This window comes from Magnolia sinica, chromosome 7 (assembly GCF_029962835.1).
Source record: "Magnolia sinica isolate HGM2019 chromosome 7, MsV1, whole genome shotgun sequence".
Taxonomy (NCBI): Eukaryota; Viridiplantae; Streptophyta; class Magnoliopsida; order Magnoliales; family Magnoliaceae; genus Magnolia; species Magnolia sinica.
The window spans coordinates 3,545,748-3,617,836 of NC_080579.1; the positions used below are offsets into that span (position 1 = coordinate 3,545,748).

Below are 72,089 nucleotides of genomic sequence, written 5' to 3' on the forward strand. Positions count from 1 at the left end.
CTATGGTGGTACCAGTACTAAGGAGTGCATTCTGAAGGTACCGGAGCGCTCCTTCTCTATTTAAGCAATTGATGCAGGGATGAACGTGATGAGGTCGATCACCGTCTTCCTCAAGTATTACTACTCTGAATCCACGGAGCTTCTCTGGACTCCTTAGAGAGACTTTTCAAATTATGAAGTGAAAAACATGGAAAATAAAAATAAATTCTATAAAATTCATGATTTGATTAATGAATGAAATAAACCAGTTCACAACACAACCCTTTAAATTGGGAAACTAAGCCATGCGAGAAGTTTCAGAGTCAAACTACAACTAAAACTCCTATAATTCGCAACTTACTATTTATAAACTATTTATAGACAGTTGCACTCTCTACTAATGCACATGGTTTTCGGCCAAAAATAATAAGTGTCTTATTTGGTCTAACCATGCTGTTCTCCTAATTATTCTAAGCACTTTTTATGTTGGGCGCAACTCCGAAAGCCCAATGAATGAAGAGTTATACTCGAACTAAAACTTACTAAAAATAGTAAAAATGAAATTAAAGCGAGATTTTGACCGTCAATCTAATGGTATTTCACAAATTTGCATGTGCAACCCAGCATACATAGTTTGAGTGGCTAAAGTAGCTCAACCTACCTCAAAATCATATGGCACATTCGATAGCTCATTTCGGTTTGTGAGATACGTTCATTTTAAGTTCTGATAGTCCAGATCACGTCCGCTTCGATCGGGCCTTTTTTGATTCATCTTGGCCATGAAACTGTCCGTAACCTGCTCTACATCATATAGTTAAATGCTCAACTGCGCACATGATGAAACCCCTCGGGCCCAATTTTTACTTTGATCCAAAACTTTGGTTGGCCATGAAAAATGAAAACATTTTCCTCCCTTAATTTGTCTTTCTCTTTGCTATGGCGTACCAGAATTTCAGATCAGGGTGAAAATTTGTCCCTTAAGGTTTCATTAGATACGGAATCACATGGACCGTTCCGATTAAATGCCCAATGACACATGTGCAAAAGTGCGTGTATATGCGTGGGTGTGAGGGTGAGCATAACTCTCTATATATATACAGGCATGCTCACCCGCACACGTGCGCACCTTTGCACATCATGTCATAGGCTCTTATCCAAAAGGTTCATGTGATACGACATCCCATGTGATGTGGCATCTCATGAAATCTCCAGGGACTAATTTTCACCCTAATCTAAAACTCGGGTGGGTCATAGCGAAGAGAGATGCAAATCATGGGAGAAAATTATTTTATTTTGCCATGGCCTACTAAAGATTTGGATCAAAATAAAAGCTAGGTCTAGGGTGTTTCATGGGGTGCTGCATCACGTGACCGTTCAGATTTTAAATTTACATCATGTATGATGAGTTCTCAAAAAGGTCCCAGAGAGAGAAATAAAAAAGCATGTGACAGCCTATTATGAGGAAACATGTCGACATCATTAAGGTCATGCAGTGGTGATAATGACAACTGATGGTGAGACTGAGTAGTTCCCACTAAGGGTTATCCATTCAAAGGCTAACCAGATATTTGCGAGTGGGACTGATCTACCAAGGGAAAGTTGGGGATTGCTTTTGTAGATAACTTCGGCCCTCTGAATCATAGATTGAAATGAGTATTTATGGCTGCCTCACCTCTATTTTTTTGTCGATGTGGCTACACCTTGGGCACTCAAGGAAGGATATCATGGTTTCAACTGGAATTTATTAGTTCCCCAGTCAGTTTTTTTTTTTCCCAGTCAGGTTGATTCAGCCCTGGCTCAGGCAATCTACCACCTCCTCGTATTAGCGACATTTTGATAATTGCATGGAACTCCACAGTTATGTAGTACATATTTGATAATTGCATGAAACCACACAATTAGATCGTACATGTGGATTCCACACAAAAAGTAGACTACACTGTGGGTCCTACAATGATGTGTGTTAATTTGATACACACCACTCATCCTTTGTGGATGATTATTTCAGGCCATGAGCCAAAAAATAAGGAAGATCCAAATCTCAAGTGAACCCCACAATAAAAAAAATAGTGGCAATTGAATGGTCGCGATTAAAAGTTGCATGGAGCCCACCATAATATTTATTTGCCATCCAACCTTTTGATTAAGTCAGACAAACTTGAATTAAGAAAAAACTCAAATATCAGCATAATCCAAAACATATGCAGCCCAATATTTTATCAATCTAAGTAACCAAACTCAAATATCAGCATGATCCAAAACTCAAATATGATAAACAAAGGATAGGCAGCCTTATATTACCTACTAATATTGGAATACTCTTTAGTTGTTTCAAAAAAAAAAAAAACGGATAGGCAGCCTTGGGTAAAAACCAGTTATAGTTAAAAATGGATTGTCAAAAAATTTCCAAGGGAATGAGTTTGGTTACTCAAGATTTTTATCATTTAAAAGGACGAGAACAATGACTTAAATGATTATTAGAAATAAAGCCAGGTGGATGAAATTGAGATGTGCCAATGATCAAAAGGTCTCCCAGTCTTGATGATTTTCAAGGCAACTGTAACTACCATCAACTGTGTATCTCATCATATCAACGGTCTAGATCACTGAACCATGGCCCACAAGTAAAGAGTCATGTGCATTAGCAAACTAACTCTTCCATTTCATGTATGCATGTGGGGTGGGAGAGAGGGAGAGAGAGAGAGAGGATGTGCATGTGGGGTGGGTGAGAGGGAGAGATGGAGGAGAGGTGCAGGAGCAGATTCAGAGCAGTAGGCCATGACATGGTAGCATTTCATTGGCCTGTTAGACACCATCCATACTCAATATATAAAATGACGAGAGTATGGTGGGCCAATAAAATGTCGCTACGGCCAGTTCTAAGAAACTTAGTATTATCTCCTATCTTGACTGAATCTACTCCCATGCATGTTGGTTGAGAGAGAGACCTGATCTTTCAAAGCTCCCCATCAGTGCCCCAATAAGAAGCATTGTAGCAACCTTGGAGAGGCAACCACTTTCAGTGGAGGCAGTCATTGTGTTGTCTAATGCATTTCATCTATCACAAATGGCCCCTTATATAGATGGACGGTCCCAGTTATCCAACAAGCGTGTGGACCCAACTTCATCCTACCCAGTCAATCACGCCATAGAAATTCAACTCCCCCACCTAAGAATTTAAGTGGGAGAACTCACCTTCTCTTCTTCAATATCTATCTATCATTTCTTTGATTAGAAAACTCCAATCCAATCCTTCACTGTGCAGCAACTATTGCTTTTTTTAACGTGATTTTACCTTTACCCGCCTCAGACGCTAAAGCCCCTCAAAAGAAAAGGCTTTGTGGGGCCCACCGTGATGTACGTCCATTAGTCATCTTGTATTACATCATCAATCAAAAAAATTAGGCAGATTCCAGAACCCAAGTGGGCCACACCACAGGAAACAGCAGAGAAGTGACATCCACCATTGAAACTTTAGTGGACCCCATTCTCGTTGTTTATACGAATATGTATGGAAGTAAATTATCCACATAACTACTACTATATTTAATATTATAAATAGAGAGGACGGGACCCAGAATCCTAATCCCTTGCTATGATGAAGGGAAATAGACAGGATGGGACCCAGAATCCTAACCCCTTGCTATGATGAAGGGAAATAGACAGGGAAACACCCGGCCGATTTAAAACTTTAGTGGGCGCAGGAAGGTTTCCGTAGTGTGTGCCACAGGCGCTTTTTTTGAGCGTAAGGCTCACTTGAATTTGGATTTGGCTGATTTTTGGCTCACGTGGATTAGTTGGGACACCGGATGTATGTGCCTTAAAGCCACACCGTCCAACTATTTTGATAGCTCATTTTAGAGTATGATTCCTAAAATGAAGCTGACTCAAATCTTAGGTGGACGACGTCACAAGAAACAGTCCTGATTGAATCCCCACCATTAAAAACTTCATGAATTCCACTAGAATATTTATTTTCCATCCAAGCTGTTGATAATGTCACAACCACCTGGATGAAGGGAGCACACAAATATCATACTGATCCAAAGTGCTATTGTGGCCCACAAGAAGTTTTTAATGGTCAATCACCACTGTTTCTTGTACTATGGACCATATGGGATTTGGAGCTTCATTTTTTGGAACAAGCCTTAAAATGAGCTTTCAATACATGGATGGCGTAGATGTAGTCAATTGAAAGTGTATATGTTTGTCAATATCAAAAGTATATGAGTCCTCGTTGAGTTGGGCCGGTGCACCCTGATATTAGTAGTGGAAGACATTTAAGGCTCAAAGGCTTGCGACAATCAATGCTCGAAGACATGGGGGCATACAATGTGGTGCCTTGTATACCAAAACCTTAGACCTATGCAAAACCAATACAAATTAGATGACTTGATCTAAATAGAATAACCTAGCTATATAGTCCAATTAATCAGGTTAATTGCCTAGAAAATGTGCAAAATGTATGAAAAGTGAAAATTTCAAAATGCATAAATTCGATGAAGCCTATATCGGATCGATGGTCCATCGATTGGACTTGATCTAATCAAGAATTTCGATTCAATCGAAGGAGCCCAAAAACATTCAGCGAGTTCATTGATTCAATCGAAGGAGCCCAAAGAATTTCGATTCAATCCTAGCCGTTTTAGATCCGTTGTTCTATTTCTCTACTTAGAAGAGCAATTGAGGCTTTTGCTAGATGATGAGAATTTCATAGAAGTTGAGTCATTGTGCATCTAAACCCTATCTCCTCTCAAAGACTCATTTCCCATTGGGTTCATGCTATCTTATTAGGTGTAAATACCCCAAATGAATATTCAATGTTGCCATTGAATATGACCAAAAACTCTTGCAATATCTGAGGCTTAGACCCAATCCATATAGGTAAACTCTTATTGTCTAAATGCTTAGAATGCTTGGCTTGTCTCGTCCTTTTAGTTTTATACAAAACCTTGATTTGTCAAAATTCATCACCAAACCCCGAACTCCCTTTTACCTTGATATTATACATTGGAAGATCAATCGAAGGTAGTTGATCAAGCGAGCTCAAGATAAGTTGTACTAAGTCGGATGAGCATCTCAATAACTTGTGCTAACAACGGGGCTCATCTATCTTGTAAGAAATTTATTAGAGTCCATTATGTAAACTCTCATCTTGTGTAGATTTGGGTTTCGAGTTTGAAGAGCCAAATTCATTTGTAAGACCATATGTAGGCCTTAGACGGGAGAGTACGTCATTAATTTTTGTGAAGAACTAATCAAGAGTTTGTGACCTAAAGTTGCAAGACCTTGTGTATGCCACTGACGGGTGCAAAACGTGTAGATCCTTGTGTAGGATATAACAGTTTACGGTGAACTTATTGAAAACCATTTAAGATAGTAAAATGTATAAAACTCAAGTTTGAGTTTGTCCTACGGGAGTAGAGTAGGCAAGTTGCCAAATGGTCGTGTATGTGTTGCATCCATTTTTACAGATCATTTTAACGTTTGATTTCAAAAATTAGAGGGATATAAATCTCAGGTGGACCACACAACAGGAAAACAATAGTGATTGGATATCCACCATTAAAATCCTCTAAGGCCCACTGTACTGTTTATTTGAAATAAAATCTGTTGATTAGGTCATAAGACCCATATAAAGGGAAAAACCAAAGATCAGCTTGATCCAAAACTTTTATGGCCCCCAAAAATCTTTTAATGATCGACATTCATTCAACACTGTTTTCAGTAATGTGGTCCACTTAAGAGTGGCATATAACTTATTTTTGGTCTAATACTATAAAATGATCTAGAAAAATATATGGACGGCATGGATGAAACAAAAACATCATGGTGGGGCCTACAGAGCACCGACCATCAGCCATTAGCTAGTGGCAGGGGAAGTAGCCCATCCATTTCCCAAATAACTTTCTCCCGGTGAGTACTGAGGTTTCATTTAATATAGGTGGGTGAAGCCGGACACGGATTTCCTACCAAAGCCTTTGATGGAAAGTTCATGCGCTAGGAAGTTAGGTGGGCCCAACGTGATGTTTGTGAGAAATCCACTCCGTCCATCCATTTTGTGAGCTCATTTTAGTAGACGTGATCATAGTGGATTGACTGTTGATGGGCTGGATGTCAAGCAGCACCGCGTGGTGGCCCGAGCACTCCCTTTGGCCACATGATGGTATTTTAGTGATTTCAACCACCGATAAGCAATTTCTCGTTTGTTAAACTCGTAAATCTTGTGGTCTTGAGAAATTTTGTGCGTGTTATGATGTTATCTGTGCCGTTTATCAAGTGGACCCCACTTTTCTTATGAAGCAAGGCAGGTCCGATCGTCAACATACGTTAAAGGTGGAGTCGTGACCTTTCTTTCTTAACTGTCCACCTTTTAGCTATTCGTGTGGCTCGTTTGATGACACCTGTTTGAATTTTGGGGCCATTTGTGAACATGCAAACCAACGACCAGGATGTTGCACGCTTCACTCGTGCCTTAGTGTGGAACACATGGTTCGACCGGCCGGCTAAGTTCCATGCAGCTCAGTTGGACACGCCTCATGGTCTGAGCGTTGGATCCAATGGCCTATGTGTCATAATTGTAATGTCATGGGTCCCACAAGTCTGTTGCTCGAGCACTCATGGATAGAGCTTGGCACAGGATGATTCGACTTGCCTGACTCAACTCGTCCCACTCGTTTAGACCCAACTCGATCCGAACTTGGGTGAGTTAATCTAAATTGAGTAGGCTTTGGTCAATTTGACATCAAACCGAGTCGAGTCCGAGTTACCCAGTAACTTGATCCAACTCGACTCGAAACTCGATCCGGTCATACTCGACTCGATCCGAAACCCGACTCGACTAGGGTTTAGGTACATTAAAAATAATAATAATAATAATAACTAATTTCTAACATTTCTAGTCCTACCTGTCGCACCCGACGCCAACACGATCTCAAACTCTCTCTCCCTCCCTCATCCTCCACTTCCAAGCATAGCAACCACTCACCACCACCACCCTCCTCCTCCCCCCATCTCTCTCTCTCTCTCCTCTCCACTCCATCCCTCCATCATCTCTCAATCCAACTCGGTGCCAACTCGACCCAACTCAGTACTTTTGACCGGTCGGACTCAGTTCAGATTAGTCCAGGATAGACCTAACTCGGATCGGATCAGGCATGTTGGGCTCGGTACCGAGTCGGATCGAGTCAGGTCAGCCCTAACTCAGTCCGACTCGGCTCGATGCCCAGCTCTACTCATGGATGAGATCTAAACCATCAATTTTGTAGTTACAATTGTGGCCATGGTCCAAAACTCACAATGTTTGGATAATCTTAGCCCTTTAATTGGTGGCATAGAAACAAACATTAAAAGGCCAACAACAGCAACGGCTCCCATCAAGTGAGAAATGGTCCATTCATTAGACGGTTAACATAGTCTTGATCGAATCAAAATTTGTTTATGGGCCTATCAAGAACGGAGCCAACAGGATATATACCTGGTTCAGATCATCATACACATGGGCCATGTGTATGCTACAACAAAAAACCGTTGCTCATGGGGTAGGTAATGTGAACAAAACATACTCAGAAGACCATCTGACCCCCACTAAGGACTTTTGACGTGGGAGGACTCCTCTATTGTCCTGCTCATCAGAAAATATGCCGTAAGAGGGACGCGGATTGGCTGGTGTACCACACACACCGGCTATACAGCTGATGTGTGAACGGTCGTGCGAAGAGGAGGCGGATTTCCTGCGAAAGCCTTTCGCAGGAAGTTCCTGCGCAAGGATGCTGGGTGGGGCCCACAGATATGTTTTTGAGAAATCCACCCCGTCCGTCCGTTTTGAGAGATCAATTTAGGATGTGTATCCAAAATTGAGGTGGATACAACACTCAAGTGGATCACACGAACGGGAAAATTGGGGAAAGAAATTCTTACCGTTGAAATCTTCCTGAGCTCCACCTTGATGTTTATATGCTATCCAAACCGTTTATAAGGTTATTCCCAATGACATGAAGTGAAAATACCAAAACGATAGCCTGATACAAAACTTTTATAGCCATAAGAATGCTTCAACGGTTCTAACTGAATTTCCACTGTTTCCTCCCCCGCGTCCCATTTGAGTTTTGTATCCACCTCACTTTTTGATATACGTCCTAAAATGAACTCGAAAAACGGACGGACGGTGTGGATTTCTCACAAACATATCAGAGGGACCCAACCAGCGTCCTTGCGGAGGATCTTCCGCGTCCGTGCGAAGACAAGCGCAGACGCTCCTCGAGCTCCGAGTTGTACGAACGGTTCAAAGGAGATCAAAGTTGCATGGCCCCCAAAATGATGTACTTATTATATCCACACCGTTCATCCAGTTTTAAAGATCATTTCCAAAAATTGAATCACATCCTAAGGTCAACCGGACCACACCATAAATAGCAGCGGGGATAATGATTTTAACTGTTAAAACATTCATAGGCCCACCATAACATTTATTTTCCATCTAATCTGTTCATAAGGTCACAAAAACCAATGACTTCTGTGACCCCAAAAGGGTTTCAATGGTAGACGTTCAATCCCCCACTGCTTTTCGCAGTGTGGTCCAATTGATCTTTAGATCTGTCTTATTTTTCCTATCAAGCCGTGAGACGATGTCGTCAAATGGATGGACGGTTTGGATATAACACTTACCTCATTATGGGACCCACAGAACTTTCTGACGCGCGTCCATACACCAGCTATATCGCTGGTGTGTGGTACATCAGCTAATCCGCTTCCCCCTAAGAGGTTGATTCCGTACACGAGGGGCCATGTTTTACGTCATCCAAACCGTTGACATGCTAAAATGTAGATAGGGGTCGTGTTGAAAGTCTTTGAGATAAGATCCTGACCCTTTGATTAACGGCTAACAAGAACATGGTCATGGGGACCGTCCATACTCAAAGGTAAAATATCTTAGTGATCAAAGGGTTAGAAACGTCCAATCCGGGGGAAATTTTGGATATAACGAATCCATTGACGTCTTGGATCATCCAGACATGCTCTCACATGCATGACGTAAGACCAATGACTTGGGAGGGTGACGTCAGGATCTCTGCCCATTAAAACGATGACCCTTTTGGTAGTCTTTGTACCGGTCCAATTTCAAAGTCAGTCAGGTCCGTTCAAATTGTGAGAGGGAGGTAGTGGTTCCAATCCTGAAAAATACAGTAAAAAAATTTCAGCCATTGAAATGGAACACCTAAAAGGGGATCTACTGTTCAGATCATCACACATGTGTGAGAATTAAACTGTTCAAATTATGGGTCTCATTTAGATATACAATAAATCAAAAATTAAGATTATTTAATTATCTAACTATATAGGATTACTGGACATTTATTTTGGACGGTTAAAAATGAAAGATATCTAATGGTACTTTCAACAAACAAAGGTTAGAATTTCTCTACCAATCTGGCTTCAGGACTTCAACTTCGTGACAGTGGGTCTCACAACTTAGTCAATTTAATTTAGTGTAGCCACGTGGAACCTTCACATGCTGCCAGATCATCAACAACGTGAAAATAGACAATCAAGATTGACTGGAGAAACAAAATAAGTCCAATGATAATCATCATCTTGAAACATCTCATAGATAGATCCCACTTTGTATTTTTTACGGTTTTATAGTAACACTATGATTTGATTATTCTAATCATGTGATTATGGTTAGTAAACAAAGACTATTGTAATAATTCAGCTCCATTCAAAGGATTAGGATCATCCCATCAGTGTGATTCTTGCACCATCGCTTATTCCTAGTTGTATGAATGAATGAAAAATTCAAATCTATAATAGATCACCCAATGTGCTGTTTAAAAGGTTTGGGATGATAGCAAAACCCTTATTTATTAATTAAAAAATATATATATATTTATTTGTGACTAGATATTCATAATAATACTCCAACAAAAACCTGAAATTTTGAAAATCTCCCTAGAAATTTCCAAGCTGAGAAATTGCTGAGAACGAGATTTGGCACTATACTTCCCAGTGATATAACAGTATGTTAAGCATAGCTGATGGCTGGGCTTAGTAGCGGCGATGGGTGGGGTTAAAGGTTGGGTCAGGGTCAAGGTCAGGGTCAGCCCAAACTTGACCCATTTGCTAAAATGGTCAGGACAACAATTCTGGCTCAACCTGACCCATGAGCCATTAATTATCATGGGACCAACCGACTCACTTAAAATTCCTTAAGCCCAAGCCCAAGCCCAACCCAATCCGCGACAACCATACTCAAGGATGGAAAATAAAGCTAAAGGTATGCCTAACCCTGCCTTATTAGTGGACTCATACATGCTTTTAACACTCATATATATATATAACACTCATCTGAGTGGACTCGAATACGGTAGCACACGGTATGCTTTGATACCATGAGTCACACTGGATCTGGTTTTGTTTTTTTTATTTAAGAAAAAGAAATTTCATTGATCGGAGAGGATTTATACAGGGAAGAAACATTCGGGCAGGCCCGGGAGCAGATATACACGGGCCCACCTATCATAAAGGAAAGGAATAGGAAAATTTATCTCACTCTACCCAACCCCACCCTATTAAAAAACAGGAGACCTTTGCAGATGCAAGGGAGATCCACATGAGAGTTGAGAACCGAATGGGATTGGGAAGAGCTACCGAGCTTAGCGAGGCTATCAGCAACTGAGTTCGCCTCTATAGGAGTGTGGGAAATGGAAAATTCAAGCACGCTCCTGAGGGCCTGGATCCTAGTCTTCCAATAAGACATGGACCAGGATAGACTCGAGATCTCAGAAAGAAAGGAGACAACAGAGAGGGAATCGCTATCCACTTCCACCTTCTGAAAATCGAAATTAGCACACAAGGAAAGGCCGTCCCAGATGGCTCTAACTTCTGATCTGGTGTTGGATCCAAAACCATACCCGGAGTAGAAAGCAAAAAGAAAATTTCCTTTGCAATCCCTGCCAATACCACCTCCGCCCAAGGGGCTTAGGTTCCCGAGCGACGATCCATCGACATTTGGTTTGATCCACCCCTTCTTCAGCCTCGACCACTTGATGTTTTTTATGTTGCAAAGAAAACCCATCCACGCCTAGGTCCTTGAGAGCAGAGGCTAGCAAGCGATTCATGGAGCACGGAGGAGGTAAGAAAGGCCCCATCTAAGATATCCAGCGATGTATTGTCACTACTATCTTATAGACAGCGGGTTGGGAGTTGTCAAAATGAGCAGAATTTCTTGCTCTCCAGAGCTCCCAGAAAATGAAAATAGGAGTTAAACATCTCAATGTTTTGAGACAATCAGCCTGCATAGCTGCAGCCCACCATCTCTTAGCTCTAGCTGCTGCCAAGGTGGTAGAAGAGGGCTGAATGTAGGTTGAAAATGGTCCCAAACAAAAGAGGCTAAACCGCCAGAAGAGAAAACATGATTGCTGGTTTCTTTGTGGGCCTGAGATATGTTGGGGATTTAAGCTGCGGAATCACATAGATCTAGATCTAACATAGCAATCTAATAACGTTAAGCAATCACAAGAGAACACAAAGATTTAACGTGGAAAACCCTTGCGAGAAAAAACCACGGCACAAAGCGACAAAAATCCACAATAAAATCAAAATTACAAGAGAGAGGACTCACCTGATTCAAACAACCTCGAATCTCACCGTTGCTATACCCTTTGATAACCCTAGAACCCCTTTTAAAAGCTTTAGAATACCTTAGAATAGCCCTACGGACCCCTATTTATAGTTTAGGAAACTCCACTTACGCACCTAGTCCGAAAAAGTCTGGAAACCACCTCAAATTTACGCAGTCCGCACAGGATCTGCGTAACCTCGACTAGTCAAAGGAGGGCCTCGACTGGTCGAGCAACCCGCTCAACCGATCAAGCCTGACCCTCAACTGGTTGAGCATCACAGACACCGAAAAAATAAGCTCGCTGGACTTTGAGTCGAGCGTGCCTCGACTGGTCGAGCAACTCTCTCGATCGGTCGAGCAGTCAACTCGACCGGTCTAGCGTCCTTGAAGTTTGAGGACATCAGTCCTGACAACAATCTTCACTATGTCTTTAATCTTCAACTGTATAGCTCCTTGACCTCTTCTCTTATCTCTTTATCGCATCATAGCTTCAATCAACACTTCTCGTATACACTCCGTTCTTCTTTTACGCCATCGCCATGCCCAGAGAAGTTACACAGAACTTAAACTTCTCTGTAGGAACGACCTTGGTGATCATGTCTGATGGATTCATGCTTATGTGAATCTTTTCCAGTGTGACGCTTCCTTCCTCAAGCACCTGTCGGATAAAGTGGTGGCGAACATCAGTAAATGAGTGATAAACAAAATTTTTAGCCAAATTGATAGCGCTCTCGCTATCACAGTTAACCGACACGGCCTCCTGCTGAAGTCTCAACTGATTTATCATGCCTCTGAGCTAAACACATTCTTTAAATGCTTCCGTCACTGTCATATATTCTGCTTCGGTCGTGGAAAGAGCCACCATGGACTGAAGTTTCGACATCCAACTGATTACTTCACCTGATAGTACAAATGAGTATCTTAAAGTAGACACAATCCACATACCCTACCAACATTGTCCCTGTTTTCTCAAAAGTTAAGACGTAGTCTTCCGTACCTCAAATGTATCAAAGTAGTCATTTCATCACTTCTCAATGTTGCTTGCCGGGGTTTGACATGTATTTGCTCACAACACCGACTGCTTATGAAATATCTGGTCTTATACAAACCATGACATACATTAAACTATCAACCGCATTCGAATAAGACACATGAGACATAACTTGCTTTTCCTCATTTGATCTAGGACATTGTTCTGAGGAAAGCTTGAAGTGAGCCACGTGGGGAACGCTCACCGGCTTTGCTTGATCCATCCCATACTTGATCAAAACCTTTTCAAGGTATTCTTCCTGTGATAACCAAAGCCTGCTCTTCTTTCTGTCTCTATGAATATCTATGCCAAGAACCCTTTTTTCAGCCCCCAGATCTTTCATCTCGAATGTCTCTGATAACTGAGTCTTCAGTACGTTGATTTCAGACATATCATGACAAGCGATCAACATATCATAAACATACAGCACTAGGATGATGAATTTTTCATCACTCAGTGTTTTGTAATAAACACAGTGATCGTATTCACTCCGAGTAAATTTTTGACTCACCATCAAAGAATCAAATTTTTTATACCACTGCCTAGACTACTGTTTCAGGCCGTACAACGACCTCATTAACCTGCGAACCTTTTTCTCTACCCCTTTAACTTCGTAGCCCTCTGATTGTTTCATGTAGATCTGCTCTTTCAATTCCCCGTGCAGGAATGCAGTCTTAACATCCATCTGTTCCAGTTCGAGATCGTATTCGGCAACCAACACCAACACGAATTTGATAGACACTGTGTTTGAGCCCAAGCCTAACCCATTTACTTGAATGGCTGAGGTTTTTATTTTTATTTTTATTTGGGGCGGGTGGGGGGGGGGGGTTGAACCCAAGCCTAACCCATTTACTTGAATGGCCCACACAGGAGGGATGTGATGAGGTCAATCCCCATCTTCTTCAGGGAATAACTACTCCAAATTCACGGAGCTCTATGGATTCCTCACAGAGATTCTTCGAATCTACAAGGGATAAAAATAGAAATAATTTCTAATAAATTTGAAATAAATTGATTGATGATTAAAAAACAAAATTACATCCCTTTAGATAATGAGATCAAACCTATGATGGAGTTTGAGACTCAAACAACCTAAAAATGTGACTTACTATAAATAGTAAACTTACAATTTATTTATAGATACTCTCCATTCCTATTAGACTTCATAGTTTTTGGACAAAAATAGTATCCAAATTAGTCTAACTATGATTATTCTCATAATTTTTAAAGTCATTTTCATGTTGGGCACAACTCCTACAACTCAAAGGATCAAAAGTTATATGCGAGCTAAAACTTACTATTTATAGTAGAAACGAAAATAAAGGGACTTTTGACCATCCATCTGATGGAATCTCACAAATTCGGCGTGGGCAACCCAGCGTAACGGGGTTGGTTGGCTAAAGTAGCTATTGCTTCTTCTGCCCCAAAATCATATATGATATGTCCGGATCATTTTCGCCTCCAATCGGGCCTTCTCTCCTCCATCTTTGCCATGAAAGTGTTGGCGACCTGCTCTACATCAATCCACTATCCATCTGGCATAGTCCATGTGGAGAGTGAAAGTGATGGTTCTAGAGAGGAGAAGTTGAAAGAGAGAAATAGAGAAAAAAGAAATGACCATAGCCACAGAGATAAAAGGGAAGGCTCACTTTTTTGGGTTTTGTGGCTTACTCTAGTTTTATATCAGCTTCTTATTTGGGATGTTGTCTAATATAAGACCAAGCAATAAATATACGGATGGATGTTATAAAGTCATCATGGTAGATCCCATATAGCTTTTGTTGGATGGCTTCTGATAAGATTGTCGTGTGATCTACACACAATGTGAGCAAATGTAAGAGTAGGCTACTTGGCATGCAAAAGAAGAGAAGGTACAATTCAAGCCACTCGTTGAGCTAAAATCCATCGCAGATTTTCAAGTTCTAGAAATAAATCTCATTCATTGTCCCATAGAATCTTTGTGATCTCAACACAAAACAACATTTCTTGTATACCATATGTATCAAATACACAACAAAAATAACATCTTAAAAAGAAATTACATGAGAAATAATACTTAGAAAGTCCACTATCTTGCATTCAAGGAGTGAAGTTGATGTTGTACACTGCCTGTTTGCTTGGGTAAAATAGCCCAAAATTCCTTTCAATGCCTGGTGGCTGCTTCTCATTCTCATTGAACAAGGCAAATATGTAAGTCTCAATGGGCTTCCCAGGCCTTTTCGGCGTCCCACGGCCCACATGTCGAATCAGGTTTGCATTATACGTCTGCGCGTTCCCTATCGTGGCCGCAAACCCGCCTGCTGACGGCCAACCACTCTCCGATATCACAATCTCCATGTTCGAACCAACCACCTTCTCCACAGCCGAGTGGAGTGTATCCACCATTGCATCAAACAAGTTCTGATACTGAAGTGATCCATCATACACAACAACCGACGGTGACGTGAATAGCGCATACGGTAGCGCAATGTCTCTCGGGTTGTCCACATAGCTGAAGTAGGTATACACATTAGCCAGGAGTGGGGCGCGCCGACTATTTATGAAATGGATGATGGAATTCAGATGCTGGGCCGCCTCAGCTGAGAATGAACCTTGTGATGGAGGGTAGGATGGCTTTTCTAGGACACCCATATGGATGGCTGTGGAGATCTTGATCTGATCGAAGCCGGCCCGATCGAGCGCGTTGTACATGTTTTGTAAGGCATTGAGTATGTACTGGGCATTTGGACCGGGGATAACCTCATTGCCTACAGCAATGTACTTGAATCTAACAGCAGGCCAGTATGGTCTGATATGTCTATCGAGCCATGTATGAGCGTAGGAAGGGTTGGTGGCCATGTCTCGGAGTTCTTCATTGGGGACGCCTACGATGAGTTCGATGTTGGAACCACGGAGGGCCTCCAGTACAGCTTGATCTGGACCGTAGATTCTCATACGTTGAATGTTCTGGGACTTGTAAAGATCGACGACTTCTCGCGCTGGAGGTAAGTTGTTTCCCAGCATTCCATAACAAACACCTATGGATTGTGCTCCTGTGTTATGTTAAGATACACAGATTTTAATCCTCAAAGAAAGAAAGCCAATGAATTCAAACACTTTGAAATCAGTATCTTCGTCAATGTGTTTCTTATTTTTTGGCACATCTTAGTTTTGGATCGGCTTAATTTTTAAGTTCTTTAAATCTTATGAAGTGATAAATCTTGTAAATGGGATAGATTCCTTGAACATGGAACTTGGGCCTCCACGTCTACCTGCTACCACCGTGGTGGTAGTAGTACTAAGGAGTGCAATCGCGTGCCACTACTTTTCTATTAAGACACAGCACACACATCCAGAGGAATGCTCACCTGGGCATCAGTTCTCATTGTAACTTTTGACAACTTTTTCAGAACTCATCTCCCATGGTGTGGTATGAGCGTAAAATTTAAACCATACATGTGACGTAGCACCTCATGAAACACTTAGGGCCCGACTTTAACCCTGATCCAAAACTTTGATCTGCTATGGAAAAATGAAAATGTTTTCTCCCTTATTTTGTCACTCTCTTTTGCTATGGCCCACCAAAGTTTTAGATTAGGGTGAAAGTTGGGCCTGCCCTAGGGGTTTCATGGGATGCTACATCACATGGACAGTATAGATATTACGCTTATATCACGGGAGATGAGTTCTAAAAAAGTTCTCACAAGTTCTCATGAGAACTGTTAAGCAGGTGAGCATTTGTCATGTGTGTATGTGTGTGTGTGTGTGTGTGTGGAGAAGGTATATGACGATTGATGACATTCAATGGTAGACGAGTGAATTTCAATATATTGAGGTCATAGGTTCGAGCACCCATTCCGTGTGTAAGTATTAAAAGGTACGTATAGTCATGTGGTTCTTAATGAAGAGGAAATGAGTTACATGCATGCATGCACCCCAAGAATCCTTCTAAAAATTATAGTGAAACAAGAAAATTAGAACGACATCTTCAAGATAGAAGACTTTGATGAGCCTTAATTATATTATTCATTGTATCTTGTGTGCTTTTATTGTATTTATTCACCATTGAAGTGAAGAAAATATGCAAGAAAATTATTCAAATATCATTTTTGTCAACATTAGCATGTCATGATTTGAAAAGATGCAATGTTAGTCAGATGAGTGACAGAGGTCAGGTTTGTTTAATAGCGCATGTTAAAATCGATTTTCAAAAGATTCATCGGAGGTTTGCATCTGAACATTATTTCCTATCAGTTGAAAGTTCAGATGTCTCGCCCCTATTCTATATTACCATATGTGCCTGTGTGTACGTAAGTAGGTTCTTACTAACTCTTTTTTTTTGGGCCACCGATCAAGAGGTTATTAGCTCTCGATGATTTTCAAGGCACCTGCTAGTATATCTCATCAGATAAAACGGTTTGGATCATTGAACCATGGCCCACAAGTAAGGAATCATGTGTATTTTATCAAACTGTACCATGTGTTCATAGGTGTGTGAATGTACACGTGTGTCAGAGAGATGTGCATGTGGAGTGAAACTGAGAGAGATGCATGTGGGTCGAGAGGGAGAGAGAGAGAGAGAGAGAGACCTGCTTTTTCTAAGCTCCCCATGAGTAGCCCAATAAGAAGTATTGTAGCAACCTCCCATATGTAGCCACTTACAGTACTGAAGGTAGCCATTGTATGGTCTAATGTCTTTCATCTTTCTCAGATGGCCCCTTATATAGATATAGATAGACGGTGCATGTCATCAATCAAGCGTGTGAACCCAACTTCATCCTGACCAGTCAATCACGCCACAGAAATTTAAATCACGTCATAGAAATTTAACTCCCATCCAAGGGTTTAAGCGCAAGCAGTCAACGTTCCCTTCTTTGGAAAAATCGGTCTCGAATTCGGTAGTGACCCCTCCAGTACCGAGCTTAGTACTTGTCGGTACTGGTCAAAGCTCTGTGGGCCCCACCATGTTGTATGTGTTTTATCCTCATCGTCTATTCATTTTGCCATCTCATTGGATCAAGACCCTAAAAATGAGGCAGATCTAAAGTTAAAGTGGACCACACAACAGGAAGGAGTGGGGATAATGATGTCCACTGCAATCCAACTGGTTAATATACTCACATAAATCTGGTTGAAGGGAAGTACAAAAATCAGCTTGATCCAAAGCTTCCGTGGCTCACAAGAATTTTTTTAATGGTATGCGTTCAATCCACACTGTTTATTGTGGTGTGGTCCACTTGAGCTTTGTATCTGTCTCATTTTGTCTTCTCATGACCTAAAATGAGATAGAAAATGGATGGACAGCTTGGACAAAACACACACAATATGGTGGGGCCACAAAGCTTTGATTAATCTGACCAATACCGACCATCTAAAGAGGAGACGTCACTGCCTAATCCGAATCCGAGAAAATCCAATTCAATCCCCCTCCGTGAGACGCGGATTAGGTACTACCATTGCCCGTTTGGTGTTTGTACAGGCGGGGGCTCCAAGGGCCCGCCGTGATGTATGGCTTTTATCTGCACCGTTCATTCATTTTTTTCAATACAATTTTAGATCATTATACCAAAAATAAGGTAGATCCAAGCTTATGTGGACCACACCAAAGGAAGTAAGGGTGTAATGACACCCACCGTTGAAACCCTCCCAGGGTTCACTGTGTTGTTGATTTGCCATCCAACCTGTTCATAAGGTCATATACACCTATCAGCTTGATTCAAAACTTATGTGGTCTCCAAGATTTTTTTAATGGTGGAAATTTAATCTCCATTGTGTGGTCCACTTAAGTATTGGATCTTCCTTATATTTGAACACAAAACCTAAAATGATATATAGATAAATGGATGGACGTTGAAATCCAGACACCAAGATGCCTCTTGAACCCACAGCTTATCCTTAGCTCCGAACAGGTGGGGTGGTACAAATCCGCTTCCTTTTCTGTGGGCTCCCTATGGTCGCGGATTGGCTACTGAGAGGTTGAGTAGCTAGACCTCTACTGAAATGACGCCACCAATTCTGTGGGCCCATCATGATGTATGTTTTGTATCCACGCCGTCCATCCATTTGGAGATGTTATTTTAGTGTGAAATCTAAAGAATGAGTCACATTCAAAGCTCTAGTGGACCCAACCACAGAAAACAGTAGGGAGAGCAACACCACCATTAAAAACTTCTAAAGGGGGCAAAAGTTTTCGATCAAGCTGATATTTGTGTTTTCCCTTCTTTAATGTCTTTTTCAACGTTTGAACAGGTTGGATTTCGAAAAAACATTGTGGTAGGCCTTAGGAAGGTTTTAATTGTAGGCGCCTCAATCTTCCCGCTGTTTTCTGTGGTGGGGCCCACTAAAACTTTGGATCTACCTCATTCTCTGAGTAATGCATTAAAATAATATCTCCAAATGAATTGACATTGTGGATACAACACATACATTACAGTGGGGTCCACAGAACTTGGTGACGGCGAGTCTCGCTATTCAACTTATCAGTATCTAATCGGCGTCCGCTCCCCATTGCTTTCTTTGGAAGCGGACTGAATGCAGCACCAGCCAGAGGGACATCCCCGTGGCACTATCTGGCTTAAGCTCCATGGGCCTCAGTATGGTATATGTGTTTTATCCATGTAGTTCATCTGTTTTATTAACTTATATTTTAAGGCAGGGGCTAAAAATATAGCTCCAAAGCTTAAGTGGACTGCACCACAAAAAACAGTGGGAATTGAGTGCCCACCGTTGAAAACTTCTTGAAGCCACCCACAGTATTTTATTTTCCATCCAACTTGTTCATAAGATCATACAGATAAGGATGAATGGAAAACACAAACATAAACCCCACTGTTTGTAGTAGGATAGACCACTTGAGGTTTCAACATACATTATTTTTTAGCTCATCCTAAAATGAACTAGCAAAATAGATGAACAATGCGGATAGAACACATACATCATGGTGGCCCCTATAAAGCTTGGGCCATGTGATCATGCCATCAGATAGAGTTGGACACGGGATGACTCGACTCGTCCAACTCGGTCAAACTTGACTCAATCCGACTCAAGTGGGTGAATCGATTCAAACCGAGTTGACTTTGTCCAATCTAAACTCAACCGAGTAGAGTTCAAGGTCACCCAGAAGCTCTACTCCACTCGACCCAAAATCCAACTCGGTACTAACTTGTCTCAATCTAAAACTCGAGTCATATATATATATATATATATTAAAGAGAGAGAGAGAGAGCTTAAATCTGACGTTTCAGATTTGAGATGGTGAGTAGTTGATGGAGAGGCTGCAATTCTGACAAGCACACCTATCAGCCCGTGGATGCCCATTGCACCTGACCTGACTTTGTGCCGACTCAATACTTGTAACTATGTCAAATTCGGTGTGGATTAGTCCAAGCCAAACCCGGACTCAGATCGGGTCAGGCATACTAGACTCCGTATCGAGTCGGGTCGAGTTCGGGTCAAGTCTATTTCACAACTAGACTGAGTCAGGTCGGCCCTAACTCAGTCCGACTCAACTAGATGTCTGGCTCTAGCTAACACTGGAATATCCAGTTGAATTATGTAGTAATGTATATTCTGTTGAGAGAGAGAGAGAGAGAGAGAGAGAGAGAGAGAGAGAGAGCCGTCATTATTGTAAGAGTTGCTTCTTATCTTTTTACCTTTAAGCATGGTAGATTGGTGTAAATATGTGAATCACTTACCCAAAAGGAATTATGTAAATATCTGTGCTGTGGTTTGCATTTTTTTTTTCTTTTTATCAATATTGCTGTGTGTGATTGAAAAGGAATCACCACCCAACACTATCCCCATTGTTTTCAGTGGTGTGGTCCACCTGAGTTTTGGATCTTCTCATTTTTTGGCTTCAGCCCTAAAATGAGCTCACAAAATTGATATTAGAAAGAGTGGATAAAACACAAACACTGTGGTGGGGCCCGCAGAGCTTTGACACCAGCTAGCTCACTAGCCAATGTCTCCTGATGGATGTGCTAAGAGGTGGCAGTGAATCAGGTTATAGGCCGAGTCATGGGATCCTGTTTTAGCAAATGCTCAGATCAGGGTCAACCAAACCCGACCATTTTAAAAAAAGCAGCGCGACAAATATAAGGAATGATGTTGTACAAACCCTAGATTACCATTGTTAGATAGCTCTTAATTAATGGGATCGTCGTGTGGGCTACACCCGAATGCAATGGGATGTAAGACAGGTCTACTCACGAGCGGGTCCTTTCATTTCCCACTTAGCCAAAATCCAAGCCATACCTCTTTTATAAGAAATTTCAATTACCAAACTATATTGAAAAAATCATTCAATTTCCCGTAGAGTCTTAAAGGCCACAACTGTCCTAAAAATACAACTGCATGGGCAGAACATATCCATTCGATCTGAACGGAAACAACATAGCTTTTATTCCATAAATGTGTATCAAATACATATGAAAAATGACATCTTAAAATGAAATCACGTCAGAAATGATACTGAAAATTCCATCATCTTGCATGCTAGGAGTGAAGTTGATGTTGTATACTGGCTGTTTGTTTTGGGTAGAATAGCCCAAAATTCTGTTCAGTACCTGGCTGCTTCTGATTCTCATTGAACATGGCGAATAAGTACGTCTCAATGGGCCTCCCGGGTCTCTTCGGCGTCCCACGTCGAACATGCTGGATCAGGTTTGAATTATATGTCTGTGCATTGTGTATTGTTGCCGCAAACCCGCCTGCCGATGGCCAGCCGCTCTCCGATATCACAATCTCCATGTTGGAACCAACCACCTTCTCCACAGCTGAGTAGAGTGCATCCACAAACGCGTCCAACAGGTTTTGATATTGAAGTGATCCATCATGCACGACAACTGACGGCGATGTGAATAAGGCGTAGGATAGAGAGATGTCCCTTGGGTTGTCATCATCGCTGAAGTAGGGATGCACATTGGCTAAGAGCGGGGCCCGCCGGCTGTTTATGAAACTGATGATGGAATTCAAGTGTTGGGCCGCCTCTGTTGAGAATGAACCTTGTGATGGAGGGTAGGAGATTCCTAGGACAGTTGAGTGGATTGCGGTCGAGATCCTGATCTGATCGAGGCCGGCTCGCACAAGCGCATTGTCCATATTTTGCAAGGCATCAAGTATGTAGTGGGCATTTGGAACGGGGATCACCTCATTGCCGACGGCAATGTAGCTGAATCTAACAGTAGGACAGTAGGGCTTGATATATCTATCAACCCATATATTAGCATAGGAAGGGTTGGTCCCCATCTCTTGGAGTTGGTCGTTGGGAACCCCGACGATGACTTCGATGTTGGACCCACGAAGGGGCTCGAGAGCGGCCTGATTCGGATCATAGATTCTCATCCGTTGGATGTTCCGGGACTTGTAAAGATCGACAACTTCCTGAGCCGCAGGTAAGTTGTTTCCCAGCATTCCATAACAAATGCCAAGGGATTGTGCTATTAGTCATGGTTATTTTTGGGTCATTTGATTATGATCGTTTGACTTTTGGGCCGTTAGCCGGTCGAACTTTATGGGCTGGGTACGTCGGGTCCTACCCTATTGAAACGTTCTAATTTACTGGGCCTGGACCCGGCCCATTATAAGTCCATCCCCTTTACCTTTAACGGTAGGAAAAGTCTGGTACAGAACCTCCACACAACAATGGCCCCACATACTGGATGATCAAAGCCATTCATTTGGTGGCCCCACAACCATCCCGCTGATTGGTGAGTGGTCCTGGAATGTATGGCCCAATCAACTTACGGTCCGAGCTTGGGTTTAACTTAATTGGTAAGTTTCTACCCTACAAATATCCGTTTTGGCAACACATGGATCTTCTATATAAACCGTTGGTTTTCATTTTTCTAAATATATATTTCTTTATGCATGTGTGGCCCACCTGATCAACGAATGGATTATGAACATTTATCTTCCGAAAGAGGGATTTGATCATTTTCTGGGTCGGCCTTGCCAGACCTGGCCCAGTGGACCTTTGGTGGGTCCACAGTGGCCTGAAAATGAATAGCTAATTTATGTTGAATGGTATGGCCCATCTGTAGTGGGATCCAACAGTTGAAAGTTTATAAGAGAGTGGACACCTTGTACGGAGGGGATGGGGGTGGGGTCCAGGGTGCATTTGGTGATAAACGGACCCTGCCCGGCTCAGGAATCAGGTTGGTCCACTTGTCAGGTGGGCCACAATGAAACAGGAATACGCAGATTACTATAGCGCACTGAGTAAATTCTATGGACCCCACCGTAATGCATGTGCTTATCCACGCCGTCCATTCATTTTACCAGCTCATTTTAGGATGCTAGTCGAAATTAAATCACATCCAAAGGCTCAAGTGGACCACATCACAGGAAAAAGTGGTATAATGATGTCCACCGTTGAAAGGTTCCTGGGACCAACGATGATATTTATTTGTCATACAACCTGCCCTAAAATGATCTGGTAAAATGGATGGACGGCATGGATAAGAGACATTTATCATGGTTGGGCCCACAGGGTTTACTTTGGACCGTCTGGATTGAGAGTTATTATAATCTTTCCTGTCAACAAGTATCTATCTATATACCACACCATCATGTGTGTGCATAAGATATAATGAATGGGTCATTTGATTATGAGAAATTATATACGGGTTTTCAAGTTGGGTAATCCTGGCCATTGGTATATGGTGTCCCCATATGGCTCAAAGACATCCTTGATAAGATGTCCCCATATGCTATTAGTCATGGTTATTTTTGGGTCACGTGCAATCCACTTACTGGATTGATCTGATGGGTCCACTTGGACTAGAAACCGGAAATGTCCAATTAATCTAGTAAAAGAAGAAGAAGAAGAAAAAGGTTATTAATGGCTTAGATTGCATAATCAATGAAACTTTCCCACGAGGGGCATCCATATTAGGGCAATACATCCATGGTGAGGCCCATCAGATGAACGGTCTAGATGACCGAACAATGAGCCCCATGCACAGTAATATAATGATTCCTCACTAGTTGCAAGAAGGGTGGAAATGGTCATGACAAAACTAAGAAATGAAAAACATCTATCAACCCCTTTGATCAAGTCTAATATCCTTACTTTTTAGTATATCTAGCGGTTGACAAAAATATAAAAATAAGAAGCAGGTGATAGAAAATGAAATGAGCAACTTCCTTCAAAGATCTCCTCTAAGAAAAGTAAAAAAAACTACACACATACACACTCTCTCAAATGCCTAAGCTTCTTTTAATGAAAAAAAAAAAAGCTAACTTATAAATAGCAATTAACCAAACTTACTTATCTTAAGTAAAAAATTTAATTGTTGCCGTCATTAAAAAAAAAAAACTACTTCCGAAGTTGCATCCGAACGGGCCCTAACCGACTTCCTAGATCATCATACGGTGGGCCCCACTTGTGGGTTGCTCAAGGCTTGAAGATAGCGAGAGGATTAGGTTGATGGATTAACCAGAAATTAAATTGTTCAATGAATCAAAATGAAAATTATTTGATTATATGATTATATGATTGGTGGATATTTATTTTAGACGGTTAAAGTTGAAATATATCCATTAGTCCTATTCAACAACTAATAGCATCAAGTAGATGTGGTGATCCTAAGCTTCCTATCAATACCATAAAAATGGACAACCTAGCTTGACAAGACAAGATAAAATAGGTCCAATAATCATCTTAAAACATTCAGTAGATAGATCCAACTTTATATGAAAAATGACATCTTAAAACGAAATCACATCAGAAATGATACTGAAAATTCCATCATCTTGCATGCTAGGAGTGAAGTTGATGTTGTATACTGGCTGTTTGTTTGGGTAGAATAGCCCAAAATTCTGTTCAATACCTGCTGGCTGCTTCTGATTTTCATTGAACATGGCAAATATGTAAGTCTCAATAGCCTTCCCAGGTCTCTTCGGAGTCCCACGGCCGACGTGCTTGATCAGGTTATTATTATACGTCTGTGCATTGCCTATCGTCGCCGCAAACCCGCCTGCCGATGGCCAACCGCTCTCCGATATCACAATCTCCATGTTTGAACCAACCACCCTCTCCACAGCTGAATAGAGTGCATCCACCATTGCATCAAACAGGTTTTGGTATTGAAGTGATCCATCATACACAACAACCCCCGGCGATGTGAATAGGGCGTATGGTAGAGAGATGTCCCTCGGGTTGTCGGCGTAACTGAAGTAGGTATATACATTGGCCAGGAGTGGGGCCTGCCGGCTGTTTATGAAGCTGATGATGGAATTCAAGTACTGGGCCGCCTCCGCCGAGAATGAACCATGTGATGGAGGGTAGGAGATTTCTAGGACAGCCATGTGGATCGCGGTCGAGATCTTGATCTGATTGAGGCCGGCCCGTGCAATCGCATTGTACATATTTTGTAAGGCATTAAGTATGTATTGGGCATTTGGACCCGGTATTGCCTCATTGCCGATGGCTATGTACCTGAATCTAACAGCAGGCCAGTAGGGCTTGATGTATGTATCAACCCATGTATTAGCATAGGAAGGGTTGGTCCCCATCTCTTGGAGTTTGTCGTTGGGGACGCCGACGATGACGTCGATGTTGGACCCACGAAGGGCGTTGAGAGCGGCCTGATTCGGATCATAGATTCTCATCCGTTGGATGTTCAGGGACTTGTAAAGATCGACAACTTCCTGCACTGGAGGTAAGTTGTTGCCCAACATTCCATAACAAACACCTATGGATTGTGCTCCTGTATCATGTTAAGATTCACATAATGAGATTTTAATCCTCCAAGAAAGAAAACCAAAGAATTCAAACACTTTGAAATCTGTATCTTGATCATGGGTGACCAAAAATACCATTTTATGATCATTTTGTAATGGATGGTGGCCCACCACGCCACATGATTCTAACAATCTTCTTATGAAAAAGAATAATTGGAACAATCCAACCGTTTTCTAATATATTTCCATACATCTCTCCCTTCTCGACCATTGTTCTAAAATCAACTATTTTGGAGCTTTCATATGAATGATTTGAATGGCATATACTATCTTGGTGAGCCCCATACACAATTGATGATGGACGTCCCGTCCCAACTCTTCCTCATCGTGTGGTCTACCTGTGTTTTGAACCAACCCAATTATCCGCCTCCAAGATGAACATCAAGTAGTCCACCTAATGGACGGCTTGGATATCATCCATGTTCTCCCCCTTAGTGATTTTAGTAAGACTGAGGACTACAATTCAAGGTGGCCCAAATAGTACAAAGGACAAGAAATGAACTAATAGAACAAATCAGAACAATCCAAACATATATGATATCTTGAAGGATCGAATCCGTGATTAATTAGCAAAGGTAAATTACACTACTTCACAATCAGACCGTCCCTAGCATCCCATCATGTGGATCAGAAGCTGGTTTAATTTCAACGGTCTGGATTGAAAGTAATTATAATTTTTCCTAACATACAACACCATATCATGCATGTGTATGTTTGTCTATGTGTGTGTGTGTGTGTAGAGAGAGAGAGAGAGTATATATATATATATATATAGAGAGAGAGAGAGAGAGAGAGAGAGAGAGAGAGCGACCTGTTCCTAGGATTGCTGTGAGCAATCCAAGAAGAAGAAAAAGGGCAGCCATGTAAAGGTTGGGAGATGTAGCCATGAGTAAAAGATATCTGACCACTCATTTGAAGGCCTCTTATATAGAGGGCTGAGGTTGCTTTCCTTCGTAAGTAAAAATTTTTTTTTTTTTTTCATTTCCTTCATAAAAAAACAGGACGGCTGCGATTCTTTGCAACTTTGCAGCAGCCGACACGTACTATTACTTAGTCAATCCCTCCTATCTAACTAACTATTACTTTGTTGGCAGCCAACCTCATTTGGGTCAAAAACCACTTTCATCTGCACGTTTGTTAACTTGGCATACTGTCTGTGATCTGAGCCGTTTATCATGTGGCCAGTACCTGTTGGCCATGCCCCACGTTGAAATCAGGCCAGTTAGCTAACATGTGCGGTTCCTCTGGTAAGTTTATTGGTATCTAAGATCTGTACCGTTCATCAGTCAGGTCACGAGGTGATATGCCTTAACATGTAAGGCAATCTACACGTGTAGACGGAAATTGAGGCCTTCTTGTCACGTACGTGTGTGGCCATGCTCATGAGTGTACTCTCTTCCTGCTTTTGATAGGGTGCATTCGTTGTTACATAGCACGCATGATGAACGCTTTGGATCTCGCACACGTGTCCACGTTAAGGCACGTGTGGGGTAACTGTGTTCGTCATATTTCCACGTGGTCCACGTGGGCACTTGCAAGTAGCATTTATTTTCAACGGGCAACTCTATTTTCCTTGTTGGTGGGCCACTGCCAAGGGCAAAGGGAACATACCGTATACAACGTATTTCCATTATGGGGAATAGTACATTGATGGAGCTTCAAATTTGTGTGGTACAGATGGGTTTTCAGTAGCAAAATTGGAACCTGTTTATTGATCCGAACCGTTAAAATGATGGGCCTCATTGTGGAAGGCCAATTGACCGAAGATTCCCTACAATAGAACCGTAGCTATAGATAATATGGCCATTTTCATCATCATTGTTCCATCTTTCTTTCCTGACCGTCAATTTGTTTGCCACGTATTGAAGGGTAGTATTTTTCCACAAGGGAGATTTTTGGTGCATGGCCCACTGACAGTAGGGCCCACAATCGTTATAGTGTGAGCCATTGATGTATGGGGCCCACTTGCACAAGCTGAAAACATGAATTGCGCCGAACAAATTTCCACGGGAGCGATGTCTAGTATCCTTTAAGTGCCAGGGTCTATTGAGTGCGTGTTTTATGTATAAAATTACAAATTAGTAGAGGCTTGATAAGCCGACAAGCGACTAGAGCTGATCTCATTAGGGCTGAAAGTAGGGCAGGTTGAACCCAACCTACCTGTGACCGACCCGGCGTTGGGTTAGATTTAGGCAAGATGTATCGAGTCCAATCTCAGGCTTGGGCTATACAAACACCAACCCGATAAATCTTGGTTCAGGCTCAGGTTGAGGTCTTGGGTTGCCTGACTTGACTCGACCCGAACCCAATCAATATATAAATTACTTATAAATTATAATTGAGTTTGGATCGTATGAGTTGAAGACAGGAAATTTCGGTGTTGTCGGGTTTGATTGGTCCGCATCAATTTTTATGACTCAAGCTAATAAGAAATGTTGGATTTCTCTCTCCTAATTAGATTGTGTGCTACACAACACGGCTTTTATATGAATAGTTGTCCTATATTTTAGCTTGTTTGTTTAGAATAAATGAAATTCTTTATGATAAATAACTACATATATAATTAATATATTCATAAATATAAAAAATAAGATGTGTATTAAAATATAATAAACAAATGCAATCATTAAGATATTAGCATGTATCCACCCAACCAAACTCGCTTGGGTTGGGCTTGGGTTGAGAATTCCCAACCTGAGGTTGGGTTGGGTTGGGTTTGGGTTGAGGTACAAGAACCTTGGGTTGGGCTAGGGTTGAGCACCAACCCGCCCAACTTTCAACCCCAGTTCTCATCCCCACGCGAGCACACGTGCCATGGGAACTTCCCATGAGGTCGAGCTGTGTGGGCTCCTCCATGATGTTCAACACTGTGCATTTGATGGGTCCCCGTTAAATGATAGGATATCCCAAAAATCAGCCGTATATGGAACTCAGGTAGGCCATACCATCTAAAATCATGTGAAGACATGCCTAAAACATATAAAAGCTCTTAGTGGGGCCCACCTAAAATTTGTATGCGTCTGAAACTTGGTTTAACCTATCATCCAAGTGTGACGCACACAATAGATGGTCTAGATTTGTGAAACATATCTCAGCGGGCCCAAAAAATGATTATGAATGTTTTAATGGAGGGTAGCCCCTCTCAACTTTTGTATGTTGTGTGGCCCACACAAGTCACAGATTGACTTGATTTTTAATCTGTAGGTCCATCATGGAATGGTGCATCTGACTGATGGGGTAGATGTTCGACACGCATCACAGTGGGCCCACACAACTTGACCTCATGGGAAGTTCCCATGAGCTTGGCCGCATAGAACCTTTTCCATATATATATATATATAAGGCTTCGAGTCAAGCTATTATCCACCTAGCAGATAACTACCAACTTAAATGTGAATGTGATATATATCCAACCCTTTCAACAGATTGGGTCTGCTATGAGGATCACTTAATCAGCCCCACCAGCTCATGAAGTTGGTCGTTGGTAGAAAATAATGCCTAACTATTAATAAATACCACAATAGAAGGGTCACCCTCTCTATAAGTGAATATGGCTGATTCTGTCATGATAGGGCAAACTTATTGGATGGATTGGATGTTACAAAAATAAAGGTTGAGTGGATGGTGACTTGTGATCTAACGTAGTTAAGCTTGAAACCTTGTCATACATATTTAATGTATATTGATTATTTGAGAAAAACAAACTATTGTTGATAAGACATAAATGCTAGACAGGCCATTTACACACTATTCATCTCTTGAAGTTGTGCATGTGTGTGCAATCTAATCAATCCATCGATGGGCCCAACCATGGAAATGCTATGATCATTTGTTCCAAATTCGAACTATAAACATAGATGCAAAGCCCTAATGTTAACACATACACCATCTTTTAATGGCTTGAGCTTTTAGAGCAAGTGGTTGCATGATATATATAAGAGCAAAAGGTTAAGTGTTCAAATCCCGATGGAAACAAATATGCATGCCCAACCAGTTTAGACACTCGACTCAACTCGAAAAAGCTTGATTCGACTCTGTTTGAAGCCAAGTTCAAGCCGAGTCGATTTGATTTTTTTTTAGCTCAAAAAAAATTCAAACCAAGTTCAAGCTTGACTCGACAGGGATCGAACCCCAACTTAAATCGAACTTAGATCGAACTAGTTCAATGACTTAGTTACTTTGATATTGATGTTGCTCACCAAGTGTTCAATGAAATGACTCAACGAAGTGTTGGTTAGTGGCAAGGAAGGTATTTATATGAAACAAATATCATTTTTTCTTGATTTTGATGTTGTCTAAAAGGTATTTGATGAAAATACTTGTAAACAGTTACACTGTTTTACACAATGAGAAATTGAAAGTGCAAAACATATGTTTGTGAAAATGCCGCAAAGACTCAATTTTGGCTCGAACTTGGCTTGAACTGAACCGAGCTGCTGACCGAACCGAGCCGCTCAAAGACCGGGCCAAGTTCGAGATAGGGTCAACTGGTGGCCGAACCGAGTCAAGCTGAGGCCAGCTCGACTCGGTGTACACCCATAAGTGTCCTTCTACCCTTGCCCAGTATATTTTTGTGCAAAGCTCCACCCACCCTACACGTGCAGGAGAGTGTTACAGTATGGGGTAGACCGTGCCGATTTTTTTAAAAAATTTAGTTTTAGTGTCTATTAAGCCTGATCAAGATGTATTTTCCATCAATAGGTAATTTATGTTATTGTATAGAAAGCTGCTTTTTCATTGTCATGCCTTCGACCGTAATAAGGTAGTGGAATTCACATTAAGACCGAAGGAGAATCATGTAAATCTCTTCTCTATAACTTACATGTTTTTTCTATTTTCTTTTTATTATAATATTCTTGTGTGTGGTCAAGTGCATATCGTTCTCCAAACAGTGGCTTATCCTTATTATATACTATAATTTAGTATAATATTTCCTCAAAACTAATATACTTTTTAGAATCAAGTATATGCCAGACTTGTTCTCAAAAATTGAACGGTAGAGCAAAACAAAACTAACGGTCTTCCATATGCAATATTCACATGTGGGTCCTCTTGATAAGGATACACCCGAACGTCCGGTCAGGATATGTTTACGGAGGTAGGTACCTGACCAATGGACCCGATCTTCAATACAAGTGCCACGTTAGCACGTGCGTGGAGAATAGCCCCTTCAATCTATCTTCGCGCAAATCGCCTTAGAAGACACGTAGGCATGCGGTAGAGGAGAGATTCATCAACGGACTTTTCTTTTTCTTTTCGCGTCCTCGAGCTAGTGCTGTACGTCGGAACAGTAGATGGAGGAACACAGATCTTACTGTGCACATCTTCACCGATATTCCACGTGTGAATTTTTTTGTCGAGTATAGACCGTTGATCAACCTCCCTTTCACCTCTGTTTAGATCATACAATCATCCTGACTGTTGTATATGATCACCGTCTGTGGGGCCCACTCGATGATTGGTTCAGAACATGATGTGAGTAAGGATGCAGGGATCAGGTCAGCATTCTGAATAGAGGTGTAGATAATGATGTTCGTGGCAAATCTTAAGTAATTTTACGTCATTACCGTTGCATGGCCCACCTAAATTTCAAATGGGATTGCGCCTAAAAACTGAGAGTGATAGGTAACAACTTGATTATGACCGTTCGATTTTTGGGCCGTTAGCAGGCCGAACTTTATGGACTGGGCCTGTCGGGTCTTGCCTTATCGAAATCGTTTCTAACTTTCTGGGCCTGGACCCGGCCCATTACTGGTACAGAACCTCACACAACAATAGCCCCACACACTGGATGATCAAAGCCATTCATTTGGTGGACCCACAACCATCCTAATGGTTGGTGAGCGATAAGTGGTGACAACGGGCTGAAGGCCCACCAGACCCAAATGTTTCTATAGTACAGAACCGTTGGTTTTCATTTTTCTAAATATCTATTTCTTTATGCATGTGCGGGCCACCTGATCAATGGATGGATTATGAGGATTAACCTTCCAAAAGAGGGATTTGATCAATTTCTGGGCTGGGCCTAGCCAGACCTTGCCCATAGTCACCCATACCTCTGGTGGGTCCACAGTGGCCTGAGAATGAATGGCTGGTTTATGTTAATTGGTATGGCCCATCTGTAGTGGGGATGCAATAGATGAAAGTTTATGAGGGGGGGGCGGACACCTTGTACGGAGGGGATGGGGTAGGGTCCAGGTTGCATTTGGTAATAAATGGTATGGAAGTCTGTAATCCAAATTTAGAAATCCTGGAAGAATGTTTCACTGAGTAAACTGTGGGGCCCACCACGATGTATGTGTCTTATCCATGCCGTCCATCCATTTAAACAGCCCAAAATTAAAGCATATCCAAATCTCAAGTGGACCACACTACAGGAAACGGTGGGGATAATAGCATCCACTGTTGAAACCTTCGTAGGGCCCACAGACCACTGATGTTTATAAAACACAAATATCAGCTTGATCCAAAACTTTCGTGGCCCACAAGAAGTTTTCAACGGTAGGTGTTCAATTCACACTGTTCCCTGTGGTGTGGTCCACTTGAGCTTTGGATATGCTTCGATTTTGGGTTTATATCATAAAATGAGCTGGGAAAACTGATGGACAGCGTGGATAAGACAGATACATCACAATGGGCCCCACAGAGTTTCCTCAGTACGCTCTACCCTACTCAGTTGCAATCCGCTTCAAACAAAAGTACATTCTAACATGTCCACCTGTTTCGATACTGTGGCCAATTCAGCCACAACTCAGGGCGAGTCCCAACTCAAACTCGAGACTGAATTTTTCTCAATCAGCCATTGTTTTCTAAAAAATAGATCCTTTTTCCCCCTTTTATAGCAACACCCAGTAGGATTGACATCAAATGATGAATTGTTTTCTATGGGATTCAATTGAAATCATTTAAAGTCGTGACATTCTAACAACAAATAAAGATACTAGTACAGCAGTTGTACTCACCACCACCCAAAAGAGCAGAGGCCTGCGTTCATGTTACAGCTGATAACAGATACATCCAATGTACCACTAGCAACAAAAATGATGAATGAAGATACCCCAAAGCAACCATCCTGCAGTCAGGAAGGGACCATTACATTCTTCATAACACAACACAGGTGGAGTTCTTGGGCTGCCAATTCTTCATACAAGAGAAAGGACTTGAATCAGCTGAATTTTACAAGCAGTCGATTCTGGTTTCCTTCCGAAAGGTGACCTTCAATGATCAGAATGAAAGCCTGCAATTGTTTTCAGCTACTGCTATCTTTTGATCTTCGTTTGTAAAGATTAATTCTTGTATCATTGTAGTTCGGATGATTTGTAAGCACATTGACACTGTAACACAGCATACACATACCTCAATCCAAACCATCCACACCGTGGACAACACTGCAGATGGGGCATATCTCCATGAATCAGATATTGGCCGATTCTAACATCTGGTTGATGGGTTTCTCTCTTCTTTTCTATTCTTTTTTAATTTGAATCACTGAAAATTTGTATTTTAACCATCAACCATTAATCGGATGTAGGGTGACCAGAATTCAATGGGACCAAAATTTTTGGCATCTTGGATGGAAATGTAGATGATGGTCGTACTTTGCCAAAGTAGTTGTGATGTCATTAAACTTGATGGATTCGCCCTCAGGATTACGATTTGCTCCTGAATAACTGACTTCTCAAGATTCCCACTAGTTCATCTACAACTTCATCATTTTCTGTTAGATACTGCTCAGCTTCCAGCTTTTCTTTGAAAACCTCCCCATCAATGTAGTAACCATTTTCCGCTCCAGAGATGACTCCATACTTAGAAGCCAGCTCCAAAACCTCGGCTACACGATAAATGCCCTGGCCAAACCGTATCTCCAGCTCAGCCTTCTTCATTGCAGGTGCCAGTTTGTTTTTCACAACTTGCACCGCGACATTGATGCCACTAATCTGAATGGCAAACATTAAATAGTTAGGACACTAAAATCGCAATATTTCTCATAAACAATTTAATTTGGTTGGATTCTTTAAGTGCATTAGGGACCCGGCTTTCAGTGATCCAAACCGTTCATACAATGGGCCCCCTGGTGGATGGAAGATACAAGAAATGCTCCCCCTTTTATGATCTTAGCAGGGCTCCCGGTAGATAGCACCCTCCAATAGGGAAGCGTGCCATGGCCCATCCTATTATGTGGCCAACCAAATCAACAGCTTAGGTTACTGAGAGATGGGGCCAGTGTACCATTTGTGTGCCAAACAAAACGTTGAATTGTATATAGAATAAAACCTCATCATCAGTCTCAAGCAGGCCTTTTCTCATAAGTCTCATGCGTATTGCTGCATAGAACTTCAAAGCGTTTCCACCGCAAGTTACCTCGCTTGCATGCCCGAAACCTTCGACTGCTCTCAACTTTGATCGGACCTGTACACAAGATATCACAACACGCAAATAATCAATGCATTTGAAACAGGTACAAAAGGAAAAATAACAGTAGAGTTTTCAAGATAGAACAGCGCATCTACCTGGTTAGTGAAAATCAGAAGAGTCTGGGACCTGCCCAAAGAATAATGAAGTTTCCGTAGTGCTTGGTTCATCAATCGTGACTGTATATCTGGGCAGGTTACATCTATCACGCCATCAAGTTCACATTGTGGAACAAGTGCCGCTACCTGTCACAGTAAACAGCTTATTGAAGTTGAAAAAAGAATGAGAACATAAACAATGGAACTATTATCAACAGTTAATGGCTGAGCTTTGCTTCGCCCACACTCATTTACAAGTCTGCTAATGCACAGGCCAACACATATGCCAGTGTGGCAGAGAGGTGCAATATCCAAGCCATCCATCAGAAGCGTAACACTATCTAGATTCCCCATCCCAAGAATCAGATCCACCCACTAGTCAGATGGGTTGCATTTAACTCAACAAATGTATGGTTGTGAAAAAATCAGCCAAAGGTTTCTGGGCCGTCCACTTATTTCTAATATCATGGCACACTGAGTGTACCACCTTTACCCTTGGGTATAAGATGTACACAGTGAGGTCCACTTGATGGATGGCTTGGATATTTCACCTGTCTGCCAAGCTGGCACCTGGTGGGTTGTTCCTTAGCTGGCTTGTTAATGTGTGCGCTTAGCAAAGCACGTTATTGGCTGTCTACAAAAGAAAGATATCGACCATAGGATAATGACCAGTGAAGTATAAAAAAGATGCCAAGAATGGTACTAAGCAGGGGTTAAATTTAAAATTCAGTACCAGATCACATATGTGCCAGCTCCAAAACCAATACATATTGGATGTATCCGACGCTACGCATTAAGAATCGCCATATCGGTGAAATTTTTTATTGGTTTTGTATCAGCAATGCATACACAAAATTTAATGTACCACTACCAAAAAAAAAAAAAATTTGATAGCAGACAATATTCAGACAATGATAACAAGATGACAAACAAATCATAAACGACAAAATCATTACAAGGATGAGATTCAAGGTTTAAGCACACTTGAGGTGAAAAGGCACTCCCAATTTTTAGTCTTGTCAGGTGGGCCATACAAGTATGGCAAAACAGGATGGTTAGAAAAGCAATCCCAATGGCCTACACACAACATACATGTATGCCACACGCTTGATGAGTGTCCTGGAAACCATGCCCATGAATGTGCAGCAAATAGCCTCTTCAGTCGCTCCAGGATTTCTCAGATATTAAATACGCAACACTGTGCCTAAGCCAGAGGATAAGAAATCAAATGTTATGATGGTTGTGTCCCAAAGAGGAAAAATTTTTAACTGGGCAGGCAACCTCGAGCTAATAAATGGTATCGCAACCATAGGTGTCCTACTCCATCCAATTGACGAATGCAAGTGTGGCACTGTAGGTACCTTGTTACTCGAAACTGCAATTAGGTGTAGGACAAGGGGCATTATGCATGCTGACGGAAGAAAATATGTGGAATAAAGGAAGAAGCTTCATGCCATAGTGATGAGTTTTATAACAAAGATATGGAAAAGAAATGCCGAGTTCAAATTCTCCATAATGGGTTGTAGGACAAGGGGCATTATGCATGCTGATGGAAGAAAATATGTGGAAGAAAGGAAGAAGCTTCATGCCATAGTGATGAGTTTTATAACGAAGATATGGAAAAGAAATGCCAAGTTCAAATTTTCCACAATGGGTTGTCGGATCTCTGCACTCGAATTAACTGTCAAGACCACAGTCAAGCGGTAATTAGTAATGAGCAAAGCTTCTGATTGTTCTTACGGTCTTAAACTTGAATGTGAAACCATCTGAATAACAGCTCCTTATTCTTCTGAGGAACAGAGCAAGGGATTCAGTTAGGTTTTTGGTTGAAGTTTAAGATGTGGAGAGCTTAAGAATTCATGAGCTAGATGGTTTTTCTTCTTCTTTTGTTTGCTCGAGATTCTGATGAGTGAAATATCAGGTGATTGTGCTAAATGGCTAGATGGGTTTCAGGTCTTCCACCTGCTGCATGGTGTAAAGAAAGGTACTGGCTAAGTTCTTACTTTCCATCTTAAATACCAAAGAAATGGATTTCATGAAAGATACAGGACAGAGTCACGTAACCCTTGAATCAAAGAGTTTCATAAAAGCAACAAGGTGACCCGAACTGGGTCAATCATGTAGCCTAAGCTACTTAGGCCAGCTACGTAACTCTAAGCAGCTGACTAGTCATTACCTAGTTGTCGAGACATCGCATAGCACCAAGGTGAGCACTCATGATTGAATGTGGAAATCGCCATCCCTCTACATTTAAAAACTCAATTCAACTTGTCCAAAAGAAATAAATGATTTTGGGCTTCCTTTTTCTTACATCTCCAAACTGATGCAGGAGAAAATTCTTACTAAGGTGGTTGCACAAAGAAATGCCCACGGAAAGCTAAATTCTATTCATCAGTAATCAAGAGTTGCAACTAAATACGCTATGCTATTACTCCCAATCATTGTTCTGAGAATCCCCGATATTATCAGTATCTCCAGCTTGGAGATACCAATAACACAGGTAGTATCAGAAATTCCAAGTATCGGTGACTTTTTACTGTGTAAATTTCAGGTGTTGTTTGTATTGACAATATTTCAATAATATTGCCGATGTATTGATATCGCCTATAATCTGTTTACTATAAAAATAAAAATAAAAATAAATAAATAAATAATAAAATCCATTTCAATTTTTTTCTAGGTGCGTGGTTATATGATGAAATGCAAGTTTGTATGTGTGTATATGTATGCATGCACGGTGGATGGATGGATCATTGATAGATGGATGGATGGATGGATGCATGGGTGGAAGGATGGTTGAATGGTTGGTTGGATGGATGGATGTGTGTGTGTGTGTGTGTGTGCGCACAAGTGCTGATGCATGCATGCATGGATGGATGGATGGTTCATGCATGTGTGTGTGTGTTTGTTATTGTATATATGGATGTATGTATGCACCCAAGGATGTTAGATGGATGGACAGATGAATGGATCATGCGTGTGTCTTTGTATGCATGTGTGTGCGTTCATGGATGGATCGTCGATTGGTTGGATGAATGGATGGACCCACCATTTTCCCCATGTTTCCCTAATGATTCCTTGAGTCAACTATACATGCTGTTAGGCCCCAATTACAGCGAAACTTATAATTTGATTCCTAAAATATGCAAAAATGCGTCTTTTTCACTATTATTTGATTCTTAAATATGCAAATATGTGTATTTTAGCATCTCCTGAAGTGTCACTGCAAAATATCAACATTTTCCCCATGTTTCTCCAATGTTTCCCTAAGTCAGTGTTACATGCTTTTAGACCACATTAAAGAGGAACTTATTATGTATGTCTTTTTTGCAATTATTTGATTCCTAAATATGCAAATATGTGTATTTTAGCATCTCCTAATGTTACATTGAGAAATTCCACCATTTCTCCATGTTTCCCCATATCCCCAACCAGCGATACATGTAACGATACGTCGATACCGATACTACAAACACTGCTCACAATAAACCAAATATCCATATCTGATCACTCCCAAACAAATAAGGAAACCAACTAAACTCAGAAAAAGGAAACTATTTCTAGATAAAATTAGAGGCTGACTCTGAGTAAACACAACCATAAGATATAGGAAACTATCACCCATAAGAAAATAAGAAACAATCTTAAACAACTAAACCTAAATATGGAACTTGTTAAAACTACAAATATAGCAAAACAACAGCCACTCCTACTCCTGTAAGTTAAAACATTGAAAGCAAAGTTGTTTTGTGAAAATAACTTCACCAAAACCAAGGCCTTATGAATAGATATCACTGGACTACTTCAGAAAATCAGCCATTGGAGCAGAAAGTTCTCAACATCCAATCACAACTACACCAAAACCCACAGAATTTTTTTTTCTTGGACTTCTTCCAGATTCCACCCACCAATGTCGATCCCGAGAATCCCAGACAATTGTTCTTGTAAGGCAGTTATCAATGCTTGCATTACCAACTCAAAAAAGAAAAGAATAAACCATCTTAGAACCTTGAGGCAGTGAAGAAAATGGTTGTGTCATTTATTACTACAATTAAATGATTGTGTGAATTTTACGACATATGATGCTATTACAGTTTGTGCTTGTACAATGTTCAAGATTACCCTTTGCATGTTTCATTAATCGGTTCAATGGTTTGATGATGCAGAGCTGCAGATCATTGATCCAATAGGCCCTGATATGGATGGACCATGCCCAAAGATTTTGCCCACTGGAAAATACTAACCATTCAATCATGGCTTGTAAACAGACAGTTATGCACTGTACCAGATAAAATGCAAAGCTGGCCAAATATTGGATGTCGGATCTTACAATCTGGGGAAGTTTTCAAGCATTGTCCATCAAATGTGGACTTATAAGAACAATGGTACAGACATCAAACCATGGCACCATTTATACAGAATCAAGGCACAGGGATAGTGTACACCTCATTGGGCCAAGGATCAAATAATACCTCATTGTTTCACATCAATTTCATTGTCAATTTACTTTTATTACATCAAGTTAGGTTTCTTCATATAAACTTCTAACAAAGGATATCAGCAATTTAACACATGAAGCACCGTAACGAAAATAGCCATGAATAGATTATCCATTCTCCACCCGTTGCTTTTTCCACACTACTTTTTGAGAAAAGGAATAATAGCCAAACCACTCCATGCCCAAGCCAGTGACAAGGTCTGATTGATAAATCTGAATTAACTAGTCCATATTTAAGTATACAAACTTCAATATGAATTTTTTTTTAAATGGAATAATTACATGACCTTAACTAACCCCTACCGGGATACAAAGCAATATGAAGAATAAACATAGAACAATTTCACTCAAGTAAAACAAATGGAAGGGAACTGTTTAAGACTTTTGGGGGGGAAAACAATTTACTTACACTATCAACCACAATCACATCTAGTGATCCGCTTTTGACCAGAGTATCTATTACGTTAAGGGAATTTTCAGCACAATTAGGTCGCGCTATAAGAAGATTCTCAGTGTTTACGCCGATGGATTCTGCAAAGGATGGATCGATGGCATTCTCTACATCAAGATATGCACAATATCCTGCAAATTAAAGAATCATAATCATTTAAGAGAATGGTAATACACTATCAAGAAAAGAGATGTTGAGACTATTGAGGTGCTACAAAAATGATCCAAATGAAATTTGATGAAACCTAGAATCGCAATTCCAATTTCCAGGTATGGATACAAGAAATGGGTAAAACCTAGAATCGCAATTCCAGGTATGGCTACAAGAAATGGGTATACAACTCCCAGTTTCCTAAAATTCATGACCCAAATGTAGATACGGATATCCTGCAGCATGCTATTTGATTTTTTGTCCCCTCTTTTCTACCTCAAATAGTTTACCCCTGCCGTTAATGTGTAGCTTCATTAAATACTGTATTGTTTGTACTGTCTCTAGCACCCAAAATTTAACAGGATTATTAACATTTGCAGAGATTTTAGAGGGAGACTGTTTACAAAATTCACTAAATATTGTATTGTCTGTAGTCTTCAAATGAACTACAGGTTTTACATTCAAGCTCTCAAATGTGCATGCACAGACGAAACTGTCAAATTACGCTGAAAGCAAAATCTCACACGTTCCTACTGTTCAATAGAAACCAAGTAGACTTGTTCCTAATATTATAATATGAAAAACAATTGGGAAAGGTAAGAACCTCCAATCTTCTGAGCCTCTTTGACAATATGAAGCGCCAGCGTAGTTTTGCCTGATGCCTCTTGCCCATAAATTTCAACAATTCTCCCCTGTGTTGCAGATCTTTCCGTAAGTTAGATATCTAAAGACACATTTTGATTAAGCTAAGTCCTTAAAATATGGTGAAACAAAAGTTGTTGCTTTCTATATACTAAAATGCATGAGTTTCAGTCTCAAGTAAAATTCCCAAATCCCTTAAATGAAATGGCATTGTGTAGTGAATTGTAAGGACAAGAAAATCATAAATGACTAGCATAATCAAATATTCATCAGAAATGATCATATGTAAGTATGTAACAGATCAGGATGGCAAGCTGTACTTCAGACTTTCCTACAGCAACAGATAAAAAATAATAATAATAATAATAATAAATAAATAAATAAATCGTCCTAGTAAGCATAAAAAGCATCCTGACTGATAGGATCCAATGAGCAGCAGAAAGTAAAGTTTATTAGAGTATGATATTTTGTAGGGGGTAATACAGTCATTCACTTAGCTGCATGGTTTTGCAATGGTGTTAAAACAGTTACGGTGCACCCCCACTACACTATGCAGATGCAATGACAGGCTGCATCACGGGATGCTATATCATGTGGTATTAGCCATTATTTTGGTCTATTAAAGGCCATTATACTGCTTAATATTAAATTACTTCATTGATTAAGCTTAACTAAAATCATAATGACATTAATAGTAAATTAAATATATTTATAATATTATTGTGGTCACATGCAACAGCTTCAGAAAACCTTTGTGGCCCATAAGGTGGAGGAATGGATGATTTATCATGGACTTTAATTTTTGTGAGAAGACCTAATGTTAGCATTAAATGCTCACATAGGCCTCTGTTTCATTTTGTATAGGCTTTCAACCAGCCAACGGTTATACGCAAAAGGACTTAGCTACCTGCTCTGCTCATCAAGCTCTATTTAGTCTCTAACACTAACCGATCTGGATCCTAGTAGTTTCAACGAAGCCAGGCTTTGACCATGTCTCCCAAACAATCATAGTAATTCATTCACCAGCCAAATAATTCATCCGTTATTGATGTATATTCAACTGGGATAATACTATACATTCATAACAGAACTCCATAGCTGTAAAATACAATATAGCCTTTCTACGAATTTTCTGAACTATTTAGCTTTTGATGAATTGAATCGATTCATCAATATTTCTCGTATGTCCGTACTTGAGCTAAAAATGGACCAAATCACCCACTCTGAAATGTTTGCCTTTGAGCATGAGAACATTCCACAAAGAAGGCAGTTGTGGAACAGTTTTGTCTTGAAAACTCATAAAGTACAAATGATGGCCTCTAAGTTTCAACCATTTTGATGCCAAAGTTATGATTACCTTAGGCAATCCTCCTACTCCAAGAGCCAAATCAAGTTTTAAAGAGCCTGTGGAGATAACAGGTGCATATCGCGAACCAAAGAACCGCTGCAAAGATAACATAGATTCTCTACCAAAATCACCAGCAAGTCGGGAGAGAGCCAGATGAAGCGCAGCATCTTTCTCTGTCACTTTGCCATCATCAGCATATGGTTGATCTTTTTCATATTCCAATGCAGTTTCAGCTGGAAACAAGTGACCATTCACATTGGTAAAGATTAAATTAAATGGCCTACAAAAAACCAAGGAGCTACTCTTGTCATCAAGAAGTCTATTGAAAGAATGGCCTTCTGTAGATTTAGCTTTCCACTAGCAAATAAACTTATAAACAGGCAACATTTCATGAATTCTACATGGCAACCTAGTGCTTAAAAATTATAATATATGACAATGGTGGTGGTGAAACTGCATGTGCATAAACTTACTACTCTTCCATCAAAAAGCATCTTGCAAGGGTGTCAACTAATTTCAGCAGTTATAAAGAAAGCATTTAGTTCCTAGTCCAAAAAAAACAAGAACTTCTTTCTACACAATTGGTGGGGCAGATAAGTCCACCACAAAGTGAGCAGCAAAGTAAACAGAGTTGGAAATTTCTGCATCAGTTGCAACTCTGTTATGACTTAGAAGTATATGCCCTTATGCTAACAGCCAACCACTTCTGTTTATGTTTTATTTCTCTATTCAATTAATGCATAAAAGAAATAACTACCTAATCAAGCCACCTATAACCTCTCAAACATGCACCATGAGAGAGAGAGAACAAGACTTGTCAAATTTACAAGAGACTAAATTTTAGGGCTTTTGGCATGTTTCTAAAACAAGATATGGAGTTTTCACAGTTAAGTTGAGATGTTTCTATTGGGATTGGTCAGCAATTTTCTTGTAATGGGCAGATTTGTTGTGTTTTTTGCCGCAGGGCTTTATTTCTAATGAAATTCATTGGCCAATTAAAACAAAGAGTTTCAGCAAGTCTGTTAGCAGGACAAGAATATATTGGAGTAGGAACATTCTGCAAAGGCATAACCATTACACCTTTTCCCTTCACTTCATTTAACTGTTGAAAAGCGCCAAAAATGTCAATCAGAACAAATACCACAGATTGTTATTTTTAATATTGTGCTTCTAACACTAAAATGCGAAAGAAATGAAAGCAAAGGTGTAGAGACTGCACCTATCCAGTAAATGCCCTAGCACAACACAGTTTGTAGGCTCTTGCAAAAAAGACCCCAGAGTTGAAGTGTTGAACTTTGAAGAAACTAATGCTCAAAATCATTCTCATGTGAAACTAAATGGGAAATGTTTGGAGACAAAATCAACCCATCTACACATGAGAATTTCGACAGGAGTTCCTACTGTAAAATGAAACAAATGAAATTTGAGAAGGGTTAGATGCTGAGAATTGTAGTTCAATGGAACAGGGGTGGGTTTCAACATTGAGATCTTGGGTGCGAGCCCAGCTTACCTATCGAGAGAGAGAGAGAGAGAGAGAGAGAGAGAGAGAGAGAGAGAGGCTATCAATAAAATGGGCGCAACATGAGCCAACATTTTGAAGAACAAGCATATAGTTGAACCTGTTCATACATATCTCAAGTCACACAGGAAAAAACAAAAAAACAAAAACAAAAGTATAGCTCGGGTGGATGATAAAAATCAAATTTGGTGGATTATAAATATCAATTTGCTTCATAGTAACCTGGTTGCAATAGAGTCTCAACAGCCCTTTCACATCTGGAAATACTCGGCTCCCCCTAAGATCGTGGTCTTTGGTTGGTTAGTCAGCAAGAAGAAAATCCTTACAGTCAATAATTTGAGGAAAAGGGGGATGGTCCTTGCAAACATCTGCCTATGTTGTATGAGGAATGAAGAAACAGTCGATCATCTTCTAGTGCATTGCCCTTTCATCACTAGAATTTGGTCTGATTTTTGTTCCCGGTTCAACATCAGTTGGTGCGTTCCTGGAGCAGTGGATCAATTCCTTCATGCTTGGCATGGGGTCAATATAAGTAAGAATAGGACCACGTTATGGAGGATGGTCATTCGCGCTGTTTGGTGGTCGGTTTGGGAAGAAAGAAATGGGAGATGTTTTACGGATGTTTCGAATTCCGTAGAGGTTGTTATCTCAAAGGCTAAGCGTCTAATGATTGAATGGGCTATTGCCGCTATTCATGAAGAATTTTTGAAGGGTTGTGATCTTAATTTTATTGAAGCTTAGTTGAGTCTACCTTCTCAGCAAACTATCTCTCCATTTTCTGTAATCTTTTGTTTCTTAATATAAATGTCACTTTTCAAAAAAAAAAAAAAAATCACAGCTTCCAACCTTTGAATTTCTTATGGTTCCAGGATGAGCAATTGACATTTTCAAGCAACTAAAAGTTGATGTGTTTTATGGGTGGGTTACGAATGGCGAAGAAAATAAGCCATCTCTTCATCCACTGCACAATGAGAACAGAAATGGGTAAATGCTTACCCTTTTGGCTCAATATCACATTAGTTGAAGATCCATTTAACGAGTGGACAGGTGTCCTTTGTGTGCAGCGGGGAGATTCTCTAATTCTTCCTTACACATCCTAAAGGGTGTTCAGAAATACAAAATTAAAGTATTTGTAGTGATCTCATAATTTATGAAAGTGATCGAGAAAATCAAAGCCTGAAGCATATAATGGGGAACAATTAAAGAACTTTCCAATGTTAATGTACACAATCCTAATAGCCATTGGGAATGGGAGGAGGTAGGCAAGGGAGGTTTTAGGAGAAGAAGAGAGTTCACTAGAATTCTCCCCTACTGGCTACTGTCTACTTCAATTCTAATGATAGCTCAATGGGCAACCCAGGCTGGCAGCCCAGGACCCACCAGAAAAGGTGGAATTTTTTAAGATGAAAGGGGGATTGTCAAGAATGATTGATCCAATTCAAGAAGCATTAAGGATTCAATGGAGACAAGGAACTAGCACTTTAAGGTTTGAAAAATCTTCGGTCTTCTTTTTTGGGTCGGGCGATAGAGGAGAATTCAACAAATGTTAGATCCTGGATTCTAGATGAAATCCAATACCTTGGAGGCTCACCCCGGTTATTGTCTTAGTGTTGGACATTTGAAACTCTTCAAATACGGAGCAATCCCGTATGAGTGAAAAGATCATCTTTGGGTATTTGGCATCTCTACTAATACAGATTAGTACCTGTTCAATTTTTGGGGAATCCTGACCTCTTTATGCTTATGTACTCAAACAGGATAGGGGCTCAAAGCCTCAAACCCAGTATTTCATTGTTTAGCCATATGGCTTCTACCATTGAGATTTAGGCTCAAACTGAAAGTGAAATGCTGATACTTGTTGAAGTAGGCAGATTAAGTTTCCCCATATTCACTAACCAATAGGTATTAAATAAGAATAAAAGAAACTGAAAGCATAGTTGGTAAATGAGAAGTAAGAATAACAGAAACCGAAAGCATGGTTGGTAGATGGGAAGTAAGAATAACAGAAATTGAAAGCATGGTTGGTAAATGAGAAGTTATACCTTCGTAAGAAAGACAACGGTGTGTACCAGTTGAACCACTTACATCACCTCTTCCGCTCTAAAAGATCAAGTAAAATAAAATAAAATAAGATTATAATCCAAGTACAATGAACTTCAAAAAACAAATATGTAAAAAATTAAAAGATTGCATAATTTCAAGTCATTCAAAATAAATGATGATGAATTTTTTTTGAAAGGTAACACTTGTAGGGATTGAACCCTAGATCACTCACACACACTACACTATTTGTACCAGTTCATCTAACGAGCAGGAGACAAAGGTGATGAAGATGATGAAGATGATGAAGATGACAATGACGATGATTCGAAATAAATGTAAAAGAATAGATTAGCAGTCTGAAGAATCAAGGAATATGCGACATCACATAGCCATCAATGCACCAGAAGTACCAAACACGGTCAAATGAAATGAAAACAACTAAATGAATTTAAACAATACTGTTGTAGATGACAGAATCCTATAAATTGAACCACAACAAACCCTTATGAGTGCATCTTGCAATAAAGAATATCATACTACTTCACGATAATTAAAGATTTATCATTTATCCTTCTAATTTCATAACAAATTTCAGTAGGCATGGTTAGCAATTTTATGATCAGAGAGCCAATTGTAGTTTGAAGATGAACCAAAATGAATATCAGAAATCAGCTCGAGATGGCAAGGACATCCATTCCATGCGACATCTTAACAAGGCACAACTGCTATCAAGAAGACATGAGAAGACACTGTCCATTTGATGCCTAGAAGTAACCCATTCAACATCTTAACAAGGGACAAACACTGTCAAGTATATATGATAATACCAAATACATTTGGTGCCTAGTGAAAGGCATGCAAGCAGCAGCCGCTGCCCGACTACATGAGGCTTTCTAAGAGAACTCCTACAATATATATAGCGGGCACCAGGATATCTGACCTGAAGTACCCTTTCTTTTGCTACCTTTAAGAAGCTTTTAGAAGAAGATTACAGCATTGTTGATTCAAGAATAGCCAAGAGTGAGGAGGATACGTCCTCCACATGGTAACCAACTTTTCAAGTGAAACTGTTCTTGACAAGAAAACTTGAGAGGACAAATGGTGGACTCATCTTCATTGGAAACACTTGCCATCGATGTAGAAGTAATAGAGGCCACCAAATGAAAAGGAATGACTAAAGAGGGTCGATCCAACACGCTTGACTTAAACACCACATACATGACAACATCTGAAACTTTGGAAACCATCTTTAAGAATCTCGGTTGAGACCACAAATGCCATAAGGTGACATACAACAAATCACGAGTGATTCTGATATTGAGAACTAATCACAAACTGCCAGCTGTATACCAACTAATCATGCAGCCCAATCTTCCAAGCCAAAGCGCCGTGTGCAATATAATCAATCCATCTAAATGGAACCCACCCACCATTTTTTAAAAGGTGTGTGTGTGTGTGGAGAGAGAGAGAGAGAGAGAGAGAGAGAGAGAGAGAGGCCAATTCACTTGTCACTTGGGCCATGCCGTCAAAATCAAAGGATGAGTTGATGGCCTAACTCAATATAACGTGTGGCCCACATAATGACTGGCTTGGCCTGATCTTAAAGACACCCATCATTTACATGGCAGTGACATGGATATCCTGCACAAGAGACTTTGGAAGGAAAGATGGACTAAGCAGTAAGCTTGCATGCATCTGGCCATGAACCAAACATCTTCCAAGCCCATCCATGGCAAACCTGCCAAATGAACAACCCCAATCAACAACCAAGGGGGCTCTTTAGCAAAGACGTGAGCCTTTTGTAAACTGTAAGTTACTTACAAGTGGTGTTTGGGGGAGGAACTTACAGGTAAGTTACTCTCAACCTGTAAGTTACTTACAGGCCAACGAATTCTCTGCTCTTTTTTACTTTTTCTTTTTGAAGACTGAACCGATTCATTTTAAAATTTGAAAAGAGAGGGGAAAACAAGTTTGATGGTTTTCATGTCCTCTTTTTTCCAATGTATTGAAAAGGGGACAGGCCCCGATTCGATAAGGCCGTGACAGTGAGGCACACTCTCATCTATTGTATGGTTAATCCACACCATCCATCGGTTTTTGACAACTCATTTTACGGCTTGTGCCCAAAAATCAAGGTAGTCCACTTATCATATGGGCCACAGTGTACAAAACATATTGAACAATTTTAGCGCTCCATTGTGAACTGAACTGATTTTTCTTTGAGGAGATATGATACTCAGGTTGTGTATGACGCTTGATACACAAGCACTCAGACATTGTACACGTGGCATATATTAACTCAATAAAACAAACTAGATTGCCTGGACCATTGTTGCAAAATCAAAAACCCAATATCAAATTGGTTGAACAATCCTAACCTCTAATTCGTGGGCACTTATTCGTGTAAATGGGACAATTGGATATTTTTCATTGTTAATTGTCCAATAAACATCCACCAATCCATATATAAGCTCAACATTTTGTTCATGAAACATCTACACTGGGTGACATAAGTGCGTGTGTATCATCCATCACACTCCACCAAAGTATTAGAGTATTAGAGCATTCCTAAGTGCCTCTGTATCATCCATCAGACTCTACCAGAGTATCAGAGTATTCCTAAGGGCCTGCATATCATCCATCATGCATCTGACTTGTGGGATTTCTTCAAAATCTCTCTCACATTTAATATTGTAAACATATTTTGGATTGAAAATGAGAGTTTTTGGTTTCCTTGTTACTTACCTTAAGTTACTGTTCCACATTACAGGTATTTTGAATATGTGGGCCCACTTTTATGGCTCACCTGAGGATTACTTTAGCCCAAGAATCAGCTCAACTATTCATCTAGATAGGCTTAACAAAATGGCATACTTTGTGCCAAGATTTCTTATGTCTCAATCAGATTTTGGAACGATTCCCCACTCCAAGCTCTGCTTGGTGTGAACATTCAGCTTCTTACCTGTAACCAACTTACAAGCTACCCAAAAACAAAAACCAATTTATGTGTAAGTAACTTACAGGCATCCAAACGCACCCTAAAGACTTCAAATGAAGCCATGATTCATCCCAAGGACTACAACCTATTCAAATCGAATCGATAATAACAACGAAAACCGAAAATCATTCGAATTCAAATCATCACCAAAACATAAACAGAGAAACATGGAGAAGAAATTTGAAGAGAGAGAAAGAGAGAGAGGAGAGAGAATTCAGTACCTGTTGGAGAGAGTAGAGGAGTGAAGAAAGGGGAGATTTCCAAATGCAATTGAAACGAATCGGTTGCAGAAATGAAGGAGAGGAAGAGGAAAACGAGAGGAATTTTAGGGCTCTCATCTGAGATTTTCTCTGCAAAGATAATGAAAATGAGAGAGAGAGAGAGAGAGAGAGAGAGAGAGAGAGAGAGATTTTTTTAAATGAAAATGAGAGAGTTAGGGTTTTTGAGCCGGTGAGAAAATGGCGCCATTTGCTGGGATGTCCCGCTCTTTTATAGGCGGCGAGTTATTTGATACTCAGGCTGCGTATAGCGCTTGATACTCAGGCACTTAGAGATGGTAAACGACGAATATGTTAACTCAAATCCAACCGACTAAACTCTAGAATCACGAATCCCGATGCTATATTCTAGAAATAAGAAGTTTTAAATCACTGTTACCTCTGATTTGGGCACACTTGTTTTCTGAAACAAGACCACAGGATTTTTTTCAATTTTTATCCGTCCAATAAATGTCAGCCAATCACATAGCCAAATGATTAAAAAAAAAACGTAATTTTTGGTCCATTAAACATCCAAGCCTCTACGCATAATTTTAACGGTTTATAATTAATTATTTTAATTCAAAATATATAAGTTTTAAGTAATTTAAAAGTGCCCGTGTATCATTTCATCATACTCTCCAAAAGTTATTGTACGACCCACTTATGAGCTTAGTTTCGTACTCTCCTTATGTACGGACGCACATTTACTGGAGCAAAATGCCCATGCGTTATCTGGGGTACCCTATAGCTACGGATTATAACCGTAGCTATAACCGTAGCTATATCGTTTCTCCCTATTTTATCAGAAATGTTATTCTTGAAAGATGGGTGGCTCCCTATAGCTACGGTTTATAACCGTAGCTATTGAAAAGTGCATGCATTACTTTGAAAGTACTTATTTTTAACCCGAAGAACTTTATCTTACTTACAGTTTTCATATTTATATAAATATATATATATAACCGCATACAAAAAAATTCTCTCATTTTGTTCATTTTTTTCTTTATTTATTTAACAAGCATATCTCCTAAACTAAAATGAGTTAGTTGACGTACCATATATGATTTTGGGGTAGGAGAAGTTACTTTAACCAACCAACCTGGTTATTTTCCAAGATTCCACCATGTTGATGGTCAAAAATCCATTTCATTCACTTCGCGGTCATTTTCATTCATTTCATTCACTTCGCAGTCAATTTCAATCAGCTTGCAGTTAATTTCATAAACTTCGTGGTCAATTTCATTCACTTCATGGTCAATTTCAATAAGTTCACGGTCAATTTCATTCACTTCACGGTTAATTTCATTCAGCTCGCAGTCAATTTTATTCACTTTGCAGTCAATTTCAATAAGTTCGCAGTGAAGTTCATTCACTTCACGGTCAATTTCAATCAGTTTATGGTGAATTTCATTAACTTCGCGATCAATTTCAATCAGTTCGCAGTCAATTTCATTCACTTCGCAGTCAATTTCACTCACTTCGCGATCAATTTCAATTAGTTCGCGGTGAATTTCATTTACTTTGCGGTAAATTTCACTCATTTCGCAGTTAATTTCATTTACTTCACGATCAATTACAATCAGTTCGCAGTTAATTTCATTCACTTCGCGGTTAATTTCATTCACTTCGCGATGAACTTTACTTTTTTCACGGTCAATTTCAATCAGTTCGTGGTGAATTCGATTCACTTCGCGGTCAATTTCATTCACCTCCATTCATTTCGTGGTCAATTTCATTCATCCCCATTCATTTCGCGGTCAATCCCATTCAATTCGTGGTGAATTGCCTTTACTTTGCGGTCAATTCCATTCACTTTGTGGTCAATTCCATTCATTTCGTGGTAAATTTCATTCACTTCCTTGACTTCAAGGTCAAATTCCTTCACTTCGCAGTCAATTCCATTTACTTCACGGTCAATTCCATGCATTTCGGGGTGAATTCCATTCACTTTCATTCATTTCGCAGTCAATTTCATTTAATTCGCGGTGAATTGTCTTCACTTCGTAGTCAATTCCATGCATTTCGCAGTGAATTCCCTTCATTTCGCAGTCAATTCCATTCATTTCGCGGTCAATTCCATTCACTTCCTTCACTTCACAGTCAAATTCATTCACTTCGTGGTCAATTTCATTCACTTCATGGTCAATTCCATACATTTCGTGGTGAATTCCATGCATTTCATGGTCAATTGCATTCATTTCGCAGTCAATTCTGTAAGCCCCGTATCCTAGACCGTACTATTCCTTAGACTTTCACGGTCTTCCCAGTCAAATTTTAGCAACCTTCGACCCTTAACCGGTATTTGCGCGCGACCTTAATTCTCATGCCGCCAACCCGAGTCGATTCAACCCAAGACTTGTACCATAGTAACCGCGTCGTCGTCATGGTTCCGATGCCGCGACTCTCGGGCCGAGGCGATACCCTGGTCGGGAGATGTGGGTCAGCGTTCGGTGCGAGGAAAATGTCACGCGTTGCAAAACTCGAGAGAATCTCTACGAGATGTCACCTTAATTAATCAATCAATCCATCCCATCATGTCAAGTATACATCACCTTTCACCCTTTCTCAAGCAAGCCCCAAAGTCAAAAAGTTCTTACATAAGTCATACTTCTCTTACACCATTAGCCACAAAAGTCAAAAAGTCCCTTACACCATCACCCACCACATCCATCACTCCATCACCCATCACTCTCTCTCTCCCTTTACAAGTCTCTCCCTCATTTTCAAACTTTGCCAAGCAAGAGAAAGTCCATACGTATGAGCCTCTCCAAGTTTTCCTAAGCAACAAAGGTGGCCCACTTTCCCACCCTCTCATCTCCCATCTCAACCATCCAAACCTCATCTCCTCCGTTGGAATCGAAGCTAAGGAGCTAAGGAAGCCAAGAGAGCAAGAAGATCAAGCGGTGGGTGCTTTGATAGGGTAGTTTTAATGTTTTTAAGATGGGTCAAGTGAGGTCAACCGATCAATGGATTGGATCTCACTTTGAACCCTAAGATGTGGCCGATGGCCCATCATTCCATGATGGGGCTATTCTCTATGGATCTCATCATGATATTTATTTTTCTTGCATACTTAGGGTCATCTAGACCGTCTATTTTAGTGGAGAAGGGATCTCCACCGTTGGATTTCAATTTAATGGGCCCACATGTAATGGGACCCACTTAAAGTATGTTTGGTTGCAAGGGAGGGCCCATAGTGCCAGGATCCCCTCATTACGCGTGTCCCACTCTCTATCTCTCTCTCTGCCTCTCTATTTCAATTTTTTAATGTGATCATAACATGGTTGTATGGCCCACTTGGATGGATCCCACCCTGAAACATGTATTTTATCCAAACCATCTTCAAGTGGAGCCCACCTTATATGTGTAGTACCCACACCATCCATCATTTGGTGGCCCACATAAACAGGGCTCACCCCAAGGCATGTGCACTGCCAGACTGTCCAGCGTCCCTAGACGCTGGACAAAAAGGGAAAACACAAATATCAGCTTGTTTTCCAAGCTTATGGGTGACCCACTCATGTAGGCCCCACCTTAATGCATGTGTTCAATCCACGTCGTCCATCCTTTTCCTCAGATTATTTTAGGCATTGAGCCAAGAAATGAGGTTGATCGGAGTATCTGGTGGACCATAGCATTAAAATTTGTGATTTTTACCTTTCAAATTTGCTTAAAATTTCTTACGCGCCAAGACATGTCCAATATTAGGCTCGATGGACTTGTCACAGTTTGTAGAGACCAATGGTTGTGGTGGATTTACTTAATGCGGGCCCCACACGTGAAATACCACAGAAAATAAAAAAAAAGAAAGAAAAGAAGAGATGCAGCAACTGCTGCTGCTTTTGTCAAAAAGGCAACAGGCGCTGCCTGCGCACCAGCGCCCGGGCGGACAGGCGGACGGACAGCGACCCACAGCTCTAGCCGTGGGCCCCACCTTGATGTTTATTTGTCATCCAACCCGTTCATGAGGTGGGCCACTCCCAGCAGTGGGCCCCCTCCAAATTTCAGCTCCATCGGCAACTCAGGTGGCCCACATTGTAGGAAAAAGTGGTATTGAATTTCTGCCATTGAAACTATTTTGCGGGCCACAGAAGTTTTGGACCAAGATGAAATTTGTGTTTTTCCTTTCACTCAGGCCCATGTGACCTTGTCAACAGGTTGGATGGTGGGGAAAAACATTATAATGGGCCATACACGTGGAACCCACCATTACTGTAAGTGTTGCTACACCGTCCACGGTTGTGGACGGTGGGACCCTCCATGATGTATACGTTTTATTCACACAGTCCAGCAGACGGTGGAGCCCACAGTGATGCATGTGTTTTATGCACACTGTCCAATGACAGTGGGACCCACCCTGATGCATGTGCTGCATCCCATCCACCCAACCATTTTAGAGGCCCATTAGATGTAATTGCGGCCCATGGGTTGAGGCCCATTTGAGGTATTAGGGGCCCATGGGTTAAGGCCCATTAGATGTATTGGGGCCTATGGGTTGAGGCCCATTTGATGTACATATGGGGCCCAATTGGTGTGACCCATATGATACACATAAGACCCATGAGATTAAGCCCATTTGATGCATTCTAAGGCCCATGGGTTATAGCCCATTGCAATGTACATAAGGCCCATTGGTAAGGCCCATTGATGTGGCCCACTTAATGAATATAAGGCCCATGTGATTTGGCCCATTTGATATATTTAAAGTCCAATGGGATGTACCTAAGGTCCATTGCAATGTGTGATCCCAACATGATTTATGTAATGATGTTTATGACAGTCGTGCCTTGGGAGAAATGTTGGTTTGACGTCCACATTGCACGTTTAAATGTTGGTTAAACGTCCACATTACGACTCTTCCTAGGGTCCATTGATAGGCCTGTACTCGTTGTGTGTAGGCCGTCTAGGCCATCTGCGTTGTAAGGATAATGCATTACTTTATAACATGTGTAGTATAGCTTCATAACTCATGATCATACGCATAATATGTATGCTTGATATGAGAAGTGACTGATCATAGCATATGCCTTCTGGTAGATTGTTTAGGGGCTCCCGATTAGGGGGTGTTGCCCTACATGAGTGCATGATACGCACAGGATTGTTGTATGACTAGATAGTATGATTCATACATTCGCATTGTGTGATATGGTTACTATACGCCCTAGCGACATCAGGGCCGTAGCCTCCACTGACGTATCGTGGTTGGCAGGATTGGATACCGAAAATATTGTTCTACATGGGGTGTTATAGATATCCATGGGTGAAAGTCCTTAAACCCTTATGGTACCAAGAGGTTACTCCAACGTCTAAACCAAGTGGGTGCATAAGCGCCGAGTGCCGATTACTAGACGGTTGCGCTTTCCACTGTGTCGTGGTCAGTTGGAAGGGGGTGCGGCCTTACCTGCCCGAGAGTAGGGGAAAATGCTAGGCTGAGTCTGACCAGCTCGAGGAATGGGTCCGCTATTGACGAGTCGAGCCCGATATTGGCAGGTGGATAGTGAGGTCTTTTCCACTCACCTTATTGCGTGCGATGGGGCGACAATCTGGCTTGGAGTGTACTAGACCCCGGTGATATTTCAGATTTTTACCTGTATTAATATGTGGACTTAGATGATGATTTGTATGCTTGAGTTAGATTTCGAATTGCATGGCCTTGGTATGGCCGACATCATTCATGCTTTGCACCGCATGGCCTTGGTACGGCTATGGTATTCTTGGCTTTCATCAGCATGTTCCGTATTACTCTGATACTGCATAACTGCATTACTACCTTGAGCACACACTTTCACCACCCTCTAAGCTTTCTATAAGCTTATGCACGACCGTTGCGTGCAGGTGACGTTGGATCGCAGCAGCGCTGAGGCTTGAGCACGTGACAGATTATTTTGGAGTTTTGTTTATCATTATTGTATTTCTCTTTATGCTCATTATACTTGTAAAGTTTTTTTTATCATAGTGGAAATGTGATGGAGTTTTTGGTTGTTGTTTGTGGGTTATGCCTTTGGTTATGCTTATTACGAATCAAACTGATGTTGAAAATCCTCATCGTAGCATCACAGGATCGGAACCTGGCGAATGGGTGCTGGAAGTCGAGAATGGGGTTTTACGGAGGCTGTCGGCGCCGGATTCGGCGATCGGGAATTTTGTGAGCCCGATTTCCGAGTTTCGGGCGTGACAAATTCCATTCAATTTGTGGTGAATTGCCTTCACTTCGCAGTCAATTCGCGGTCACTTCGCGGTCAATTCCATTCATTTCGCAATCAATTTCATTCACTTCCTTCACTTCACGGTCAAATTCTTCACTTTGCAATCAATTCCATTCAATTCACAGTCAATTCCATGCATTTCACAGTGATTTTCATTCACTTCGCGGTCAATTCCATTCATTTCGCGGTCAATTCCATTCATTTCGCGGTGAATTATCTTCACTTCGCTGTCAATTTCATGCATTTCCTGATGAATTCCATTCACTTCGCAGTCAATTCCATGCATTTCACAGTCAATTTCATTCACTTCCTTTACTTCATGGTCAAATTCCTTCACTTTGCAATCAATTCCATTCACTTCATGGTCAAATTCCTCCACTTCGCAATCAATTCCATTCACTTCACGTCCAATTCCATACATTTCGCGGTGAATTCCATTCACTTCGCGATCAATTCCGTTCATTTCGCAGTGAATTCCATTCACTTCTTTCACTACACGGTCAAATTCCTTGACTTCGTGGTCAATTCCATTCACTTTATCATCAATTCCATGCATTTCGTGGTCAATTCAATTCACTTTGCAGTCAATTCCATTCATTTCGCGGTGAATTCCATTCACTTCTTTTACTTTGCAGTCAAATTCCTTCACTTCGCAGTCAATTCCATTCACCTTACAATCAATTCCATGCATTTCGCGGTAAATTTCCTTCACTTTGCAGTGAATTCCATTCACTTCCTTTACTTCACGGTTAAATTCCTTCATTTTGCAGTCAGTTCTATGCATTTCGTGGTCAATTTCATTCATTCCACTCACTTCGTGGTCAATTTGATTTACTTTGCAATGAATTGCCTTCATTTCACAATCAATTCTATGCATTTCGTAGTGAATTCCATTCACTTCACAGTCAATTCCATGCATTTTGCGGTCAATTCCTTTCATTCCACGGTCAATTCCATAAAGGAAATTCACCACGAAAGTGAACGAAATTGACCACGAAGTGAATGAAATTCACCGCAAACTGATCAAAATTGACTACAAAGTGAATGAAATCGACCGTGAAGTTAATGAAATTGACCACAAAGTGAATGAAATGGATTTTCGACCATCAACCTGATGGAATCTTGGAAAATAACCAGGTTGGTTGGCTAAAGTAGCTCCTCCGATCCCAAAATCATATATGGTACGTCAAGTAACTCATTCTGGTTTAGGAGATATGCTTGTTAAATTAATAAAATGAGAAAAAAAATTATATGCTTATATATACATATTTATATAAATATGTATTAGAGAAACATGCAGAGGGAAAAAAGTTATCCATTAAAAAAAAAAAAATTTCACAGGCTGCCGCAGCACTACTACCGGGTGGTACTACCGTGGCAAACTGTCAATTTTATTTATTTTTGCTGGTGTAATCCCTCACTACTTTTGTGGGCCTCATCATGAGGTATGTGTTATATCCAAACTGTCCATCTATTTGGCGAGCTTGTATTAAGGCTTGAGACAAAAAATAAGACAGATCTAACTATCAAGTGGACCACACTGTAAAAGGCAGTGGGGGATTGAACGTCTACCATTGAAACCCTTTTAGGGGTCACGGAAGTTTTGGATCATTATGAAATTTATTTTTCCTCTTCATCCTGGTCTTTGTGACCTTATGAATAGATTGGATGGAAAATAAATGTTATGGTGAGCCTTGTAAAATTTTTAACGGTGAAAATCAATTTCCCGCTGCTCTTTGTGGTGTGGTCCAGTTGATCTTTGGATATGATTTTTTTTTTTTTGATAATGCTCCGAAATGATCTCGAAATATGGATGAATGCTGTGGATATAATAAATACGTAACTGTGGGCCCATGTAACTTTGATCTCTTTTGAACCGTTCCTACAACTGAGAGTTCGAGGAGCGTCCGCGCTCGTCTTGGCACAACAGCCAATCCGCTTCCGGAAGGGATGGTGGGGGTATTTTGGTCCGGTGAAAAGTTATCCGTACACCAGGGGCGTAGTTTGGTATAATAAGTTTGGACGCGCGTGATAAGGCTGCGCTTAGAGGTGAGGCGTACAGTAGGGAAAAGCTCATGACAATGGGAGGAACTCTGATGCTCTGGCAATGTATGCTTGTTCATGCACAGGCACCTGGGAATATGGGGGGTCACCGCTAGTTCTCCACTCTCCATGCATACTCTCCACTATGGAGTTCTCCGTACAAGTGCACTTGCATAATACGCGGCTAAAGAAGACTTTGAGCAAAGTAGGCCTCCCGATTTCTACCGTCAGCATTGTGGCATCCTCAAGATGGATGGTTAGAGCATATGACCTTCCATGCATGTAGACCCCACCCCCCACATACTCGACATGATTAAAATCAGTGTTAAAAGACTAGACGACTCAGACCAACTCAGTTCAGTTATGATTAGCTGTACACGAGTTGACCGCCAATAGGCTATCCGGCTTGAAGCTCGGTCCTCAACTTCAATTGGTCAGCTCAGATCTACTTTATCGATCAATAGCTCAGGCCAGCTTGAGCCGAGTTCAAGCTGCGCTTGAGCTCAAACGAGTTTGAGTTTAAGTTCGATAGTTTTGAATATGTATATAATATATATTATACTATAAATAATTTATAATTTATAATTTATTTAAATATATAAATATATACAAAATATTTATACTAAGTGAACCCAGTCCTAATTGTATCAATTCGAACCGAGTTAAGTTCCGATCCAAGTCAAGTTCAATTTAGCATCATTCGGACTCAACTCAAAAAAATTTCAGACTCAAGCCAAATCAAGTGGAGCTTTTTCAAATTGAGGCGAGCGGGTTAACTGAGCTAACTTGGTTCGTGTACAACTCATTGCATTGAACCAGATCAGTCCAACTCGGATTAATCACATTAGAGTCTGCCAAGTCTTAAAACTGATGATCTAACTAATGATGGCTCATGGACCAAAAATCGTGAAGATCCTATACACAAAACGTTTCTCCATCTACTAATTAAATGTTAAAAGTTGATATGCTTTCTCTATTAACCATCTATTTCTTGGGCCCCACCACGGATTGAGTATGACGCAAAAAATTCCATGATTGGATGATTCTATCTGTCCAACATATGGTTGCTATTTCCAAACCTTTCATATGTGATGTTCATAGCCATTGATTAATAAGCCAATCCAGCGGTTGAAATCATTAATTTTGGAAGATCCAAACCGTTCACCAAGGGCTGGTTATTTGGTGGGCCATCCATACGTGAAAATGTGAATATGATTGAACCAATAGAGCAAGGGACCACTTTTTGTCCACAAGAATGAAAATAAAAGATATAATTCAATATAAACATTCAACACATGCGCATAAACATGCGAGATTTAGACCATCGATTTGTATGATCGTCCATTATACCAGGGGGAATGACCTTATGAACGGTTTGGATGGCACATCAACATCACGGTGGACCCCAGGAAGGTTTCAACGCTGAGCATTTCCCTCGCCGCTTTTTCATGTCTTGGGGCCCACAGGACAGTTGAGTTTTGGATTTGACTCATTTTCCAGGCAATACAGATGGACGTGCTCCTTGGCAGATATTATCTGTTTATTAAAATTATATGTTATGATCATTCCTTGTGATTATTGGGTGATAACCCATCCAAATCATTTGGACTGTTTGATTTTTTAGAGCAGTAATGTAAGGAGCCCTTGTGCCACCATATCAAACCCAGAGTGGTGTATATGTATTTTAATCCAAACCGTCCAAGTAGTGGACCCACTGTAGACGGGACAACGCAAAATCAGATTAACCATCCTAACTGCTAATTAGGGAAAATTGGAGCAGCTTGATGCAAGTGCTTGCATGAGCTGTTTAGGGCCCACCATATTGCATATGTAAAATCCAGTCCGCACATCAGGTGAGACCATTATTTGTGCCTCATATATTAGAAACTCATACGTGCCACATCAGTGGGAACAATTTAAAACACCTACCAAAACTTTAAACTTTACATGGTGTGGCCCACCTGAGTTTTGTATCAGGCTGATTTTTGTATTTTCCCTTCATCCTGGTGAGTTAGACCCATTTAATGGGTTTGATGAGAGATACACCTCCATGGCAGTCCAAGGAGAAACCTATGGTTGACATCCAATCCCCATTGTTACATGTAGTGTGGCCCATCCAAGTTGTAGATCTAGATGATTCATGTCCTCAGGACCTAAAAACTGAATAGAACTTGATATACCAGATGGAGTTTACATACACATCATGGTGGGCCACACAAGCCTATTTTAGCCTACATTTTGGAGACAACCAATGGCAAATGACATGTAGCACATTCATCTCCCTTGCAATTTAGGGCTACGAAGGAAATGGAGATCTCTCTGACGGCTCCCTGAGCCATAACCGGCATGCATGGCCACCAATTGGAACGCAGTTGGTCCGAGCCAAGCCCTAACCCTAGGCCAGCCCTAAATGGAAAAGAGTGAAGTAATTGAGAGTCTGCAATAAGTCCAATTTAAGCTCTCTTTTTTCTTATTTTTCTTTTTTTTTTGGGGATATCCTCGGGCTAAATGGTTTGGATCATTGACGTAGATGTGTACTTTAAAGACAATCTGTTTCAATGATCCGAACCATTTAGACCAAGGGCGAAGACTTGTTATCTACGGCATGGAGTACCAGGGTGTCTACTCCTGTTCTCTCCCCATGCTTTCGCACCCAATGTCGGTGAGCTGCCTTCGCTTTTGGTGTTCTTTAGTAGGTTTAGGGGTGGCCCAGGTCACCCCCGCCTAGCCCATTGCTACCCCTTTTGGCACTGCCGGAAAAGCAGAATAAACTCCAATCTCCAGCTACTACTTCCAAAACAGAAGGCCACTTAAAGCTGCCCATGAGGGGCCCTACCAAACGCACTCTTCTGAGAACTGACCAACAATAAGTGGTGGCCATACAAGAGGCACCAAGTACCCCATAGGCGCATCGTGAGTTATAGTAATTACACTATTTTTGCCCATGCAACACATGCAAATCATACCCTATAAATTTCCGCATAATTCGAAGAAATAAAACTGCTGAAAATGAATATAGATTCTTCATGCCAAAACATGATTTCAGATTCTTCTGGTTTCAACGAAATCCATGACAAAAAAACAATTCTTAACCTACAGTAAATCCAAAACTTGCTGGATTCGTGCTTGGGAGAGAACAAGCCTAAAATAGCACAGGACTGCTCTATATTTTCTGACCTGAAAAGGGGACGATCTCGAGGTTGTGAGATTGCTCTCCCCTACCGAGCAGCCTGAGTGGACGGTGGTGCAGATTCCACAACGTTCTTTGCCAGCATGAACGTGCGCATGGACAATTGCTTGGTGTTTTCTATTATCTGCTCATACCTGAAAAGATGGTACCAATAAATGTGACAACAATACATGTAAAATATGTGGATACGAAAATCACCACCTCAAGAAAGTATCCATGATGCCATGTACGACTTACACATTGAGATGGTTTGGTCCCATGACAACAGTTCCTGATTTTGAATCGACCTTGGCATCGAGCTTTGCATTGCGGACGAGATTGACGATCCATCTCTCTGCCTCGTCATAACTCATGTTCAGCTTCTCGGCAAGCATGCTGTTAGAATCACGGGAAAGTCAGTGCATTTTGATCAACCATGCAGGCAGTGGGGAACCCACAAGTTCAAGGGCATTTCAACAAAAACTGCAGCTTTAGTTGCTGAGGCAGTTTCTAATAGTTCAAACTCAGTAAAGAAGTTGTTAATAATGTAGAATGAAGTTTACAAGTCGACCCGGTGATCTTTATATGTGGGGGCCATGCTCAGGTAGAGAAACTATAATATGATGAACATGGACGAGTGTATAAAAATAAATAAATAAATAAAGTGATGCAAAACCAAAGTGTATACTCGTAAATTCACATATGGAACACCATAATACATTCTTAGCAAGGGGATTGGTGGCCACCATAATGACAAATCTCTTTCTTGGGAGAATTTTCAAATTTTGAGGCTTTTCGATGGGGATATTATCAGGAAGAGCTTTTGGCAAGCCCAAAAAATGAGCAATAAAGCTCATACACACGCTGCATATGTGGCAGTATGAAACGATAGGCTGGATATGCAATCCACCGATAAGAACAGCACCCACTATATTGATGCCCTAGCCCAAGAACCAGGTTGATCCACTGGTCAGGTGGGACACAACAAAACAATTAAACCAATGTACGGCTCTGGAAAACTTGGCTGAAGTTTTCTAACCAATTTACCTGTTTCCAATATTGAGGCTCACATGCCAGTGAACCAGATCCATTTTTGGGAAAACATGTAAAACGTCAGACCAAACTGATGGATGGATTGGATCTCACACGTGTGCAATGTGGCGTGTAAATAAGCTTTCATTGTACAAGCATTTGCTCATGGCAAAGCTCTATCGGGGAACTCTCGCTGAAAATAAACTATTTAAAAAACATTTATTATAATTAATAAATAATTCAAAACTTATATATATATAACAGGTTTTGCTGATGTCCATACCTTCGTGGGGATGTTAGTCATGTCACCAAACCTTTTAAAGGGCACACAGGGGTTACTTATTGCCTTTCTGAACCATTTGTTTATTCATACAAATCATACAACTATGAGCAAGCAATGGTGTAAGAATCACACTGATCGGATGATCCTAACCCTTTGAATGGGGCCAATTTGTTAGAACCACACAATGTTTACAAGCCATAAATCACATGGTTTGAATCATCAAATTGATGTGTTACTTCAGAATTATAAGAAATACAAAGTAGGATCTATCTACTAGATGTTTCAAGATGAAGATTGGACTTATTTTGTTTCTCCAGTCAATCTTGACTGTCCCTTTTCATGCTATTAATCAGAAGTGGTTCAGATCAACAATAGCTCAAACCCATGTGCCATTTAAAAGTTTGGGGATATTTAAATTCCCATGAAGGTGGGGAAGTTAGCAAAGACCTCTAATTAGGGCTGTCAATGGGCCGGGATCGGGCTTGCCAAAATAAAAAATTTGAATAGGGCTGGCCCAAAACAATTCAAATCCGGGCCAAGGCCAACCCCAGGCCCAGCCCGTTGACAGCCCTGCCTCTAAATTTTAAATAAATTTTGCATTAATATCAGGTTCACTTCGCAATAAAATACCCAAAAAAATAAAAATACATATACCGATACCGTGAAAATCACTTTATATAATCGTAATAATATTGTTTATTTAATTCTTTGCAATATCATTGAGAGATTTTCAGAATCTCAGTGATATTTGTTACCTGTATTATTACACTGCCAAAAAAATAGGTGGCTGTGACAATTAATCAGCGTGAGTTTAAATAGTGGTTTTCTTTCTTAAAACAAGTACTCACCCTATATCAATGCATTGGTGTATGCGGCAGTAAGTTTCGAAGATGAATAGACGAGCATTTTCAAGGAATTCATCCCTCAAAGGCACTGTAGTAAAGCTGCCGTCTTCAACTCGCTTGCCAAGAAAGGGATCATTCAATATTACCTGCATGGATGGTTTTCAAATTCCATGTTACAATAGAATTGGAGATGCCACTTAAAACATTAAGAATCATTATAGCAAAGGAATTTCATGTTACAAAAACTGAAATAAGGGCCTGTTTGGACTAGTGTTGTCATATGCGATTGCATGTGGTTTGGGCCATGTGTACTGCATATGCCATGGCATATGTGATCTGGGGAGTATGTGAAGGGTTATGCAATATGTGATGGCATATTTCCCAACAGTCGTATTTTTTACCACTTTTTTCTTTCTTTTTTGCCATGCAAACATCACAAATCGTCTCATCAAAGGAAAACCCTTTTCCTTTTCAATCGTCTAGCATGGAATTCATGGCTTCCCAATATGGCCCCAGTAAAACTAGAAGACGCTTTATTTAGGAATGGAACTCCAAAATTTTCCATTTGAACAACAAGTCCTCTCTTAGCAGCCTGCATTTCAGTTGCAGATTAAGCTTGCAAGATGATCATCTTATTTCATGCATCAATAAAATCGACGTCATGTCATGCTAATTTAAAATCATGACTTTAAAAAAAATGATATTTTCCTACTACAGTATTACTACAAGATCAGATATATGAATATTCATTTTTAAGGGTAGGCAACTTACATCCTCACACTCGCGAAGCTTCTTTTGTGCACCATCAAAATCATAGTTGACATACAAGCATTCGAGAAACTCGGTGATGGGATCTTTGTAGGAGTATTGCTCCTGCTGGATGACCTTGATCAAGTCTTTTAGCATATTTCTTCTCCTTTTGTTAACAATCACTGCAGTTGCAACATAACGTAGTAGATGGTGTGCATTGGTTTGAATAGCATTGAGGTACCTGCAAATTAGAGACATCTCATGAAATACCAAGCACAGCTACTACAACATAGCTCATGAAATACCAACATATCCTCGTTTAAGCCTTTCAAAAAAGTACCAAGCAAAGCTTCTACAACATGACCAGATTACCCTATTATATGTATTAGCTCAAACGAAGCAAGAACCATTGAATACCATAAGATAACCTCATAACATGTGAGGGACTGACTAGTTGTGACATCCCAAAATAGTACCTAATTAAAATAAACTTATGAACTCCAACAATAGTGAATGTGATGGTAAGGAACACTAGCTGAGACTGAAAACTAGATATTAATGAAAAGAAAAGCAGAAGGTAAAGGAAGAAAACATCATGCAATTGAAACAACTTAATGACTCCATCATGGCTTCCATGAAGGCAGATGCCCAACCAGGTGATATAACATTCACAGCACATAAATTTCAAATAAATCACAATCACGTGCCTTGATCTTACAATATATTTGGCAGCCACCAGATGTAAAGGAGAAAGAAGACGTCATAAATAACATGCTTCAAATTTTAAAACAGCAGGGATTGAAAAAGCATGATCAAAATCCAGGATGGCTTCAAATGTCAAGCTGTGATAAGGTACAGGCATGATGAGAGGAACATGAAATGCAAATTAAAGTAAGGTTACAATCAATGCTAGGCAAAGGAGACAAGATTAGATTTTGGGAAGATATTTGGGTTGGTTCTTCGACTTTGAGGGAGGATTTTCCTTCCATCTATCGTCTGGCGCCCAACCGTTTCATTGCAGTAGCTGATTGTTTCTCGACGATCGGTAATGAAGTTATCTGGCACCCTCCTTGTAGAAGAAACCTCCGCGACTGGGAGATAGATGACTTTGTGGCCCTCCTTCAACGAATTGGCAAAGGGCATCCTAACTCTACTCAAGAAGATAGGCTGATTTGGAGCCCTGACAAGAAGGGTCTTTTTTCTGTTAAGTCCCTCTATTTGTGTCTGCGCATCAATTCTGCCATTTGGGATGAGGCTACGATAGCGAGGGTGTGGAAATACAAAGTGCCTCCGAAGATTTCAGCATTTGGCTGGCTAGTGGGGAGACGGAAAGTTCTTACGGTGGATAACCTAAGGAAGAGGGGAATGATAATTCCAAACATTTGTATTTGTTGCATGGAAAATGAAGAATCGATAGATCATCTGTTCTTCCACTGCTCGTTCTTCCAGAAGGTTTGGTCAGTTTTGCTTTCTTCGTTCGCGGTGAAGTGGTCTTTTCCGCGTTCTACGTATCATCTGATCGCAGCATGGCACAGTGTGGCCTTGGGAAAGGAAATTGATGTCGTTTGGAGAATGTCGCTTCTAGCCGTCTGGTGGGCTATCTGGGAAGAAAGGAATAACGGATGCTTTCGTGACGTGTCCAACTCGGCGGAGGTCATAGTTAAAAGGGTGCACCATCTCATATTCGAATGGGCTTCTAATATAGTTAATCTTTCTGCTTGTAATTTTTCCCTTTTTTGTTAGAAGTGTGGTCTGCTATCTCAGCGGGCCCCCTTCTTTCCTTTTTGTACTGTTTTGTTTTCCTTGGTTCTTAATGATATTTTCAGTCACTTCTCAAAAAATAAATAAATAAATAAATAAATAAACGCTACCTAAACCATCAACCCCCCACTGTTTCCATATATAAATCACATTATCAATTCATATATAAAACTACTTAGTGCATGTATGGGAACAACCTAGATGATCCTACCCTATTGTACAAAGTATGGGATTGTTGTGGTGGACGGCTTGGATTTGCCATCTGCCCATGCGGCATCCCAAGTAATCTATCTATTATAATTTCTGCACAACGGCCGTAGGTTCTCTGTGCAGGGAATTATTTCTCACAATCCGGACACGGATCAAGTAATCCATACGGTCCATCAATTTTCCTGGATCAAATATGTTAGGGTCTCAAGGATTGGGACCATTCGAACATTTGACGGGTCGCATTGATCAATAGAGATCAAATGATTTTATTTTTTTTAATCACATAATTTTGTATTGATATACATAATGGACGGATCCGATTAGCCGAGCATCCATTATGTACATCTATTTCATTTTTGTGGAAAGATACGACGATGCGTATGGCTTTAGGGCTCATGTGTAGAAGGTGGGCTCTTATCGTAACAAATGATGATTAATGTGATTTGTACAGTTCCTGGGCTTTCTAAGACCCAACTACGCAATAATCTCAGGAATCGGATCGATCTGACACCCCAATGAACCGCACTGATCATTGATCGACCATAGGTTTTCCTTAAACAAAGGAATTGAATTAATATCGGAAAGGTATAATTTTCTACGCAAGTTGTGACTTGGCGCAAGGAATTGTACCGGTTTATTCCCAGACGTGATTAGATACACATCGTTCAATGGATTTCTAAGACCTAAATTTACTAGAACCCTAAATCACAGGCCGATTGGACCATTGGATGGGCCACATCGATTTGAGACAATCTTAGCCTAAGAATCATATAAGATCACTTGTGTCAATCCATTGGATGGTTGAGACCCAGTCTTGATCTGGACCGACTATCAAAATCCAAACATCAGATTTTGCTAAGGTCCAAATTTGATGATCGATCTAACCATCTGGTGGGCCGAATTGATCAATCAATGTTGATCATTAAGAATTGTAATAAATTGGTATATGGATGGTTTGGATCACGTTAATCAACGGTCATCCCCTGAGATTGATCAAGTGACGACCAATGGTTGATTTAGATCAACCCATCGAATGTAATTAAAACCTAAATCATTAAAGGGGATGAATCCCTAATCTTTCGATTAAGATCGTCACAAATTGTTCAAAATCAACTACCTTCGATGCAAAGCTTCAATCGATCAAAGTTGTCGAAAATAGTCCAGCAACCAAACTATGGGAATTTCAAATTATTCAATCGATCGGAGGTTTGTTCGATCGATCGATCGATAAACCTTCAATCAATCTCGATCAATCGACAAGCATTTGGACAGTTTTGTTAATTTCTGAACTTTGATAATTGGATAAGTAAATTCATGATACATATGATTTAGTGTATAATTGACTAGTACCGGGTTGTTTTAAGATGGTCAGCCACTTTTAATTGATCAACTGGGCACAACATCGATCTACGATGATTAAAACCCGATTGTTAGGGTTGGATCAAAAAAAGGATTTAATCCCACAATAAATGACACTTTATGTAGCCCTATTGTGGGATCTAAATAAATCAAAGGTGGGCCCCACCATAAGAACCATTAGGATCAGTCGATAATTTTATCTCGTGTTTTTTGGGAATTCAAATTCAAATCAAACCGATTGCTTTACGAAATCATCTCCACCACACAAAGGTGAGTGATCCTGGTGTGTTTTCCCTCCATTAAGTTAAATAGATGGATTGTTTGATGTGTTTGTATGCTTACCTGATGTCATTGTTATATTCTCTTACTCGATTTAAATAAATGTGTGATTTGATGCTGGATTGTTGTAGTAATGGTGGGGTTTGATATAATTTGTTAGTATAGTCATTAATCTGAGTTATTGTGTTGATGCATTTTATGTTCTAATTTTATTACAATGCCACTAATGAGTTGAGTGCCATACTGATATTAATGGATAGTGTGGAATTGTGTTGCTTCGAATCTTATAATTGAAATAATCATATGATACATGATTCACATCTACCTTGCTATTATTATGCATCCATCATTGCATGCAAAACACATTTTGAATTCTTAGGGGACCTCCCTGGATGGTATACTTGGTATAATCCTCACCAGATGCCCACTATACTAGTGGAAGCCTACTCAAGGAGTAGTTGGAGGCCTTGCCCATGTCTACCAAAATGGTAGAAGCCTGCCAAGGGGCAGATGCGAGTTAATGGGTTTCCAACTCAAGCAAGTGGAGGGTTTCCCACTTAATGCATTCACGCATTCACTTAATTGCATATCATCCATACACTGCATTTATATTGTTACATGAGTGCTTGTTGCTCTATTTTAAGTTGATGCGAAAAACATGTCGGGACTTCTCACTAGGCCTGGCCAGCTAACCATGTACTGATGTTAAACCATACAGATGTAACCAAGGATGAGCCATTGGCTCAGGAACAGGAGGACGTGGTTGAGCCAGAAAAGGACCCACGGGACACATGGACCTACTTGACAACGGAAGAAGTGGCAACTTTGGACCAGCCATGATTATTATTTCTAATTTCATCTAATGTTTTAGAATGTTATTTGATTCTTTGAATTTTGTTGAACATGACTTAATTTGCTGATTTGATTGATTGTTTAATGTTCAATTGTTTAAGACCCTGAATGGGATGGCCTTAGTTGGATTAATAATAATTGATTGAAATGGATGGTTGACTTCGAAGATATGAAATGTGGCTATGTATGTGAATAGAACTTAGATATCATGCAGATGACCCTAATTGCATGGTAAACATAACGAATGAACCATGTACACTTAGTGTACAAGTCACGGCGTGGATCTCAAGTCTGGAACACACGCTAGGTACCCGAAATCTAGGCCATGAGAACAGGTGAATACAACCTACGAACATACAAACAGGATTTTCCTAACACATCCCTCACAAGAGGCTTAAAGGCTGAAACACAGCATCACGGACAATCTCAAGGCAGCAAGCCTCCGAGGCAACTAATGTGATAGATCATTTTTATGGACATGTAACAAAGATAGTTGGAACTTGGCAGTCCCTTGTTTGTTAGGCTTACCATTCCTGGAATCGCAAAGATAGGAACTTCCTTTTAAAGGTAACAGTAAAAAAAAAAAAGGCTGAGGTACTGACAATTGGTGTCACGCCTCGAAATTCGGTACCCGAGTTGGCTAGGCCTGAACCCGAATTCCAGGACTGAGTTGTACTTGAACAAAATATACGACATGTTCACACCCAACCTCCTCCCCGATTTTCTCTCCTCTCCAACCTTCCTTCACCATGCCAAGTGTCCGCACTACTCAACCCATCTGTGCACGCCATTCTTTATGGCGGGGCCCACCTCACTGATCCAAACTGTCTGTTGGAACCGTACCATTGTGGAACCCCATCCATTGAAACCCCTTGTCGAAAATCCTCTTGTGCGGCCCACCAAAATTCCTGATCTACTCCATTCTCGAGCTCCCAACTCATCTTGAATCATTGAAACCGATGTATGGTATGGATTCCTTCTAAACTCACAATGGACCCGACCTAGTATCACCACACCACGCCATGCCACACCACACCCCGCATTTGTTATAGAGTCCGCTCAAAGCAGAACTCCTCTTCCGCACTTGCCGCCATGCCGCTTCGCAAACGGCACGAAGCCTGTCCTCACGATCTCAATCATTAAATCTCTCCATCCAATGACCTACTATTCTCCAGCATGAATTCTACCCAACAACCAATCGAAAGAAAGAGAGTAGAAAACATAAGAGAAAGAAAAAGAAAGACGGACCGAGAGAGGAAGCTACACTCGAGTGTGACGAGTTGAACATACCGAGTCTCGTTAAATCTGACCATTGAGCTGACTTCTACCTTGTCGTTTGGATTGATTTCTAGAGCCTTGACAACTCTTATATCGTCACCAGGTATTCATTCATTCATCTCAAATAAGATTCATTCATGAACTCCTTGCTTCATATATGGTTTCGACCCATTTCTTTGATGTGTTGACTCACTAAGTTAACTTAGTGAGCCAACCCTTTTTGTTTGTAAGATTTCATGAATATGAACCATGAGTTCCATATATAATCATCACCTCCAATGAGGAAGATGTTTCTAATTCAAACCAGTTAAATTCTTTGTCGTCATCACCAGTTTAATGAGAGTTAAAATTTCATGATTGGTCAAGTCAAAGCCATAGAATCTGGACCGTTCAAATCAACCACGTGAGAGTTTAGATCTTCGTCAGTATCTACATCATAATAGTTAGGTGATCTTCCTGTTGAAAACATTATGTTACGTTGAGTTTAGTCGATAATCAATATGTACATTAAATTTATTTGAGCATCATTATTTAAATTTATTTGATTCTCATTGTATAGATTAATTAGATTTATTCTAGCATCGCATCGTAGCATGAATTTTATTTAATTTATGTTTCATATTGTAGAACGTATTTAATTGACTGGTGTTGTGGGTGCTCTGCCTAGGTTATTCCTGAAAATGATGTTTCTTTTGTGCCGCATTTTAAAATTTAACAACTGTAGACATTCGATCCTTGGCCCGTGTTTCAGGATGTATGTCGTATGTGAATATTCAATCTCTGGCCTGTGTTCCAGGATGCAAGTTTTTTTTTTTTTTTTTAAACGTTAAGTGAATCTATATATGGGTGCTCTGCCCTAGCCAAGTCCAAAAATGGATCAGAAGTCATTTTATTTTATTTGACTCTTTTATTAGAATTTCAATTGTTATTATTAAAATGTTAATGTTCTCTTATATTCGGGTTGTGGATGCTTAAATAAAATTTTGATGCACACATTCGTGGGCTACGGTCCCCAATAGGTATGGGACTATTCGGGATTGGGAGTCTATCATCATGTAATCACTTCGCACGTTAGGTATGGGACTAACGTCAGTTGTGGTCCTTGGTGCTAGGCCCCTACTGGCCCGTGATACCACGCACTACGACTCGACCTTTCGGTATTTTATCTTTTGTAACATGTCTACTTATGATAAGTCGTGTTGACTTTATTTATTTTATCAAGCTATACTTAATGTCGACATAATATTTCCAACTTTTGGAATGATTTAACCCTACGAGCAGTAGCGCTTACACATCTGTTGATTGTTTTACAGGTACAAAGATGGAATAATGCGAGCAAGCTAGACGACGTTAGTTTTATTTTTTTGTTTTAGGATTAGTTTGCATTTTGGATGATGATTTATTATTTAGTTTATTTTTATTCTAATATAATAATGGTTTAGTAAGCTTCTAATTAATGAGAATAGGTTATTATTTATTTTCTCTTTTAGTTTGACTCTGGTTACCTTGAAAATGCATGGAAACTATGTGGGTTGTGTCGTATATTTTGTTTAAGTACAACTCACGGTCCTGAAATTCGGATTCCGGCCTGGCCAACTTGGGTACCGAATTTCGGGGCATGACAATTGGCCTTCAACTTTCCCTTTCTACCAAACAAAGGTAACTACACCATTTATTGGTATACCAAAAATGCACCACCATGGTTCTCTTTAAAAAAAGATTGATGTCATTTTCGGTCAATCAGGAATCACTATAACTTCACATAATTGCAAAGTAGAGAACTTCATAACCCATAGACTTGTCAGTCTATGTATATATCTGTATAAGCGTTTTCAGAGTTTTTAAGGTGCATCTCTTGCTTTGTTGATTTGTTTCGTATTGCTTGTTAAAAGATGAAAGCAGAAGCCTGACTAATAAGCTAACCATAAACTTCTCAAAGATACAAGTAAAAATAAAACAGCATTGTCAGAAATTGAAGCCATGACAAAAACTATTCTCCAATAATACAAAAAATGTGAGATGAGAATAGAAAGTTTGGATAGTAAACCTGTCTTGAAAGAATAGATCAATAATGCCGTTTCTACCGTTTTCATGGTTGAAGAATATGAAAAGACTCCAGTGCATCAGCCAAATTCTATTTTGCAACTGACTTAGAGGCGTAGAAGAATTCTGCAACATTATAATCACAATTAGAAGACAAACACGAGGCAATGGAACTAAGCAGTTCATGTATAACAAAAATACCTTTGAATCAATTATATCTTTCAATCGATTGAGTTCTTCAAGTGCAATTTCCCAATTCTGCATCAGTATTTCTGCAGCAAGCTTCCCCCACAATGCGCTCAAACTTCTGTCACTATTAGTGCACAAAGCACGGTACTGATACAAATAGTCAGCTGCACCAGAGTAGTTTCCACACTCAAATTGGAACTTAGCGTACTGATATAAAGCCTCTATCTGATCCGGACCAATCTGTTTGTAAAATGCATTCATCATAGAAACCACAGATATACAATATCAATATATATTTAGAGCAACGAAGTACTGCAATAAGGAACTGCAATTGCTAGCATGTGTACAGAACTTAACAGTTTGCTTTATATTGGAGGATGGCAGTGTACAACACAACCATTGGTATGTGGGAGGAGCTTACTCACTGGAGCAATTACATTACAATTTGCTTATAAAGCAAGTGGAACTAAACTAATAATGGTTAGTCTAAACCTTCATGGGCAATCAGATTGAGCCATTGATCAACCTCCAGCAAGGTACCGGCTTGTGATATTATCATATTGTTTGCTTATTTTATTTACAATATTCTCTCTTGAATAAACTGATGAAATATAGACAAGTCACTAACGCCGAACTGACTACTAGGGTCAAGCTAGCCTTCTTCAACAACTTGTTGGTTTCCCATTTGTCTATGGTAAGTTTTTTTTTTTTTCCAAATTGCATACCATGAAGAACGAATGTGCTCATAAATTTCAAAAGTTTCACATTACATGTCATGGTTGAAATGGTGCCGGAGAAAGTATCAGAAGACACCTGAAATGATACAATCAAGACATCAAATGAAGAATGACACACTGCATACGCCCAATGCATCATCCAACATTTGGTATTAGTTGTTCATGTCATCTTCTTCTTCGTTGTCGTCTCCATCCTCCTCTCCCTCTCTCCCTCTCCATTTTTCCCATGTCACCTTTTCTTTTATGGAAAAAAAAATGATTCATGTTGTCATATTCTCGGGTAGAAAATGCAATACATATAGGAGAAGATTCAAAACCATGTTAGAAATAGCAAGGTAAACTTCTATAGATTTTTTTCATGAATAGACTTAGTTGTAGGATCCTTCTAACTAGGTGTGACTCCCACTTCAAATGCGTTTCAGGGTCATGCTCCCACTCCCGCTTCTTAGTAGTTTATACCTTTGAAACAGTTGCTTCCCCACTCATGCCCCCGTTCCCGCTTCTTAGTGGCTTATTTTGAAACAGCTACTTCCCCACCCCTGCACCCAAATCTATTGCTGCTTTTTGTCGTGCTTCATGCAACTATCAATAGATCACGCTAAAGAACTAAAGCACGAAGTGGACAAATCCCGCAACGCATAAACTAATGGTTTCTAATTGAACCACATGCTACGAAGCACGTAAGATCAATTCAGCAAACAGAAAATAAAAAAGTCTTTTTTTTTCTTTTTTCTTTCTCTTTTTCTTTTCGTTTTTTTTTGCACATCCTAAAGCTACCAGACACTATGAAAAAAGGCAAAAAAATAAAATAAAATGCCAAAACAAATCTAAAAGTTAATGAACCCCACCTTCAAATAGGAGACTAGAAATGAGGGCAGCTCTGATCTTCGGGCTTGAGATCTTCACCCTTGATCCATCCACTATGGCCCATGTGGCTGTATAAATGGATGCCCAGGACCATCCAGGGAACCCCACATGGTTTAAAATTTCACTGGTACAACTCAGTTTATCCAAGTTGAAGTGGTTTGATCCACAAAGAGAAAGTCACCAGACCAATACAAGACCAAATCAAATTGATAAGGTACAAAAATGGACAAGTTGGGATGAGTCATACCAGTCTCAGTCCCCAAGTGAGTTGCACTCTCGTAAGGAATAATCAACCCCATCTGATTGAAGGGCTCCAAATGGAATGTTTAAAATAAAATATAAATGGTCCATCAAGACAAGGAAAATCAGATGGTTAGGATTGCTACGTAGGTGTATTTTGTGCATTAGCCCA

The 72,089-nt window shown here is 40.4% G+C and overlaps 5 protein-coding genes and 1 pseudogene across 5 annotated transcripts in view; all 6 read right to left on the reverse strand.

The window, feature by feature from the left end:
* The window catches only part of LOC131251888 (glucan endo-1,3-beta-glucosidase-like), a 4,190-nt gene extending 1,175 nt beyond the window's left edge, over positions 1–3,015 (reverse strand). Inside the window, exon 1 of the mRNA XM_058252882.1 lies at positions 2,928–3,015. Coding sequence (XP_058108865.1) covers positions 2,928–3,015 — 88 coding nt within the window. The remainder of the gene's footprint in view (positions 1–2,927) is intronic.
* Positions 3,016–14,607: 11,592 nt separating this feature from the next.
* LOC131250870 (glucan endo-1,3-beta-glucosidase-like) lies at positions 14,608–17,287 on the reverse strand. The gene is made up of 2 exons (XM_058251249.1): positions 17,201–17,287; positions 14,608–15,664 (listed from the first exon to the last, which is right to left on the reverse strand). The coding sequence occupies exons 1-2, from the start codon at positions 17,220–17,222 to the stop codon at positions 14,712–14,714; spliced, it is 975 nt and encodes a 324-aa protein (XP_058107232.1). The 5' UTR covers positions 17,223–17,287; the 3' UTR covers positions 14,608–14,711.
* A 3,765-nt stretch (positions 17,288–21,052) lies between these two features.
* On the reverse strand, positions 21,053–22,385 carry LOC131251889 (lichenase-like; annotated as a pseudogene).
* A 1,852-nt stretch (positions 22,386–24,237) lies between these two features.
* Positions 24,238–26,270, reverse strand: LOC131250869 (glucan endo-1,3-beta-glucosidase-like). Its single transcript, XM_058251247.1, has 2 exons — positions 26,167–26,270; positions 24,238–25,321 (listed from the first exon to the last, which is right to left on the reverse strand). The coding sequence occupies exons 1-2, from the start codon at positions 26,240–26,242 to the stop codon at positions 24,321–24,323; spliced, it is 1,077 nt and encodes a 358-aa protein (XP_058107230.1). The 5' UTR covers positions 26,243–26,270; the 3' UTR covers positions 24,238–24,320.
* Positions 26,271–32,212: 5,942 nt separating this feature from the next.
* Positions 32,213–47,943, reverse strand: LOC131250871 (DNA repair protein recA homolog 2, mitochondrial). The gene is made up of 8 exons (XM_058251250.1): positions 47,736–47,943; positions 44,516–44,573; positions 40,964–41,187; positions 39,569–39,656; positions 38,773–38,945; positions 33,866–34,012; positions 33,630–33,764; positions 32,213–33,292 (listed from the first exon to the last, which is right to left on the reverse strand). The coding sequence occupies exons 1-8, from the start codon at positions 47,850–47,852 to the stop codon at positions 33,005–33,007; spliced, it is 1,230 nt and encodes a 409-aa protein (XP_058107233.1). The 5' UTR covers positions 47,853–47,943; the 3' UTR covers positions 32,213–33,004.
* An 11,072-nt stretch (positions 47,944–59,015) lies between these two features.
* Positions 59,016–72,089, reverse strand: part of LOC131250872 (eukaryotic translation initiation factor 3 subunit E) — a 14,872-nt gene continuing 1,798 nt past the window's right edge. Inside the window, exons 3-8 of the mRNA XM_058251251.1 lie at positions 70,086–70,313; positions 69,889–70,010; positions 62,124–62,343; positions 61,356–61,498; positions 59,451–59,588; positions 59,016–59,347 (exon numbers count right to left, since the gene is read on the reverse strand). Of these exons, the coding sequence (XP_058107234.1) occupies positions 59,242–59,347; positions 59,451–59,588; positions 61,356–61,498; positions 62,124–62,343; positions 69,889–70,010; positions 70,086–70,313 (957 nt within the window). The 3' untranslated portion in view covers positions 59,016–59,241. The remainder of the gene's footprint in view (positions 59,348–59,450; positions 59,589–61,355; positions 61,499–62,123; positions 62,344–69,888; positions 70,011–70,085; positions 70,314–72,089) is intronic.

Coding starts and splice junctions, on each gene's coding strand:
- LOC131250870 (XM_058251249.1), bottom strand. CDS start 17,222: ATGGGGAGCTTAGAAAAAGCAG. Junction 15,665..17,200: donor GGGGAGCTTAGAAAAAGCAG/GTCTCTCTCTCT, acceptor AACATAACACAG/GAGCACAATCCATAGGTGTT.
- LOC131250869 (XM_058251247.1), bottom strand. CDS start 26,242: ATGGCTACATCTCCCAACCTTTACATGGCTGCCCTTTTTCTTCTTCTT. Junction 25,322..26,166: donor CACAGCAATCCTAGGAACAG/GTCGCTCTCTCT, acceptor AACATGATACAG/GAGCACAATCCATAGGTGTT.
- LOC131250871 (XM_058251250.1), bottom strand. CDS start 47,852: ATGAGAGCCCTAAAATTCCTCTCGTTTTCCTCTTCCTCTCCTTCATTT. Junction 38,946..39,568: donor AGAGGCTCAGAAGATTGGAG/GTTCTTACCTTT, acceptor TTTAATTTGCAG/GATATTGTGCATATCTTGAT. Junction 34,013..38,772: donor ATGTGATTGTGGTTGATAGT/GTAAGTAAATTG, acceptor TTACTGTGACAG/GTAGCGGCACTTGTTCCACA.